General features: G+C 35.5%; 1 long non-coding RNA gene across 1 annotated transcript; it reads right to left on the bottom strand.

The window, feature by feature from the left end:
* Positions 1-14,047: 14,047 nt before the first annotated feature.
* On the bottom strand, positions 14,048-69,957 carry LOC139046300 (uncharacterized). The gene is made up of 3 exons (XR_011506143.1): positions 69,847-69,957; positions 14,700-14,837; positions 14,048-14,173 (listed from the first exon to the last, which is right to left on the bottom strand). It is a non-coding gene; the product is annotated as an uncharacterized lncRNA (long non-coding RNA).
* Positions 69,958-72,089: the final 2,132 nt, after the last annotated feature.

Below are 72,089 nucleotides of genomic sequence, written 5' to 3'. Positions count from 1 at the left end.
ATGATTGATGGCAAGGATGCTGTGGGTACAGTAAAAAAGAGAAGTAAACCAAGAATTGATTAAATACAAAAGTCACAAGGAAGAATTGTCAAGAAAAGGTACAACTAGTAAAAAGAGTTAAAATTAAAGTTTTTGATTTATTTGATTTAAATAAAGTTTGAACTTACAATAGAGGAAACAGAAACTAAAAAGACAATAATCTTTGTGGGAGAAAGCAAAGCCCACCAACTGAAGAAGTCTCCCATCAATGAGAGACGGAAATGTTCTGGTCCAAAATGGCAAGACAGGAGCCTCCTAAACTCACCTCCTCCCACAGACACACTGAATCTACAGTTGCACATGGAGCAAATCCTTCTGAAAGAAATCCAGAAACTGGCAGAGCAACTCCTACACATCAGGTGAACGAGAAAATACCCACATCACCCACACTGAAATGGATAGGAAAGGCTGAGACACACTCTCACTGTAACCCCACCCACAGTACAGCATCATACAATCGAGAGGGAACTCCTATCTCCCAGCTTCTCTCTGAGGAGCAAAGGGTTTGGACCTAACATCTAGTGTCCCAACTGTTAAGATTCCCACCTGAGGGACAGGTCCCTAAAACTCCTAGCTCTGTAAGTCAATGGGGCTTACGTCCACAAGACCCACAAGATTAGATTATAGCAAGTAAAGAAACAGTTCTTAATGGACTCTCAAGGACTTGCCATTTCTGTTCCCCCAGAACTTAGTGCATAAAGAGCAGGCAAAAAAACACCTATCTCTCAGTTTCTTCCTTGAAGGGCCTTAACTACATACCCTCCCAGCTGCTGCATGAGGCTCTGGCTTCCAATGAGCCTACATCAAAGTACTTACTACAATCCTCCTCTTTGGGACACTGACGGGTCTTGGCACAGTCTCAACCACTGAGAGCCACTAAGAATAAAGAAGTTGGCTTGGGAAATCACAAAGGTTTGAGAGGCAACCAAGAGCTTGGGCTGGGCTAAGTGATAAGGTTCATCTCCTACATGAGACCACTCCTTCATGACCAGGAGAGGTGGTTTATCTCATGAGCAGAAACCAACACAGAGTATTAAGGAAAATAAAGAAATAAAGGAATATGTTCCAAACAAAAGAACAAGATGAAACTCCAGAAATAGACCTTAATGAAATGGAGAGAAGTTCTTTATCTGATGAAGAGTTCAAAATAATGCTCATAAAGATGCTCACTGGGGCCAGGCGAACAATGCGTGAATAGAGTGAGAATTTTAACGAGATAGAAAACATAAGAAAATGTCAAACAGAAATCACAAAGCTGAAGAACACAATAACTGCACTGAAAAATTCAGTAGACGGGTTCAACAGCAGATGAAATCAAGTGGAAGAAAGAATCAGTGATTCAAAGACAAGGCAGTAGAATTCATCCAATCAAAGGAGCAAAAAGAAAGAAGAATGAAAAAGAGGCAATAAAAGAAAAAATAAACAAGTGGGACTACATCAAACTAAACAGCATCTGCACAGCATAAACAAAATGAAAAACCATAAACAAAATGAAAAGGGTAGAGACTTTCAGCGATAAGATGAAATACAGGCAGTCCCCAAATTACAATGATTTGACTTCGATTTTTCAACTTTACGATGCTCCAAAAGTGATACGCATTCAGTACAAACCGTATGTAGAATTTTGATCTTTTCCCAGGCTAACGATATGCAGTGCAATACTCTTTTGTGATGCTGGGCAGTGACAGCAAACAGCAGCTCCTGTCAGCCAAGATATCATGAGGGTAAACATTCTGTACCCATACAACCATTCTGTTTTTCACTTTCAGTAAAGTATTCAACAAATTACATGAGATATTCAACACTTTATTATAAAATAGGCTTTGTGTTAGATGATTTTGCCCAACTGTAGGCTAAGGTGAGTGTTCTGAGTACGTTTAAGGTAGGCTAGACTAAGCTATGATGTTCGGTAGGTTGAGTGTATTAGATGCATTTTTGACTAGTGATATTTTCAACTCAGGTGGGTTTATTGGGAGATAACTCCATTATAAGTCGAGTAAGATCTGTAGGTCTGAGGATCTAATATATAACATGGTGACTATAGTTGATAACACTGTATTGTGTAATTGAAATGGCTAATACAGTAGAACTTAAATGTTGTCACCAATGCATATACACATATAAATATGTGAAGCAATGGATATGTTAATTAAGTAGACGGGAGGAAGGCTTTCACAATGTATATCAAGTCATCATGATGTATCCATTAAATATCTTTGATTTTACTTAATTATACCTTAATAAAGCTGAAAGAAAATGAGAGAAACATAACTTGAGATAAGTAAGTTAAACCAAAACATTCAGATTAGTAATGAACATATTCAAGTGGGCTTAGCAAAGTAGGAACTTTATTGACAAATCTAAAAAGTTAAGTGCATTTCAGAGTTAATTAGTAGCTATGATGATGAGTCAAATTTGTTTAAAGCTAAATTAAATAAGGTAGGAAATTTTTAATACATGCATGAGGCTAACATCTATAAGTATTCATTAAATTATCTGAACGTGGCAGGACAACTTAATGTGAATAAAATAATTATGTGAAAGTGTAACATCTAACTAATACAAAATTTTGAAAATGAATGTTTTGGATTTCTATGATCTTAAAACCAAAAGGCAATTTTTAATCTTTCTATAGACATTTATTTTTCTTCAGTCAGGTCCATTTGGAAACTCATAACAGCTTCACATATAGAAGCAATTCAATTATGAAGAATGGTAGTTCTCAGACAACTGTACACTTTGGAGTCACGTGTCATTTTTAAAAACGATAATGCCTAGACCCCACGTCTGGAAATTCAGATTTAATTTGTATGTAGTGCAGCCTGAGAGATAAGGATTTTTTTAATGTTCCCCAGGTGATAACAATGTACATCCACGTTTGACAACTAGAGATGTAGAAGGACTAAGAAAAATCAGCTGATGCTTGTTTACATGAGTACAGTAAGCTACCTTCGCACAACCACTGGTTCAGGGCACTCTCAATTTATTTTTCAGCTGGAACTGAAATTATTGACCACAGGGTGTTTATGCAACTAGTAACACTCATTCTAATTAAATGTTAGCAATGATGTTCTTTCTGTTGTTTCTTTCTACAGGGTTACACAATAGGGTCTGATATTCTGAAAATGTGCCTCCATTAATGTAAATTTGCAGAGACAAATACCAACAGAGCTGCTGGTTAAATACGCCGATGCTGTCTATTTGTGATGGTTATTAGTTCTGTCCTTTGGAACTCACTGTGAGCCACCAATAACAATTAACAATGGACATGTGCTACTCAAATTTACTACGTAGGAATTTCAAAATTACTTTAATATTGTTGGTAATAACAACACTCTTTTCATCAAACAGAAAACTTACCTAGGCAAATCATTAACTTTTAACCAATGAATGACAGTTGAGAATTTCATAAAATCTTTGAGATATAACATGCTCCAGAGATCATCTGATAACACACTCTCACTTTTTCATAGATGGGGGAATTAGTCCCAAGAGATGACGTAATTCACCTATTATCACATATCCAAATTAGGAGACAAAGCCCCACCTGGAACAAACACCTTCTGTTTCTCAGTCCCGTCTATTCCTTCTGCAATGGAACACCTTCTCTTGGAGATTTCCAAATATCACAGCAAAAAGTCATTAGTTGCTGGAATAAAACATTTCCATAAATCTAAAGGCCATTTAAAAAGCTTGATGAAAACATAAATTGATTTCTTAGAGCTCTTAGATTTCTTGTAAATGAAACTTAGATCAATCTAAGTTAACTACTAAAATAAAGTGACCAGCATTTAAATTTCTCAAAAGCTTGTATCAAATTTCCCCAGAAATAGTTCCATTAATTGAATGCATTCCTTTAAAATTGTTGACTAGGCTTATTAATTTCCATTTCTTAAGGAAGATATTTCTTCAGTGTACCTCTACTTTGGATCAAGAGTTCCAATATTCCATCTATCTAATGGGAGGCAGGGGAGCCAGTCCAAGGCCCAATTTCCATTTATGGAACAGAGTTCGTGAAGCATGGCTTTCATCCATGGAACAGCTTACACAGCACTATGGTGGGGCAGCTCTTTATTATATTTTGGAGGGTTCTCAAGTTCTCACCAATATTCAGGCCAGTGTGGTTAGCTTCTAAGCTCCAGTTTTAGTTACTGGTGCCTTCCTTTTGCCCCCATATGTCATTATTTTTGGCTTTGGTTAAATCTTCTTGAAAAATTTACCACATTGACAGCTTCATATTGAAGACCAAAAGTTCTAGTCCATGTGGCTACCTTTGCAAGGCTTATTCGACCCTTCTTGTGACTGTCTTTCAATGGGAGAATCACAGAACAGTAAAGGATCTTATCTCTATGTGAAATTCCACAATTTCAAACTCAGAGAGTTATCTTCTATTTCTTTCAAACTCTTCAATGTAGGAAATTCTATGGCCTCTCATAATCAGGCATTGCTGTGTGTCATACTATTTCTAAATACACGATTCTGTTTCTCTAATATCCTTTCATTGCTGTTCGTTGACTCTTTCAACTATTATATAAAACAAGTAGACCTACTATAAAAATTAAATTCCTATACCATGTTAAAGACTCAAGGTTTTACATTTTTTGTTTTATTTTGTTTTGTTTTCCAGAATAGTCAGCCTCCAAGTCTCTTTCTTATTTGCTATTTTAGTTACTGATGGCTTCCTTTGACCCATTATGTCATTCTTGCCTCCATTTAATTTTCCTGGCATCCAAGACCTGGGTTTGAATTCCAGCTACACCATTTCCTAGCTGTGTGGTTCTCAGAAACGTATTTATTTAAACTCTATAATTCCAGCATTACTACTAATACAAATGAAACTAATAATAGCATCAATCTCAATGAATTATTGTTAGAGCTAAATGTAAAACATGTAGCATGGTATCTGGTACAAAGTAAAATTTTTAAATGTTAGTTATTTTTATTGTTTGTACAATTGGAGGCAATTGTAACAGTGAAGAATAGGCAATTAAAGAGGGAGTAAGGGACCAACTCCAATTTTGACTTCCATGACCGATGAAAACCTTATTCTCTGTGTCAGTGGAAAGAAGGACTCCAAGATTCCTAGTTACTTGTCTCCCATCGCTACAATAAGAAAAAAGAATTAGTCATTGGAATCAAACAGTTCAATGCTACTCTGACTTTAATGCCCATTAACTCCATAGTATTATAAGCACAGATTCTACTCTACTAGCTACATGTCTCTGAAGTAACAAGAAGTTAGCATGAAAAGATGGCAAAGAGTAATGTGCTTTCCATAGCTCTCACATTTTTAGGAACTCAGTATTTCACTCATCTTTTTCAGTTGTCTTTCCTGAAGATCACTTCTAGCTCTCTAAATGATGTTTTCAGGCTACATTCTCTCTTCTGCCCAAAGTGTTTAATGAATATTGTCTCCTAACGGTACAAATGACAATAAATTGACAAAATGATTATTGTTTCCTAGGAAAAAAAAAAGTAAAAATAAAATAGGGCTCTGTTTCTTCTATTCATGCTATAACCTCAAGTATAATAGGAGGTTTCTAGATACTTTCAAGTTCTTAAGGTTATACAATGCTTTACCAAAAATTTATATTTGGGTAGTAGGGCCTCAAAGAAAAACAATACAAAGTAAATCAGAACTCCACTGGACTGTATTTTGTTTTTCACATTTGTGAAACTCTACACAGCATGACACATTCCACTTTAGACGATATTGAAATGCCAGATATCTCTACCATGATTTGAATTCTAACACAAACATGTCTACATTTTTCCTTTGCTGCAAGAGTATTTGAACAATTACAAAAATCTGATGTGTCTATATGTTTTCTTAAATTCTTCATTAAAAAATAGCCTCAGGTAAGAAGAGAAAGTGAAATTCAAGGGATTAATAAGCCTAAAACATAAATCATTCTTCAAGAAAATGATATGAAAATTATGATAGAGTCATATTAAGTTTTCACTTCAAATAAGAGTTAAAAGAATGTCTGAGAAATAGTGCAAAAGATCCAACTAGAGAGGCATCTGGCTCCAAGCTGAAAGGACCTGATCCTTTTCCCTAACTCAACGGAGGAAGACGTTACATCAGTTCAGAGAAGAGGTCAGAAATCCAAGAAGTCAAAGAAAAGAGATAAACATAAGGATTTACGTATGATTCCTTTTAGCATATAAACTGAGAATAAAAACTACAGCCTCTCCTGATGGACTTTCAGGAATCAAAACCTGATTGATTTGCTCTGCAGAGCTGAAAAATTCAGAGGTGATATGCAAAGGTGACAGTTTGACAGGTTTACTCAGGTGTGGGAACCTTTGACCAACAGTTTGAAATCTCTTCATTGATGAATTTGTACATAATGAAAATGGGAAGAAATTCACAATGATTGATGGCTTTACTGTCAGACTGAAACAGATGCCAGTATCAAGAGGTCCAAATAATGAAAACACCATATATTTCTATAAAGTTTCCCAGGTTATGACAACTTTCAGATGTGCTATCTTACTTGAGACTCTCAAAAATTCTAAAGTAGATGTGACAGGTGTCATTCTTCCAATTTTACAGGGAAGGAATGGAACCTCACAGAGGGAGTTTCCTAACATAAGAATCATAATTACGGCTCTACCTCAGGCTTTGTTTTGCCTCAATGTCTTGTGCTCTTTCCAATATGCTATGCAGGAAGAGAAGAGGGGAAGGATATATTAATATACATATTTAAAACTTATAATTTTCAGGGATGTCACATTTTGTGATTCGTTCAATCATCGTAACATAAAGAATCACATTAACCAATACAAAAGAACTACCATTTATTCTGAGCCTACTGTATATCACATGTCCTGTACATTTACAACAGCATGAAAAGGGAGTATTAGTATTTCCGTTACAAAGATCAAGAAAAATGATTCTCAGAAAGATTAGATGACTAGCCCAAGATCATATATCCATAAAGTATCTTTTCAAAACGTACGTCTTGCCGTATCACCTGGCCCCTTCCATTAAACTCTTCAGTGGATTCCCACTGGTATTAAGACAATGATTTGCTGTGTAAAATCTTGAACTTCTTCCTTCTCCAACTTCATATTGGCCCATGATCCTTGTCATCACCCTGCCCCATCATCTTTGCACACAACTCCAGCCTCATTCACCCAGTTAACATTTCCTCGGAGAAGCCTTCCTGACTAGGCCAGTCCCTACTATCACCTTTTCTCCTGTTTACTCTCTTATAGCACTTTGGATAGGTATAATTTTATATTTATCTGTAAAATTAAGAGGTAATGTCTCTCTCTACTCCAAACTATAAATTAGATGAGGACGAGGATCCTGACTTTTTTATTACCATTTTATCTCCAGTTACCAGTATCATGCTGCCCACAACAGTATTTTTTAAACAAAGATTATTTATTCTTTTAGTCAACAAACATTTGGAGAATAGTGCAATGTATCATACTAAAATGACAGAATATACCAATGGAAAATAAACAGTATCTTGGATGGATCTGCCCTTTCATAAAGTAACTGTCATTCTTGATGTATTTCTTCCTAATTATTTGACTTAGTTTTATGTCGGTGAGGAATTCTTCAACATATTGGTGGAAAAGAGCTCTTCTAAATCTCCTTGGATGCCTTTAATTGCCTCTGCCCTTCAAGGACCAATCCAAATAAGCATTCTTCACAGAGTTTCTTTTCATTTTGTTATTACTCATTGCTTTCATCCAACTTAAAGGAATTGTTCACTTCTATGTACTTCCATAATAGCTTGGTTTTGCTACAATATTTCAACTTTATGGTATAGCTCTTTTCTTTCCTTTATTTTTTTATTTATTTATTTTTTTGCTGAGGAAGATTTGCCTGAGCTAACATCCATTGCCAATCTTCCTCTTTTTGCATGTGAGCTGCTACCACAGCATGGCCACTGACAGAAGATGAGTGGTGTAGGTCCACATCTGGGAAGTGTACTCGGGCTGCCAAAGTGGAGCACATTGAACTTAACCACTAGGCCACTGGGGCTGGCCCTGTGGTATAGCTCTTATACACGGATTTCTTTAGCTGGTGAATTCAGATCCTATATTGCAGATCCTATGTCTAATTCACTTTTCTGGCTTCCATGCCCTAGAAGAAGGACATGCACATAGCCAGGGTTTGAGAAATTCAGGACAATAGAAGGCAATGACTGCAGAGTGATCATGGTGAAGAGTGTGGGAGTACCTTGTTTCTGTTTTCAAAGAGCATTTCACGTGTTGGGGTGTGTGCATTCCAATACTGATTTTTCAACATCAACTAAGTATCCTACAATTCAATTCAGTTCTGACATTAATACCCAGAGTTAGCCATCAGACTCTACAGGTTTAAGGGCTTAATCTCACATGACTGCCCTCACTTCAGAGGTCAGGGGCCACCCCTACTTCTTGCCAAATGGCTATAAATTTGGCAGTTCCCATGACCCTCCCTCAGATCTGATAATTCGCTAAACCAACTAACAGAACTCAAGAAAGTGCTCTATTTGTCATTACAATTTCATTGTAAGGAATACAACCCAGGACCAGCCAAATGGAAGAGACGCTCATGGGCAAAGAGGTGGGGGTGCAGAGGCAGAGCTTCCATGCCCTCTTCTGGCATCCACTCTCCCAACACATCTATGTGTTCACCAGCCCAATGGCTCCCAGAGCCTTGTTATTTCAGGGCATGCAGGATTGATCAAACCACTGACCACCTGATTGAACCCAATCTCCAGTCCCTCCATCCTCCCAAAAAGCTAGCCAGGGGGTGGGACTGAAAGTTCCAACCTTTTAATCATGTAGTTGGCTTGCCATGAACAACAACAGACACAGCACCACCCAACCCAGGAAATTCTGAGGGTTTTAGGAGCTCCGTGCCAGAAATGGGGACAAAGACCAAACACATTTTTTTCTTATACCATGTGGTGAAATTGGGAGGGAAACTTGATTAGAAGAAAAGGCCTTGCTACCAACCTTGTGGCTGATGCCTCACGTTGAGAAACTTTGACAAAAATGAAATACCTTGTACTTCAAATTTTGCAAAGATTCAAGAATGTGACTTCAATAAAAGAAAATGAACTTTTTTATCATTTTTGATAAACTAGAAAATGTCTTGAAAACAACATAAAAATATTCAGGTGCTGATTTCATGATCAAAAAGATTATATGTCAACAATTTCAAAATAATTTTCACTAATGAATCTATGTGTATATATATATATATATATTTTGGGATATTCAGCAAATGTATAGCCTTCGTAAAATGGGCTTCAGTTCTGCAGATCTTCTCCCGCTCTCCCTCTCTCCTTCTTTCTACCGCTACCCCTCACTCCTCAAACAGCACAACCATCACTCAAGGGCTATGGAAACATGAAGATCAATTGTTCCACATCTCCACATGGCAGGAACATTTTTAAAATCCAGTTCTGGGTAATTCCAGGGCTTCCATTCTGCCATTCGCCCCAAAGCAAGAACCAGAAAAAATTCTATTGTAACAAGAAGTAAAGGAGAGTAAGAGGAAATAGAATCTTTAAAATGTATATGCACACTCATGTTAATGTGTGTGTGTGTGTTTATATATATGTATGTGGGGGGAACACAGATTATTAGATGAAAGAGTAGATAAGTTTTAACTACATCAAAGTAGTAGAAAACACAAATGCATAGGATATTGTTCTGGTGAAATTTATGAGAGGGAACTTACCAACTAGCTGAACAGGCTTTCAAATCTTGCAAAGCATATACACCAATTTAAAATATCTAGAAAGCTTCTGAACAGCAAAGGAAACTATCAACAAAATGAAAAGGCAACCTACTGAATGGGAGAAAATATTTCCAAATCACATATCTGACAGGGGGCTAATATCCAAAATAAAGACAGAACTCATACAACTCAATAGAAAAAAAAAAAAATCCAATTAAAAAATGGGTAGAGACCTGAATATTTTTCCAAAGAAGACATATGGATGGCCAAAGGTACATGAAAAGATGCTCAACATCATTAATTACCAGGGAAATGTAAATCAAAACCATAACGAGATATCACCTCACGCCTGTTAGAATAGTCATAATCAAAAAGCAAGGGATAACGAGGTATTGATGAGAAGTAGAGAAAATGGAACACTTGTACATTATTGGTAGGAATGCAAATTGATGCAGCTACTATGGAAAACAGTGTGGATTCCTCAACACATTAAAAATATAACTACCACATGTTCCAGCAATTTCTCTTTTGGGTATTTATCTGAAGAAAATGAAAACACTAACAAAACAAATACATGCAACCCCATGTTCATTGCAGCATTATTTACAAAATCCAAGATATGGAAACAACCTAAGTGTCCATCAGTGGATGAGTGGATAAAGAAATTGTAGTATTTCTTTATTCCACCCACCCCCCCACACACACACAATGGAGTATTATTAAGCCATAAAAAAAGAATGAAATCTTGCCATTTGTGACAACATAGATGGACTTTGTGGGCACTACGTGAAGTGAAATAAGTCAGACAGAGAAAGACAAATACCATATGATAACTCATATATATAGACTCTAAAAGCAAAATTTTAAAAAAACAAGTTCATAGATGCAGAGAACAGATTGGTGGTTACCAGAGGTGGGGAGTGGAGCACAGGAGAAATGGGTGAAGGGGTCAAAAGGTAAAAAGGAACAAAAAATGAAAATATGAAATAAACTAAAATGTATATTTAAATTGACAGATATTTTACTTGCCTGAGAGAAAAAAAACACAAACAAAAAACCACTATTTAAGCTTGAAGGTTTTCACTTGCTCCTTTCTGGATTAACTTACATTTACTACGATGAAAGTTCTATATAGCTTTCCTCATTCCTGCTTGACAAAATATGGTATTGGACGATTTCAAAGCTCAGCTGCCATCTCATTACTTGAAGTAGGTCTTATCTCTTCACTTTTTGAGATTCTAATGAAAGTCATGAACCTCTTCTCCAGAAAAGAAAAATTCACAAGAGTATAGTTTTAGGTGGTCCGCAGACACGCCGAAGGCCCAGGTAAAATCCTCAGGCAGAGGGGAGGAGCATACAAACAGTTTCCCAGATCCCCTCACGCCCGCCCGGACAGATCACCTTCTAAAGGTGTCACGGGGCACAGCGCACCTGCTCTCCTTTTCTCTCTGGAGATACTGGGGAAAAAGGTCTATGTTTCCCTTTGGGTCACATAGAAATAGCCAATTTCTTAATAAGATAGTCTAATTTGCCACATTTTAAATTATGCTATGAGAGTATGTTTCTATTTGAAATCTTTAAAGCTTTGGATTTACTTAATACTGAGAGGAAAAGGAATATAAAGAGTCACGCACATCAGGTTGACACTCTTACCCCTACAGTTTCAACAGGCTATTAGTTTACACTCCAAAGGAAAAATGAAGCACTCTATATGTGTAAATAATTTTTTCCCTTATGGTAAGACACATGCCCTCCATTTAACCAGTAAGAAATATAAAAACAGTCACTTTTGAAGATCCCCATATGTCTGTCTAATTAGCAAGTGGTGAATTCCCAATTTCATGTAGATTCACACACTCTCTAACTTTTGAATAAAAAAGACAAGGACTGGTAATATTTATTTTTAACAAGAATCCCAAGTGATGGAGTAATCATAATTTGTAATATTTCCTCAAACTCTTAGAATATATATCTATAATTTAGAAAATATATTATCTATATCTCAGGGGCTTACTAAAAAATGAAAATTGCAAATAGCTTCACAGACATACTGAATCGGACTCTAAGGTACAGAGTCTGGAATCAGTCTTTTCAGGAAGCTCCCAACGTTACTTCTAATTCACACCAAAGTTTGAGAGCTCCTTTTGGAGATTCCTTCCAGCCCTAGGATTTTATGATTCTGGTTTGTGACTAATCAGCCTAAATTTTAGTTGGTAGACCACACGACTCCCTGCCAAACTTCCTCCACCAAATATAGCAAGAGTTGACAGATGCCCAAGCGGCAGTGGTCTTTGTGTGTGCCCATCCTAAAAACAGCTGGGCTGGTGCAGCCTTAGCCCCAGCTGTCTGGAACTGGGCAGCAGGTGCTGGGACCGCCAGCTGTTCTCACGAGGCAAGCCTGGCAGCTCTGCTGGCCCAGGTCTCGAATTTTCCCTTGGGTGGCCTTGCTTTTGTGGGTGGTCCAGCTCAACTCTAATCCCAGTGAGTGTGCATTCCAAAGCTGAAATACCCAGCCCAGAGCCAACGTATGTGTTTCATGTTTATAAATGTGTATTCACATTGTATTGGATGATCACTTAAAGTTCCTTCCAACCTTAAACTCTCTATGTGTGTGTATATTTATGTATAATCATTATGCAAAATGTTCTCATACATGATTTTTAGTTGCAGATGAAGATGGATATGGTCCAACTGTCTCCACTTTCTCTCAACCCTCTTCAATTTTTCAAAATTAAGCCAGGTTTGAGAACAAAATTGAAAAAGCAAAACCTAAATACCACCAAAATAATACCAGACTAAAGCAACTGCATCCAACTAATTTCAGAGAAAAGGAAATTTTGTGACTACACATGGTCTATGTGCAAAGGACATAAAAATTTATAAAAATGTAGAGGAATAAAGAAAATGCATCTTTTTGCAAGATCATAATGGAACATTGTGGCTTTAAATTACTATTCTTACTTTTTCTTCTTTTTTAATATAAAGAGCAAAATAATATATACTATAACAATATAATAGTGTATTGAATTTGTAAAATTACTGCAAAATTAGGTTTAAACTTAAAAGTGATATTTTAATACATTGTCTTTATATAGTCTTAAAATTTGCATTATTTTCATATTTCTCTTCTTCTTGTCATAATACAGCCGAGAAACTCCACCATCTGACATTGCCAAATAAACTTTTGCTGAGTAGATTTCTCACCATTTCAAAATGAACTGATGACTGTCTGGTGACTTTATAAAACGAATCAGATGTTAAGAATTCTGAGCAAAGCATACAATTCTTCAATACTCTGAGTCAACCCAGTTTTAATCTACTTCACCCACACACTGAAATCATGACTGAGTAAGGTTACAAAACCTTCTTTTTTAAAGTACTTGGTTATTTTTCCTTTTAAACTTCTTGTACTAGATGACACTTAAAAATGGTATCACAAATCTTTCAAGAAACAATAGCTTGGAACACAATTTCTAGCACTACATAAAATGATGAAAATACTTAATGATTCTCTTGGAGGAGAATGCCAGACCTATACACCAGCCTGTACCAACAGAAATATTTGGAATAAAAGATCAAAAGTTGGGGCTGGCCCCACGGCCAAGTGGTTAAGTTCGTGTGCTGTGCTTCAGTGGCCCAGGGTTTCACCCATTTGGAACCTGGGCGCAGACATGGCACCGCTCTTCAAGCCATGTTGAGGGGTGTCCCACACAGCACAAGCAGAGGCACTCACAACTAGAATATACAACTGTGTACTGGGGGGCTTTGGGGACAAGAAGAGGAAGGAAAAAGAAAAACGAAAAAAGATTGGCAACAGATGTTAGCTCAGGTGCCAATCTTTCAAAAAAAAAAAAGACCAAAAGTTGTGGTATAATAAGTGATGCTTCATTTGAAAGAGGGAAAATTGTACTTTACATATCTACCGTCAAAAACCAATGAGGTTTTATGTATATATTTATATATATAAATTATACAATTATTTAAGTTGCTAATAAATGTCATTATTTTAACTGAGTTAATAGCTCACTCCGAATGTCTATAAAGCCATTAGCATAACTGAAATATGCATACACAGATGGCCTGTATATATATTATAAAATGAAGAGGAAATTTGGTGGTTGGATATTGAATTTGATCAATAAGAAATGCAAAGTGGTGGGAATAAATTATGTGTAACTCTGAATTGCTCAGAGTGTCTATGTTGATCCACTTAAGTGGCAAACCTATAGATTTTACTCCATTTTAAAGGAATTAAGAGAGAATTCCTGCCAGGCAAAACATGGCCAACAATGCTGTGATCTCAAGGGCCTCCTTTTGGATGTTCTAGATCTTACCTTTTATTCCGTGCAGGGCAAGCTTCCCAAGTCCCTAAGGCTCTCACTCCCTCGTGCTCTCCATGTCTACTCCATAAATGGATTCTTGTTCTGTGGAAGTTATCTGAAATGTAGCCACCAAAAGTGTAAACATAAATGAACATATTTTTTATTGTGGCAAAAAACATACAACAGGAGGTTTATTCTCTTAAATTTTTGTGCACAGCACAGGTTGTTAACTATAAGCACAATTTGTATGGTAGATCCCCAGAATTTTTCCCTCTTGCATGACTGAAAATCTAAACCCATTGAATAGCAATTCTCCCATTTTCTCTTCTCCCAAGCCTCTGGCAACCACCATTCTACTTTCTGTTTCTGTGAGTTGGACTGTTTTAGATACCTCATATTAGTGGAATCACGCAGTATTTGTCCTTCTGTGACTGGCTTGTTTCACTTAGCGTAATGTCCTCAAGGCTCAGCCATGTTGTACAACATGACAGAATTTCCTTCTTTTTCGTGGCTGAATAATATTCCATTGTATGTATATACATGCAATATATATGCCACATTTTCTTTATCTATTCATCTGCTGAAAGATGACCTGTTCATCTTTATGCAGTCATTTGTTGAAGCAGCCACCCACTGCTTACCTTTGTTCTCAGTGGTCCCGACATATCCAAACCATTCTGGTTCCATCAGCACTCTGAGTGAGTCTAGACAGACACCACTTTGAGCAATCTTCCACGAAGCTGGAAGGCTGGAAGCATGCTCCACTCTTCGATTTCACCCTGAAGGAGAAGTTGTGGGCTGGAGTGTTCTCTTCTGGCACTGAACTGTGCAGACTTAGGAAAGGGGCTGACGTAGGTAAAATGAAGTTGCTTTTCTTATTCGTTTCAATGCAGCTGTTCTCAGCTTTGTGCTCGCTTGCAGTACTGCAACTTCTTGACTGGATTCTGAAATCCTCATAAAGGTATTTTGGTCCATCTGACATCCAGCATTTCTAAGGGGGAACAAGGACTGGGACTTCCTATTCTGCTGTCTTACTCATGTCACTCCTCCAACATGAATGAACATTTAGAATATTATCCTTATTCATATGTGCTTAATTAATTAACTTTTTGGTGATCTTAAGAACCATGAAAGTCTGAAGAAAAGCACTGATTTTAAGATGAGACCTTAAATGGAGGCTATAGGGGAATTTGCTGGGGAGAAAGCCCCCTATGGAGGTCCCAACATGTACTGTTAACGGTCCATCTCCTCAGAAAGTAGCCTTACCACACTCATAGCTTTTGTGATGTGTTCTGTAAAATCGCACCACCCTAAGGAGAACTAGGGACTGAGGCTTCTTTTCTGAGAGATATTGTAGTAGATTGGGCACAGGCTCAGGGGCCAAGAGCCTAGGCTCGGGTCCTAGTTTTGCTCCTTTCTAATCACGTATATTTTGGCATTCAGTTGAGGCATTAACTCCATTGTGCCTCACTTTTCTCATTTCTTATAATGATAATGATAAAATCATAACAATATAACCTCATTTAGTTATAATGAATGCTGAAAGTATCAATATTTGCAAAGCATTCAGAATATTGCCTGGTACATGGTAAGTATTATATCTATGTAAGCTATTACTATGATTTATAAAAATAGCTGCTTAAAAAAAATCACAACATGGGCCAGCCCTGGTACCCTAGTGGTTGAGTTTGGCACACTCTGCTTCGGGGGCCCAGGTTTGGTTCCTGGGTGCAGACCTACACCACTCGTCTGTCTGTGGCCATGCTGTGGCAGCTGCTCACATAAAAGGGGAGAAGGAGTGACAGTGGATGTTAGCTCAGGGAAAATCTTCCTCAGCAAAAAAAAACAAAAACAAAAAAAAATCTTGTAAAAAATTCCACAACTTAACAATTAGATGTGTATCTGTTAAAGATGCAGTAAACAATGTTAGAAAAGAAAAAATACAGAGAGATAAATATTTGCCATATAGGTAACAGACAAAGAGCTTTTACAAATTGGTAAGAAACAAAAAAACGAGAGAAAATTGAGCTAAATGAGCAGACAGTTCCCAAAAGAAGAAAAAGATGCAATTTCTTAATAAGCATATGAAAGTTGTTAAAATTCATGAATAAATTATAATAGCCCTACCAATTAAAATAAAAATAAAATTCAATTTGTCTATGATATTGGCAAAAATGAAAAAGATTGATATCTACCATTGGAAAGGATCACATGTTCTCAAAATACAATGTATGCATGAAAGGAGCAGGCAGTTTTAGGGATAATCATCAAAACACAAAAATATTCATCAAAACATAAAATTTCCTTACCTATTAAACAAGAAGTCCCACCTCTAGGGATTCCTACAGGAGTGCTTAAAGTATCCTTTAAGTTTATAAAATATATGTGCATGTTTATGCACTATCGCATGCTTTTAACAGGGAACATTTGGAAACTAACATTTGCTTATCAACTGAAGTTAATAAATTATGCTCCAATTACACTATGAATATTAAGCAGCTGTTCTATGTGTCACCTATCACACACCTTTAATGCATAAAAGAAAATTTATCAATGTGTATCACTATTAACTCCAGTTACCTCTGGTTACCTCTAGGGAGCGGAAATATTTTAACGACATTGACACTTTTTATATGACATACTCTATTTTTACTTTTATACTAGATATATTTTAAGTTTAAAAAAGCATATTTTAGAGTAAAAATAAATTATTTTGTATTACCAATCAATCAATAGCAAGGTACAAAAGAGTATATGTAGTATCATTACAAAGGGAGAAAAAGATTAATAAAATCCACACCAAATGGTATCTATCACCTATAGGTAGTGGGATAACAGGTGATTTTTATTTTCTCTTTATTTATACTTTCATAAATTTTCCTAATGGACTAAAATAAACTTGTATTATTTTTATATTCAGGAAAAAAATAAGTTAATGTTCTTTAAAAAACTGTAATCCTCATGATTGAAAACCTTTAGAATAGAGAGCACGTGACTCTGATGAAAGTCTAGAGTGAAAATGAAACTTCCTTCCACTGTTTTGTCCAACTTTGTAACACCCACATTTCTGCTATACATCTCCTTGTCCTCATTTATTTAATGAACCCAAAGCACAGAGGATTATAGGCAGCAACATAGCAATCCGCATGAGTTATAGAGCCTGAATAGTTCTGACAAAATATTGAAATAGATCTATCAATTATCAAGTAGGAGCTAAGATCTAGAAAATGTGTTACAGTAAAGTTTCCATAAACCTCATAAAAGAAATCTGTTTAAATAAATCTTTTTAATTTATATTAAATAATTTTAACTATAAAGTTTCAGCCAATATTTATGTTCTTTTAAATGACTATAAGACTTCTGTTCACTTAAAAATATCAGCCTCTAGAATTATGTAGCTTTTTTTACCTTTCAATTTTCTTTTAGATTTTCTTTTTCTATTTCACTTGGCCAAAAAACCTCTGAAATTATGTCAGAATTGTAGTTTTTGGAGGTAAAGTCTCAAATGACCAAATGGATCAAATCAAATTTAATATGATGTGATTTTAAAGAGGCCAAGATACTAAATTTTGAAAATTGAGGTTTATTCTGGAAATATTAACTAAATATTTTGAAAAAATTACTAAGGAAGCAACCTTTTTTCCTTGTACAACTTTGTTACATTTGGCAGTAATTTTTAAAATCATTTCCTATAACAATATTCAGTTTAATGAATATATATCCAAGAATTGTACTATGGTGACATGGGTAGGAATAATACTCATTATTAAAATTAACAACTCATAAATAGGCTACTCTCAGTTATCCATATAGCATGAAACTTGAAACTCAGAAATAGAAGCCTCATTTTAAACAATAGTTTGGAGCCTATAAAATTTTTCCTAAGCTAAAAACAAGCTTCCAATTTACTGATTAAAGTCTTATCCCATTTTCCTGGAGCCCACACATGAGGGAAAAAAAAAAAAAGCACAAAGAGGGAGCAAGAGACTATATAATCCATAGTTTAAAAAGGGAAAATTGTCAGCACCATAGTCATAACCTCAAGGACTCCCCACATAGTCAGTCATGAAGAAAAATCTCTATGAAAATAAGTTATAAAAAGTGAGACTTTGGGATTCTGTGTTCTTTTTGTATGTTCTTGACATCAAAATTATTAATTATTGTGAAAGTCTAAAGTTCCTTACTGGAAAAGAAAAATGAATCTGTTCTGCCTGAAGACAGGGAATGCCATAGCTTAGAGTCTGAAGCAATAAGGATCTAGCTATCATGAATCCAAGATATTTTGAAAGAGGCAAAGCCTTTCTTTTCCAAAAAGATTGGCCCTCTTCCCCATGCCTATCCATGGCTTGAAAAGAAAATGAATAAAATTAAGTTAAATTAAGTGGAATCATCTTTTCTTTTCGAGACCAGAGATGGAAAATGAATGTGATTGAGAGAAGGAGAGAAGATCCGAAGTGTAAAAGGTAAATTATTTCTAAAGCTTTAATAATTTTAAAACAAAGTTATTTATAGTCCTGCCCTACAGCAGTTTTTCTCAAACTTTAACTTGCATAGGAATCATCTGATTACCATAGTAAAATACAGATTCCCATTCTGATCACAGACGATGCTAATGCTACTGGTCCAGGGATCCCACCTTGAAAAACAATGTCTACCATATGCCTGACAATTATAAAGAGATTGTCCTCTGAAAAAGAAACAAAAACAGTCCCATTTACGGTAGCATCAAAAACAATAAAACACTTAGTGATAAATTTAACCAAGGAGGTGAAAGATCTCTACACTGAAAACCATGACTTTGAAGAAAGAAAATGAAAAGATATACCATATTGATGGTTCAGAATAATCAATATTGTTAAAATGTCCATACTACCCAAAGCCATTTATACATTCAATGCAATCCCTATCAAAATGCCAGTGGTATTTTTCACAGAAATAGAAAAAAACAATCCCAAGATTCGTATGGTACCACAAAAGACCCTGAATAGCCAAAGCAATCATGAGAAGGAAGAATAAAGCTGGAGGCACCACACTTCCTGATTTCAAACTATATTACAAAGCTATAGTAATCAACATAGTATGCAACAGGCTTAAAAATAGACACACAGACCAATGGAACATAATCAGGAGCCCAGAAATAACTCCTCACATATACAATCAACTAATATTTGACAAGGGGGCCGAGAATACTCAATGAGGAAAAGACAGTCTCTTCAATAAATGTTCGGGAAACTGGGTAATCACATGCAGAAGAAGGAAATTGGACCTATCTGATACCATTCACAAAAATTAACTCAAAATGAATTAAAGACTTATGAATAAGACCTGAAACCTCAAAACTCCTAGAAGAAAACATAGGAGAAAAGCTCCTTGACATTAGTCTTAGCAATGATTTCTTAGATATGATACCAAAAGCACAAGCAACAAAAGCAAAAATAAATATGTAAGTGGGTCTATACCAAACTAAAAAGCTTCTGCACAGCAAGAGAAACAATCAACAAAATGAAAGGGCAAACTACAAAATGGGAGAAAATATTTGCGAAGCATATGTCTGTTAAGGGGTTAATATCCGAAATACATAAGGAACTCATACAACTTAATAGCAAAAAAACAAACAATATGATACCATACGATTCAGCAATCCCACTTCTGGATGTATCTCCAAAGCAAATGAAATCAGGATCTTGAAGAGACAGCTGCATTCTCATGTTCATTGCAGCATTATTCAGTTATTCATAATAGCCAAGATATACAAACAACCTAAGTGTCTGTCAATTGATGAATGGATAAAGAAGATGTGATTAGATATAGAGATAGATATATGGACAATGGACTACTATCCAGCCATAAAATGGGAAATCCTGCCATTTGTGATAACATGGATGGACTTTGAGACCATTATGCTAAGTGAAATAAGACAGACAAAGACAAATACTATATGATCTCATTTATATATGGAATCTAAGAAAGCCAAACTCATAGAAACAGAATAGATTGGCAGTTGCCGGGAGCTAGGGTTTGGGAAAAATGGGGAGATGTTGGTCAAAGAGGACAAATTTCCAATTATAAGATGAATAAATTTGGGGGATCCCAATGTACAGTTTGGGTACTATAGTTAACAGTACTGTATTATATACTCAAAAGTTGCTAAAGGAGTAGGTGTTAAATGTTCTTACGACACACACACACAAAAAGGTGACGGAGGTGTTAACTAACCTTACTGTGGCTATCGTTTTTCAATAAATATGTGTATCAAATCATCACATTGCACACAGTAAACTTACACCATGTTGCCTGTCAATTATTTCTCAATAAAGCTGAAAAAAAATAAAGAACTGAAAGCATACCTCCTGATCTTTCATTAAGTTGATTCATGTTATTACTATTCTTTGAATTTCTCTTACAGTGTTTCTAATATAATAACTCTCACTCTAGTATCAATATTTTCCATCTATTATTTTAATAGTTAATCTAGAAGTTCATGATGCTTAAATTTCTTTATAATCTTTTGGTATACAAAGTGGTCAAGAGTTTTGAAAAATGGCAAATAATTGTTCAGGCTGTAACATCTTGGGCCTTGACTACATAAAAGAATAGTGTTATAATTAATGTTCTTAAATGGCTTCTTCATTTCAAGACAAGCATTCTAGAGAAGACTTGATAGAAACAGGACTTACTTTCTGACACAGCTAAAATCCACACGCTCATAGAAAATATACATTAATTTGCCAGGTAGCATACACGCTTCTGATAAGACTTCATGGTAACATTTTAAGGGCCAATAAGTTTGGAGTGAGACAACTTGCCAAAAATTCTGACCTTACTCAACCAACTCTTGACTGCATATAAATTCCCTCATCTCTGAAATGAGAATAATAAAATACTCACTCTAAAATTTTTAAAAGCAATTAGTAGACTACACTCTCTGAGAGTACTCAATGTGTTAAAAAAATGTAATTATCCAATTTAAACTTAAAAAGTTAATTTACATTTTGATCAAAACATTTTTCAAAGCACAGCAATAAAGATTCAATCAACTGTCTTGTAAAACTTTAGAAACATTTTCAGCTTACCCATATGCTGAAATTAGGATTAAAAAACTTTAAGAACTTTAAACTTAGGATAAAAATTCAATGAAATATTACAATTTCAAGAAATGAAACATTAATTTAATATTGTTTGATCAAATATTGAAACGTTCTAAATCATTCATGTTTATCAAAATGTTGGATGTTATTTGTTTCACATAAACTCAAGTTCCTGTCTTAGTTTTTATGAATTAAAGTTTAAATCACTTTTAACTCATTAGGCTGGAGAATTTACTGATTGTGAAAAAAAATTGTCACACCTGATATTAAAAGTTTTTTGCAATATACTTTTTTGGTGACTGATTTGATTGAGATGAAGTTATCTCTTGAATCAGCAAGAATGAAACAATATTGGATTATGACATGGATGGAAAAAACAAAAATTTCTATTTGAAAACATTTGATTACTTAGTGTGATGACTGTTAAATCATGTTATAACGTTCCAGATTAGTCAAATAGCAACAACAATGAAAATAAAAGAAACTAAACAAAAACCATTAAAAAATGAAAGAAATTTAAACAAATTAATTCTAACCAAACATAATTCTTATTTTAATTCTGTTAAAAGAGGTTTTATTTAACCCCTACTATAGAGAGCTTCTATAAAATAAAGAATTCAAACCTTCATTTCTTTCATTTATATATTTATACTGTATACCCCATATAATTCACAAGAATGTTTTGATGTCACTACATACACAGATGCAACATAAATTCAGAAAAAAATTAGAGGAGATAATAAATACATCAAAAATCCAGACTAATGTCACAGCCCAGACCAAAAAATGAGTACAAACTTTTTTGAAGAAATGTATAAGGAAGAATTTAAAATATGAACATTGAACAATCTTTGATATAATGTTTACATAACTTGCAGAGATGTATGATGACCAAGACATAAGCAGGAGATTAAGCTACAGCATTTAGAAAGTAGGGAGAATTGTATCCTTCCCAGGTATCAATTATTCCAGCTGGTCTTTTGATGGTAACTATGTAATGGTTCAAGCTTACTGTTGATGGTGAAAGCTTGAAATACAGATATTCTATTTTGCTAACTAAAGGAGAATTCATATGTGTTGAATCTCTAAATTTTGAAAATTAAGACACCCCATCAATTTTCCCAGAAGGAATTTCTATGGAAGCTAATGGTACAACCCTCATAAGGCGTTTTTCATGACCTGACTTAAATATGACTTCATTTAGAGGGTAAATCTGCATGTACCAACAATAATAATACCTAGCATAGAAGCAGAAATTAAGCAGTTAAGTGCCTGCGAGGCCAAATTTTCTTCAAAAAACATCTTTGCATCTAAGTATTTAGATCAGCGCTTAGTTTAGTCACCTCCCCCTCTGTTCTGCCTCTGCCAGAAATAACCAGTGATTCAGTGCTTAGCACATGGAAGAGCTTATTTTATTCTGGAAATTATGAAGACCAGGTTGGTTTTATCAACTTCCTTGATCATAAAATCACTGCTAAGCAGCTAAACAAGGTGCAGTTTAGGGTAGCACTACCTCAAGGAGATGCCATAGAGGAGACGTCATCAAGAGGAGTTAACTGAAAAGGGTATTCTGAGATCATTGAATGAATTGGCTTTCGTAACTGGTTTACTTAGTGTCATCGGTTTGGATATCGGAGAACATCTGCCAAAAACTTATGTTGGTGTTAGCATAATTAATATTAAACTGTTTCTTCTGGGTATATTTGAACAGCAGTATCATTTGCTTTGTGAAGCTATTTCTGGCTGCCAATAGTAAAATTATGTCGTAGAAAAGGATATTTGTTTCCTATTGGTTCTGGCAGGAGGGCATGTTTTAAGTTCATCGAAACGTGGCATTAAGTTACTTAAATACCAGTTGAAAAATTAAGTAAAAAGTAGAGCGCCCTATACAATTTTGCTTTACACCACTTGGGCATGAAATTTGATCATGATGTCATGAAAATATTGCTGCATAATCTGATTCTCACACTGGTGTTTTAATCCAGAACACTGGCATCATGGGTTAAATAAAAAAAAAAAAAATGAAAAAAGAAAAGAAAAGAAAGGAAGGAAGAAAAACATGTAGAGAAGATTGGTAAGTGAAAGCTCCTTGAGGGCAGGACTTTTTTGTTCACTCCTTCGGTCCTAGGAGAGTATAACATGCAACTCAATCCTTAATGATCAGTCTTAGTCATCATTTCCCTTTCGCATCCAATGTGACATGAGGCATAAGAGTCATCTATTAATTAGTCTATGAAGGTCTTATTTTATAAAATTGATTTTATGCCACTGAGTGTGTGCACAGGAGGAATTCACCTTAATATACATACTATTTTATGAATCCATAGAGGTAGTAGGAATCACTTCCACTGCCATGAGAAAACCACTTTTGTTTTCATTTTAATGGCCTGAACCACAATTCACTCACTTCTAATGATATATTCATTTCTAACTCTAATCAACAGCTGTACCAGACTGTGACATTATACTAATTCTGGCATTGAAGGATATAGGCTGTATTGAATTTGGGAAAGGAAAGATTATTTTCCCTTTCTCCAGCGGAAGGGAATAATTGGATCCAGATATCAGTATTTGGAGTGGCTAAAGATTCCCTTTCATGTCTGTTGATCTGGCTTCCACTAAACTGAGAACTTCCAATAGTTAGGTGCATATGCTAAGATGAGCAGTGGCCCCTGGCAGGTTAGCAAGACTGTAAGCTAATGAAGCAGAAACTAAAGGGTTTGTTCTAGAGCACAAACTATAAAGTCAAGTCCCAAGAAAAAATTCAGTAATTAGTGATTCTAATCCAACAGCCTTCTCCTTGTTTATAACTCCTTTCCCTGACAATGAGAAACCTAGCTCTGGTCATCCACAATTTATTTACATATGTGTTCAACCCTAAACTCACATAAGGTAGTGTCAGAATTGCTAAACTATAACTCTGGAGAAAAACAAATTTACCAAGTAGAGTACAATATTTATATATAGTTCTTTTTATCTTTATCTTTGCAGTATATAGTCAAAATACTGTTCCCAAAGTTAGTTTAGTTGATTTCTTCTCTATCCCAGTCAGAGTGGTTATGTTATCCATTTAACAACATATCTTGGTATGTTTCTTTGTTACCGTTTACATTACACTTTGGGTTTCTTTATCATCTTTTGTGATTTTCATGGATTATTTATTGTTTGGGAATGTGAAACATTAATATGCTTGGTTCTAAGAGTATGAACCATACAAAAAGATATACTTACAGAAAAGTCATACCCTCTTCTCTCTTCCACTCCATTTGTGTTCCCCAATTATTTCTACCCATTTCTACCTATCTCCTGTACATAACAAATCTTGTTAGCATCTTTGTCTCAGTATTTTGAGATGCCATTTATTCCATGTGCTAAATTTTTACAGGTACTTGCATCTCTTTTTGCCTTTTTTTATTCTATTCCTTTAGTCTATGTATCTATTCATCTGCTAGAAGCACACTGTTTTGATTAGAAAAACTTTACATTTTCATATTTAGTAAATCCAGTCTCCCCTCATAAATTGTCTTTTGCAGTGCTCTCCTGGTTATTCTTTTTTGGGGGACTTTTTTTTTGGTGAGGAAGATTAGCCTTGAGCTAACATCCATTGCCAATCTTCCTCTTTTTGCTTGAGGAAGATTGTTTCTGAGCTAACATCTGTGCCAATCTTCCTTTATTTTGTATGTGGGATACTGCCACAGCACAGTTTGATGAGTATTATATAGGTCCACGCCCAGGATCCAAACCTGCAAACCCCAGGCAGCCAAAGCAGAGCATGTGAACTTAACCACTACGCCACTGCAGTGGCCCCTCTTGGATGTTCTTTACATTTTTATTTTTTTCATATGAAATTTGGTATCAACTTATCTACCTCTGTAAAAAGTTTGTTGCTGTTTTTGTTGGGGTTGCATTAAAATTATAAATTAAGATGGGGAGAACAGGCTTCTCGATCAAAGCTAACATCACTGGTAATGGCATGTTGATATTACATACCTCCTGATATGATACACTGAGAAGAACACAGCATCTCATCTGTGGTGGTCTTGTGAACAATGCATCACCTAAGTCTAACCGTGAGAAAACATCAGACAAACCCAAACTGAGGGAGGTTCTGCAGAATAATTGGCCAGTACTCTTAAAACTATCAAGACCATAAAACACAAGGGAAGATGGAGGAACTGTCTCAGATTGGAGGAGATTGAAACATGATAATTAGTAACAATGTGGAACTCTGGTTGGATTCTGGGCCAAAAGAAATATATTATTGGTACAATTTGCAAAATTTGAATAAAATCAGTTGTTCGTTAATAATATGCATCAATGTTAATTTCCTGGTTTCAATAATGGTTCCATGGTTTTACAAGATGTTAATGTTTGGAGAAGCTGGGTGCACACTATGTAGCACTGTGTGTGTTTTTTAAGGCTTTGTTTATGAGTCTAAAATTATTTCAAGTTAAAAATATATATATATTCATTTTTTGTTCTTTTTTTTCTTTTCATTTTAGATTAAACTGTAATCTTTCTACTCATATAATCAAATAGTTAATGATGACACAGTAAAGGGATGAGTCAGAAGTAAAAAGTGTTATACTTATGGTAATGTCAAAATTTTACTTTAGACAATGCTCTATGTATGTTTCTGCCCTCTTTGATACAGCATATTGTTCTTCTATGTGGCGCTCTAAACAAGATTTTTTTCTTCAGTCCTGTATTTTGTGATATTGAGTATTTCCAAAAACTACAAATATTTTAAGTGTATTTTTTAATGTGTAAATGCCCTCAAGTCAACTAATATAAAAGACAATTCACATATGGAGAAAATGAATTTTAACATGAAAGAAGATAACGGCAAATATGTTGTTTGTTTCAATAATTATATATTAGAGTGTTTCTCTGCTTCCCAAAGGTGAAAGTGGATCTAGGAATATATTAGATACATTTACAGTAAAATCTGGTACGCAAAATGTTAACATTTGCATTTTCAACCATTTGAGTTAAACTTAAAGATCAATGCCACATCATAAATCGTAATTTTACCAAAGCACAGACTTGAATCTCAGGCATTTGTAGGCTATCATGATGGAACAAGTCACTGAGCCAAGAGCGAACTTAGTTGGCTAAGATAGACAATTCAAACTGTTATTAATCTTGTTCAAACTTCTATCATTGTTTGAAAATGAACTCCAAAAAAATTCCAAGTATTGTTTTTTTATCAAAGAGAAGAAACCATGAAAAGATCCAAAATAATGATTTTGTTTGTACTTTAAAAATATGCATTTTGAATAAGAGCAATGGTCTAGCCTTAAAAGATTATTAGCGTTTTGTTTTCATTTACAGGATAATTATGCAGTAAAATAATATTTTTGATTGGGAGATTGCAAAGGTTGAAATGCATTTGCGACAATCCCATAATACCTTACGACCTTAATCCAAGTCATTTTGTTTTCACTCCTATTCTTTTTCATGTTGGAGTATTTTGTTTCCTATTAAAATAGAAATTTCTTGATAGATATATAATTCAGATGGCTATTTAGCTGATCTTGATCAAGTCTGGAGGCAGCTATAAAAACTTCCAAATGAATCAGTCATTTTTTAAGGAAAGTTATCTGATTAAAATATTTACAATATACCTCTTAGAAATACCATGCAAGTAATCTCAAAATAGATCCAAATTGAAAACAAAAATTGTGTGTCTCTTTGGTTGTCCATTCTACAAAATAGAAATACCCTTGTGGTTTAGAAATTTCTGTGCCTATTATTAGATGCCTGTTATTAGGCATCTCAAAAACCACATTAATCAAGAAGTATACATTATGGGAATATGAACTTTGCCCTAGATTTCTTCCCCCCCCCGCCCCCCCCCCCCGCAGCATGATTGTTTGAAATTTTTTCATGATAGCTTATCTAAATATCTTCTGACTTGTTGAGAAACAACCCATATACAGCAAGAACTAAACCAGCCAACTTTACTAAGGCTAAAGGTAAATTTTTATGTCCTTGAGTACTAGGAGATTATTTTATCCCTGATTCTCCACCCTCCATTTGTCCTGCCCAACACATATACACTCTGGGTGAAACTATTATATCATGTGTATTCATTTTACCATCACCACAGATATTGAAGTGCACTGTACCCAAAGTCAGCCTGGTTTTAATCATGTGGTAAGAGATGCAATATAAGAGGCAATGAGCTTTGACATTCTAGTCAGTTACAAGATCTTAGCCATAATTACACTAACAAGGTTCAGAATCAATTGTTTTGACCTCCCAAGAAGTTAAACTGTTCATATTTCACATATTTATGTACCAAATCTACAGAGTTCCAAAAATCTTCTTGAATACAGAAAAGACTTTCAGCGTAATTTATGTCTGCTATAGTATCTCTTCTACTGTCCCTTCTGGCATTTCAATCTTAGGATACCAAATAATCAAGAAAGTGGATAGGCTTTTGCCAACGCCGATAATTTTTTCCCCTAAGATTTTACATCTTATAATATACATATGATTTAATGCCACAATTTTTTATTTTTCATATAGCGTCTATATGTTTCACAAAAAGATCACAGATTTGAAGTCAATCAACCCACCAAAATATTGATGTCACAGAGTGAACAACTTACACGTCTATTCTGTAACATTTGGAGTACATTGTCTAGAACTGTTGTCTCTTGTACCTGCCTATGGGAGCTCCCAGCGAAAATGATCACTCTTGCATCAGAGTGTCTTAAAATGTGGTCCTAGGACTACTTATAATCCACAAAGATTTCCCCAGGTGATCACAGAATGTCTCTTGGAGTGCCCGGTTTTCATTATATAACAATGGCTAAATGCCTTACTCTGCTATGAATTGACAACTATGACATTTAATTAAACACAAACATCACCTCATATCACCTTATTGAAATAGCAATAATCTTACTAATGCTATTCAATTTTACTTGAGTTTGAGTTTACTTGAGTTTGGCTCTCAGAGTGAGATATTTTGGCATATGATATATTTTCTCCTCCTGAAGTGACCTTTGACCTGAAAAACATTCAATAATTGTGGTTCAAATGCTGACAAATTACTATGCGTTTGTTCATGTGGTTTTTTACTGAATGGCTGTTTTGTTTTGTTTTTACAACAATCAGCTTTGGTCAATAGAAATTCCTCTGATCTGAGCCTTTAAAAAAAAATTCACATAACCAGAGTCAAAATGTCTTGATTTGACATTGGTTATTCTGAGGTATATTTGGGTAAAATTAATAATAACTTAAAAATTCTTGGTTATTAGCCTCTCCAGTTTTGTTTCAGTCAATATGTATCCCAAAATGCAAAGTAAAATGAAATTAATAAGGTTTTTAGCCAGATAACTTGGGTTCAAATCATTTTTTTATTAGCTACACATATCGGCGAACCTTGCACAGCCTCAGTTTCCACATTCAAAAATACCTAGCATTCAGTGTTCACATGTAGGTTAATAACATAGCATGCGTATAGCACAATACCAAGCACATATTCTCAGTCATTCTGCCTCTCCCTCCTCCACCTCACAGAGGGAATATTAAACAGATAACAGCCAACATAAAGGACAGTATGGCAGTGCATACTAAAACTCAAAATGGGAGAACTTATGACCCTATGATGCTAAGACCATCAATTTCACTTATATTTGTCTCCCTTAAACAAAGATCCTCACATGTACCAAGAGACATTTTATTTTATAAATATAAAATATTTGGCATATGTATATATGGCAATATAAAATATTGCCTCTATAAAAGAGGCAACATAGCACAGTGACTCAGTTCAGACTCCAGAGAAAGTCAGCCTAGATCTGAAACTCAACTCTACCTCCCACTATTTGGATAACTCTGTGTAAGTCATTTTACCCAGATGTGTCCTCATTTGTAAATGGGAATGGTAACTGTACCTTCCTCGTGTTGTTGTTGAGATTAAATCAATTCATATAGGTAAAGCATGTAGAACACTATCTGCCAATAAGTGCTGCATAAATGTGGGTATTATTGTAATATAGGAAAATTTGACAAAATGAAATCCAGAAATATATAGAAGCATATATTAAAATTTAAATGACAATTCAGTGGGAACCAGCTGATTTGTTTATTAAGTGGTATAATATAACTGTCTATCCATCCAGAAGAAAGCAAAGTTCCCACTGCTATTTCATGCAATTTACAAATGTATGTTTCAGATGTATTAAATACTTAAATCAAATAATAAAACCATTAAAAATATATTAAAGGAAATGAAGGAGAATATTTGTGCAAACTTGCCTGGCATTGTTCTTTTATGGAACTTTAGCCATTTACCAACATGGCCCTATCCTAGCCCATGACAATGCTAAAACCTGCTCTATCTGCAGTATAGCTTACTTTCTTTTGTCTATATCATGAAGCTTTTGGTATATTAGGGGCATTAAGTCATGCATATTACAACTTTGTTCCAAGTTATAGATTAAATTTTTAAGCTTTTTCTTTTTTCTGTACATTGACTGTAATTTTAATTCGGTCAAATTATCAATTTCCCTTTTATTGTTACTGGTTTTCATGTCTTGTTTAGAAGGATCTCTTCCATCCTAAATCTTATTTAAAAATTTATCCATAGTTTTTCTTAATTAACTTTGCATATTTAAATCTTTAATTCATACGGAATTAATTTTTCTAAAAAAAAGTTGGCAATACGGTTTTTATTTAAAATATCTGACAAATTTTACCCATGTTATTAAATAATCTAGCCCTCTCTCAGTGATGTGAATTGCCACTTCTTTTTATCTCATTAAAAATTTTATATGTGCTTTTATCTTTCTGATATCTATTCTGATCCATTGACTAGGTGACAATTCTTATACAAGTACATCAGTATTCTAATCTCTATTGTTTAAGATTTTATATTAATATTTTCTATTCCAAATTCTACCTTATTAGGCTTCTTTTTAAAGTATTTTTCTTGCTATCTTTTCACGGCTGTAAGTCCAAACGTTGGTTGGAAACATTAGTCCAATTCCAGCAACACCCACTCCTATTCCTTCACGCTCCTCTTCATCCTCAGGTGACCCGAGGATTCAATTGAATTTTTACAGAGAGCTTTTCTTCATGATGACAAAGATGTTGCTCCATTTATTCAAGTCTTCCTTTATGTTCTTCATTTAATTTAAACATTTTCTTCAGCCGTCCTCTGAAGATCTTGTTACATATGTTCTGAGGAGTGGTATTTGCTGTTGTGATTGCACTTTGTAACTTAGATAACATATTTTGTAATGATATGTGAGCACGTTAAAAACCAATACATTAATTTAAGTAACCACTATACAGAACTTTCTTGTAGCTTTTATTCAGTTATTCTGGATACTCTGTCATAACCAAATAATATGACTGAATCCTCTTTTCTGATGTTTATACCTTTAATTTAACGGCATTATCTAGTGGCCATATCTATTTTATTTCTAGAAAAAATAAACTTAAATAAAAATAATAGTATTAGAGGGGCCAGCCTGGTGGCTCAGTGGTTAAGTGCACACGTTCCACTTCGACGGCCCAGAATTCGCTGGTTCAGATCCCGGTGCAGACATGGCACTGCTTGGCACGCCATGCTGTGGTAGGCAACCCACATATAAAGTGGAGGAAGATGGGCACAGATGTGAGCTCAGAACCAGTCTTCCTCAGCAAGAAGAGGAGGATTGGTAGCCAATGTTAGCTCAGGGCTAATCTTCCTCAAAAAAATAATAAAATAATAATATTGGAAACATCTGTATTTTTCCTGAATTTATTGCTGTTGCATCCATATTTCCCCGGTGCACTCATATCTATGTATGTGTGTGTGTGTGTGTGTGTGTGTGTGTGTGTAATGTTAAGATATATATTAAATGGAAATAGCTATATGTCTGTATCTATTTTGAGTAACATATAAATAGTTTTTAAGTAGGTTTTATCAAGAACAAATGTTGAATTCTATTATATGTACTTTTGACATCAATCAGAATACTAAATGATTTTTCTACGTTGGTGCTTATATAACAATTTTTGTTATAGATGCATTCTTATCAAATCTTCTGCACTGAACAACGCTTGGAAATATTGTGTTAAGCTTTAGCCCAGACATTAGCATCTGACTCCAAATTCTAGACATGTCACTTCATACCCTCTGTTTTGCATTTTCCTCTATCTGTAAATGGAAAATAATAATGCTGAACTCATGCTTTACAAAATTTAAATCAATTAATGTATGTAAGGCACTAAGAATATGTTCTAGAAAAAAGCATGTGCTCAAGAAATATGAGCAATTATTAGCAGGATTGATTTCAAATGCTGTCTCTGTCAGACTTAAGAATTAGTGTTATACTGCTAATGTACAAGATCTTAGGAAATATGGCTGTCCATCCATGAAATCCTCCAACATTTTTTAAACAACTTTTCAATTTCTCCCTTTGATATTGGTTTAGTTGGGTTTCCTATCTCTTGTATAGTTAATTTTGGTCTTCAATATTTTATTTTAAAATATCCCTTTCAGCTGGCTTTCTAGATAAAGGATTCTCTATTTTTAATTACTTTTTAACCTATTATTTTCCCTTTCTAATGGCAAATTTTGTGCATTTATGACTCTTCTTTTTTTCTTATTCAGTTCAGCTACTGATTCATCTATTTGATTGTTCTCCCCCACAAAAAAAACAGCCTTGCATACCAAGTCAATGAGAGTTTCTAGTTGTTTGTATATTTCTCATCTAATTCCTTCGTTCCTACTCTGTCTTTATTAAATAATTCCTTTCTGTTCATTCTTTTATTGCCTTTACTTATTTCTGTTCCTAATCTATCTTGTTTCACCAGCTTGAGCACAAAATGAGGTCACTTTCCATTTAATATTCAAATTAAATTGTACAGAGCCCTCATCCAGCCCCATCTCAAGAGCCGCTTTGTAATTCCTTCTGGAGATTCTCAATTCTGTGACAATGTTCTCCATCTAAAGTTTCAGTCCTGCTTATTATTACTTTCAGGAAAAAAAATCTGGAAAGTCTGTTCAGGCACAGGAGACTGTGCTCTTCCACTGTTACTGCCATTGCTCCCTCAGGCAATCGCAACAGGTAGACCCTGTCCTCTGCCATGGCTAAGGCTTGCACCATGCACCACGGGTCTCTGGTAATTTATCCAGGGGCATGGGGGTGGGTATAGGAGGGAGGGGAGAGGAAATTTGTCTTCTCCATTATCTTGTTCAATCATGGTTGATCACACACTATTTCTTCATAGGAACCCGTTTCTCTCAGCTAATACACACATGCGTACGCATATGCATACAAATGCCTGAATACACATGTCTGGTAGTCACCAGCCTACCATGGTCTTAGTGAAAATTAGAAAAAGGTGTCCTTTCTGGGCATAAGACAGGCAAGAGAGCACAAGATGAAGTCAGCCCCCACTTCCCAGGTGCCCTAATGCAGTGAACAATCTGCAAAACCGTATACATTGTCCCTGCCCAGAAACACGGGCACACAGAAGAAACTATTTCAAAAGTTCACTCATGGTGTTCAGGATGGCCAGGTCAGAAGCAGCTGTGGCACCATCCTCCTCCTGCTCGACATCCTTCCCTGGGACTTGAGGAGAGACATTGCTTCCCCATGTCCTAAGGATCACATTTCCTGCATGGCTAAGTGGTGAGATATTCAAAGAAAGCTGGTTTCCAATACTTCTGTCACTGCTGTCACCTCCATCTGCAGCATAGACAAGCATTCACATGCTCCACCTTCAGACTGCCTCTGCCAGTGACAGATCATACATGCATCCTCTCCCAAAACCCCAGCATGACGTCACTCCTAACATCCCTGCCTGGTCCCCAATTCTGAAAAAAGTAATTCCCTCATCAGTCTCAAGGTTCATCCCCTTTCCTCCCTCAGACTGACAAATTATCAGAGTATCCACTCTCTCGGCCCCATAGACATCTACAAAATAAACAATCAGACATCAATTTATATTTCTTTATCTAACTGGTCAGTCTTGTCCATGGTCACTTTGTTAAGCAAATACATATAAAATTTCTTTCCTAAAGTTATTTTTATTTTTAAATTATCTCAAAACTGTTAAACAATTTATTCTTATTCTTGGAGCAAATATTTTTTGAACATGTTGTGTATCAGGCAATATCTTAAGCCTAAATAAAACAATAAAAAGTTTCTCCCCACAGTATAGTCTAGTGGGTGTATAGACAATAAACAAAAATCTGACTTTATAAATAAGCATTTAACTTTGTAAATAACCATTCAGCATTTTATTAATCGTCATTTAATATTATAATAAAATTATATTTAACTACATATATAGATGATAGATAGATGTAATGCAGATAAGAATATAGTGAATAATGGAGGGGAAAAGGAAAAATGTGATGTTTAAGCCAAGCACTGAAGGTTGTGAGAGGGAACCATGTGAACAACTGGGATAACATGTCTAGGCAGAGTAAACAGTAACTAAAAGCCCCAAGGAGCATTCTGGACATATCAGAAATGAGATAACAGTGCACCAGATTGAGTCAATCCTTGCAGGCCATTGTAAAGATTATCATTTTTAACCTGCATGAGATGAAAGCCTGTAGAGGGTTTGTGTTGAAAAGTGACATGATCTGACTTAAGTCTTGTTAGGATCACTCCAGCTGCCGTGGTGGGAACAGACTGCAGAGGGAATGGTTGAGAAGTAGTGTGAGTTATGAGGAGGCTACTAACAGAGCAATGCAGGTGTTGAGAAATGGTTGGACTCTAGATATACTTTTAAAGTAGAGCCAACAAGATTTTCTGATGGTTCAGATGTGGGCCCTCTCTCCTGAGTTCTAAAATTATACATCCAACTATCTAATGTGTTTCTCTTCCATTCCATCATTTATTTATTCATGCTACATTGTTGCATCCTTACCGTGTGTCAGACACCATGGCTACACCATGGCAAAAGTGAATAACGTATTGTTTTTCTTTCTGTGAAGCACACTGTGTATTGGAGTAGAGAGACACATAAACAAAACATTCAAAACATATGAATTATAACAGCACAGAGAAAGAAGTGACTGACTACACCTGGGAAGATTGGTGACAGTGTCACAGGAAAAAAGACATGTGAACCAGCGTTTAAAGAATGCATAAAAGCTGGAGAATAGGAAGAAGGTCGTTCTCTGGTCCAAGCAGCAGAGAAGATGGGAGCTTATACTAAAGCAATGGTAGACGGTACGGAGAGGAGCAGATGGGTTCAAGAAAGATCTAGTAGGTAAAATTAGTAGAATTTGGTAAGTAAATTAAGCATTGAGGGAGACGATCAGGGTAGAATAAAAGAAAAAACTAAATTTTCTAGTTTTGGTAACTAGATAGGTGATGACTCCTTTAATCAAGATAGAAAATAAGTTTTGGACAAAGGTAACTGTGTTGGTTTTAGAAATGCCCTGGATCAGTTACTTCCAGTAATTCAGGTGGAAGTATCCAGAAGGCAAATGTAAAAGAAGGCTGGTGCTCAGGAAAAATAGAAGTGATAAAGATACTAAAGAATAAGCATATGCGTGGTAATCAAAACCATGGTGATGCACACTATTTACCAGACTGTGTGCCAACACATTTCCAAAAAAGAGTTCTTTCTCCAAAACACATAAATTCATCAACCACAGAACTCTCCTCCTATTTCTGGGTCCCAAACTGCAGAATTGCCACTGGGGTCCCCTGCACTCTGTCTTTGCATATTTAATCGTGCTAGCTCCTTTGGTTTCTTCCTCCTGGATAGTTCTATTGTGTTTCTTTCCTCCATGTGTAAAATTGTTAAAGCCGTGGACACACAAGATATCTACCAGAATACTACACCTGTAATTTTTATTTCTTTGCTTACTTTAACTTTTAATCTCAAAAATCCTAAAAATTATTAGGGAGAGAAGTGTTCTATTCATCTTTTGTGTTACCTTCATAATCTTTAACAATTCCTTGCATAAGTTATCTACCGAATAAATATTTATCATCTTGAATAGAGGAAAGGATTTTGTGAAGATTCCATAAGTCCAATGTGTAAAGGAAGAAAGTCACTTTGGTTTACAGCAGACAAAGGAAAATTTAAAGTTCCTTTTCGGCTTTAAGTTAACTAGACTGAAAGGAAAAACTTAAATTGGATTTTTTACATGAAACTGAGTTTCTGTACAGCATTCACAAATTTCAGGCAATTTGAGAGCAATGAAGAGATCATTGAGTAACTAAACTGGTAAAACAAGAGAAACTCAAATCAGTCTTGTTTCTACATGAGTTAATTTCAATTACCATATCCTCTACTCTCGCTAATTGTTTTTCTTTTGAGAAAGATTGGCCCTGAGCTAACGTCTGTGCCCATCTTGCTTTTTTTTATATGTGGGACCACAGAGAAACAGCATGGTTTCATAAGCAATGCATAGATCCACACCCAGGATCCGAACCAATGAACTCCGGGTTGTGGAAGCAGAGCTGGCAAACTTGACTACTACACCACTGGAGAGGCCCCTGTTCTCACTAAATTTTAAATGATAATATTCTTTTAATATAGATGAAAGTGAAATTACAGAGATAAAGAGACATTTAAAGGCAAATATAGAGAAAGAAAAAAGAAACTTCTGGAGAGAAATCATCTGCTAGAAACCGTTAGGAAATAGCAAATTAGCAAGTGTCAGAATGGGAAGAATTATGCTGAGAACTCAAATTATTCAATGATCAAGAAAGTTTTTACAAGAACTTGTCATGCCAGAATGTTAAAAATGCTTAGTCTGTTCCTCCAAAGTATAAATATTCTTTAGGAAAAATATTGCCTTAATATTTTTGTATTTTTATATGAAAAATAATACAGGAACATGGTAAAAAAGTGAAATACTGCAAATGTTAAAGTGAGTCTCCCGCTCACACCAGTGGTTCCCCTCGTCCTTTTTACCCCAGAGCCAAGAACCATTTCAGAGCTCACATGATCATGCATAACCTTTGAAAATTGGGAACAGTCTGTCTATACTATGCTGCCTACTGCTTTTTTTAACTTAACTCTGTCATTCTATATCAATGCATCTAGATCCGTTACCTTCTTTTTAATGGTTGTATAACATTCAACATGCTTCTATACATCATATGCAGCTATCACGATTTATTTACTTATACGAGGTCCTTGCAGATGGGCAATCGAGTTGTTTCCTGTTTTTTGGTCTGATAAACAATATTTCAGTGAACACTCTTGCATGTATCTTGTCATACTTTTGTAAGTATAAATTGCTAGAGTATAATCCTATATAGAATTTCTGTTTCAAAGACTATGTTTAAAGCTGGCAGCTGTTAGTAATGACTAAGTAATGGGATTTTAACAATTTACAATCCCACTATGTATTCATGAATGAACCTGTCTCACCATACACTTATCAACATGTACTCTGACTCTATATTATCAGACATTTGATAATATAATTCATTCTCTGCTTTGTCATTTGGCACTTAAATTAGCTATTGTTTTATCATATAAAAGATTTATCAGATTTTCCTTTATGAATTTTGAACACATTTATTATAACAGTTTTTCTTAATCTCTTGGTTTTTTTCTAGTACTTTTATATTTTATTTTTAGCTTTAACCCATTGATTGAGCTGGATTTTATTTTTCAATAAGGAGTGGGCTCAATTTTTCTGTTTTCCTCCAAGAAAACTATTTAATCATCTCAATACCATATATTTCTTGTTTTCACTGCATAATCCTTCTTGTTCTCACTGATTTGATATTAATATTATAAGTTTATTTGACTACCTGAATGTGTACATAGGCACTGTGATAAGACTATAGTGAACACAGACACTATCCTTTCCCTAATGGAGTTTAAAATTTAATAGGGGATCTTTTAAAAAGTAAATTAATAGAGACAATAAATAAAATCTTGTACTGTGCAATTTATAATAATAACTAACATTTATTGAACATTTCCTATGTACCTGGCACTATATCAGGGGTTGTTACTCTACTGCCCATCACCAAATCCAGTTAGCATCCTGTTTTTACACAGTCTGTAAGCACAGTAAGCAAAGATTGAATTTACATTTTTGAAGGATTGTAAAAAAGAAAAAGAAAGAAAAGGAAAAAAAGAACAAACAGTATGAGAGCCAGATCATATGTGACTTGCAAAGACTAAAGTATTAATTATGAGATCCTCTACAGATAAGTTTGCTGACCCCTGTTAAACCTCTTACATGTTATTTACTCATTTAATCTTAACTCTTACCCTTGAAGTAGTTAATATTGAATAATATTTAATTCCTATTATTCTTTCAGATGAGAAAACTAAAGCACAAAAAGGTGTCTTATAATTACCTTAGAAGAAATAAACAAGGTACTGAATTACTAAATGAGGGTGGGAAATGAGGAGGATTTCTTACCAGGAAAAGAAAAAGTCAGACACACAAAGGAAGAGGAAGAATGCTGGGCAGATAGAGGAAGTGTGTTTAAAGAACTTGCAGCAGTTATGTTTGGTATATTGAGGGAACCTGAAGATAATCAGTGTGGGTGATGCATAACCAGATGAGCTCAGGAAAAGTGGAAAGTTTACAGACAGAGAGGACACAGGGCCAGCACACACCTCTGGGTTCTAGCCTCTAGGACTAGGGCAGAGCATAACTGATCAAGGCCAGCCACCTGTGTGTCTTATTCTATCAAGTCTTCCATTAACAGGAAGAGGGATATCAGGATGACCAAGTCTGACAGAGGGCCACACAGACCACCTGCAGTGTCTATCTCTAGAAATAAGGTACTATAATTAATACAACTTCCTAAATTGAGAAATGAGAACAAAGAAATTTAAAAAAATAATAAACAAAAACCTATATGTAAAAGTTTCACCTCATTAATAGATTTCTGTGAAGGATTCTGGAACATAGTTCCTTATTACCTTCTTCTTCCTTTCTTATATTAACTTCAATATACCTGCCTTTTCTGAGTTAAACAGCTTCTTGGGTGTACATATAGGCAGCTGGGTGCCAGCGGGGCCAGGGACTCCATTAGGATCTCTGTAGAGAGAACTGATATGAGGATTTCTCTGATATAAGCAAAAGAACACCCAAAAGTTTCAGATTAATGTCAAATTCTGGGAAGACTTTAGACTTCAGAGAACTCTGGATTCCTGTGAGAAGAGCACCAGCTTCCTCTGAACGTGTTGGTTCTTCTTGGTGCCCAAGAGACCAACAAGTCAAGATAGTCATCCTAGCCTCTAAAGCTGGGAGATTACTAGCAACTTTTCCCTGTGTGCCTCAGCATGGAACTGGAAACCCACCACTTTAACACTCATAACATCCTCTCTTTCTCTCTCTCTCAAACTCTCTCTTTTTCACACACACACACACGCGTGCACGCACACACACGTGCATGAACATATCCATGCACACACACCCCAAATTTAAAAATTTGCTCCACTATGTTCTAATAAACATGCTGCTGATGAGATGCCTGATGCCACTTCATTCTTATTCCTGGCTGGTGAAACTCTTTTTTTCTCCCCGAAATCTTACAGAATTTTCTCTTTGTATCTATGGTTCTGTTATTACATTAGATGAAGCTTATCTTAGACTTCTCATTTGAAAACTTGTGTTTTAGCCTAGGTAAATGTGTCCTGTTAGACCTTAAATGATTTCCACCCCCTTAATGTCACTATTTTCCTTCTCTTAAACTTCATATTAGATATCATGTGATGTTTCTGGATTCATTCTGCAAGTGACTTTACTTTTTAGTTCTTGTTTTCTGTCTTTCTGTCTTCTACATGAGTAATTATTGCTGTGTAACAAACCACCCCAAACTCCATGACTTAAAACAATGATTGTTTATTATTGCTCCCACATTTATGGATCAGCTGGACAGGGCTTCTTGTTTTGGCTAGATTCACACATATTTCTATGGTCATCTGAGTCAGCTTGCAGGTTTGAGGCAGAAAACGGGCATGATGAGTTTCTGACAACTTTTCATATGTCAGATGGCAAGGAAGCTATTAAAGACTCGTAGGATATTAAAAGGACACAGGAGCCTAGTTGAAGAGGCTCCCAATGGCCAAGATGAGGCAATGTGCACACCAATAAGGGCAATGACTACACTGCATCAAAACACATTTAATATGTCTAAATCCGTGAATACATAACGATACCAACAAACAAACAAACAAACCCTAATTGATCACTTTTGAATGATGTTAGGAAATAACTCTTTGAAAACTAGAAAATAAAAGTAGAGAATCAAGCATTTATCTTATCTTTCCTATACAAACTATACCTCTGGGTTACAAAATAATAAAGCGACATTTCTCTTCAGACAGGCGTTTCAACAAATCAGAAGAAATGGTCAAACTGGAATATCACTGTTTTGCAACTCCTAATGAATTAATGATCTAAGAAATGAGCATCAGTGGTTGCTAACTTTACAAAAAAGGCAGACAACCAGACTGTGCCTAGGTATCTAAGTCCAACTTGGTTTACAGAAAACACAGAGGAAGATTTTAAACTCTACCATGTGAACACAATCAACGAAGTCCAGACTGTGGGCAATTCTACAATATAAATGCTCCAGTTTCTTCAATAAATAAATTACAAGGAAAAAAAGAAAATGAGAGGAAGGGTAAACTAAATTATGATATTTAGGGATGCATACTTGATGATAAAACTGTGAAGAAAATCAAAGAAGTGTTTACTATAAAAGTTACCGTTGTGGCTCCACTTGGAGAGGGAGAGGGGATTGTTCTTGGAAAGAAGGTGGAAGCTTTCTATGGCAGCAGCAAAAATCTATCCTGCATTGGTAGAGGAGGTGGCTAAAGGGTAATCAATTAAGCTGAAGATGTGTTTATGCTCTTTATTTCTATTTGCATTAAATTTAACGATGAAAGAGTTTTTAGAAATGCATCCACTAACACTTTCACCTGTGTCTTCTAATGGAATGGCTTGTAGCAGAATAACACTCTCTATCAAGAGCAACTAGAAAAGGCACATTAAAAAAGAACTGTTTAAAGGGATCACAGGGACTGAGGTAGTCAGGATTTAAGGGCCAACAGACAGTGGAGAGAGGAAACATCGTGAAGATTGGCCCAAATTTCTGGACACTGCTTTTCCTTCAAGGTACTTGCTGATTAAGCTAGAAAACCTGCTGAATAATGTAGAAAAACCATTAACTACTAGAATTGAAGTAATGAACTCTTAAAGACTGTTAAAAAGTTAAAAAAAGAAATCACACTGGAAATTAAAAAATATTTTTAACCGGATGAAATATCAAAGCTTGTGGGATGCAGCCAAAGCAGTGCAAGGAAGTTCAATAGCCTTAAACACTTATCTTAGAAAGGAAGAAAGCCTACAGATCAATGCAATCCAGAGCTAAGCCCTGACAATCTGTACAAATTAGACCTATCTGCCAGGGACCGCTGCTTCCAAACAGCTAACGGTCTGGCTGCTGTCCTAACAGCCTTGCTGGAAAAGCTCTATGGAGTCCCGAGCTTTTCCAGAATACAAAGCAAAAATGTAATGATACATTTGAATTTAATGGAGAGAATTTTCCTGGTTATATAGGATATATATAGAAAGACCTGCTTTAGGAAACAAATGGACAAGAAACATTTCCCAATCTTTTCCCACAATTTATAAACACAGGAAATGTGCCAACTGGAATCTGAAATCTTTCATATTTGCCCATCTTTATTCCATAGTGTATAATTCTCATAAATCCAAGAGCAATGAGATAATTTCCATTTTGCATGCAAAAAAAATTTTTAATTATTACTACAAGCAATCATTGTTTCTAAAAATTTTTCTCTAGAGGAAAAGGAGGCTCATAAACCTTACTCAGTTCATGAGCACTTCTGTTTCTTTGTAGGAGTATTCTGGTACTGAAGCCAGAAGCAATTTTATAGGCCATCATAAAGAATGACTTTATTCTCTCCTTAAATATGTATTTAATCTGAACTGGGAAGTCTGGAAAGAACATTTTCTTTTCCTGACTGAGGTCTGTCATCAATTAAACCTAATAATCAAGGCATTAATCTCACAATAGTATTTGTCATTATGCCATTATCAAGTCTACTTAATACCCTTTAGCAGAAATAATTCAATCTTTATTACTCTTTAATGAGCTCTGAATGTTAGTTCTATTTTGAATGTGGAATGGGCATTGGGATACAAAAGACTGTGAGAAGGAAGAGCCAACAATGGATGAAGAGGCAATTTCGAAGCTAACAACATAAAAATACCTTGATATTCACAAACTTGAAAGATGCAAATTGAAAGAGTTTTATGCTAAGATCCCCACAAGTAGACAAACACTTCGCTGATAGACAAAATCCCACAGAAATCTCAGCTGCCTCCTCATGGCACTCTTGTTGAACTTTTTGAGGGTACTGTGATTTCCAATTTCGTCATTAACAGGAAGAGAATAAAATTTAATCTTACATAATTATAATTTAATTTTTCTGCCATCTGGATGTAAAATTTGGAATTATTGGGATGGTTTTAATTAAAACCAAAAACACTGTTTAACATGACTAATGGCAATTCCCTTACGATAGGTTGGCTTATAAAACAAAATTTAGCTACTAGATATGTACAAGAAGTATATTTAAATGAAAAGTGGAAAATTAACTGCTGTGCAAATATGTAACAGGAAAAAAATAGTTGAGACATATTAATATGAGATAAAATGGTATTCAAAGACAAGAGTAAAAAGGAAGACATTGACATTATCTTCAAAATGTAATCTTTCCAAAAATAATATATAGACAATGTAATTCTAATTAGAAACAAATATTGGTATAGTTCATGTTACTGCTGTTAATAATACTTAAAAATTAATATGGAAAACTGAATGAATAAAAATTACCAAAAACATTTGGAGAAAAAAAAAGAATCATAAAGGATGCCTTGCCATACAAGATAATTGAAACCTATTACAAAGTTACCATAGTAAAAATACAAACACAGTATTGGCAATTAAGTCATTGAAATAAAACCAGAGTCCATAAATAGCTGTTCTAGATATGGAAAACATAATACATGATAGACCTGCTGTTTTAATTCAGAGGGAAATTGATCCTTTAATAAATAATAGTGGCAGAAATTGTTACTCTTCTAAAATAAACAAAAACTTATATACTCTGTTTCATACCATAAAAATAATTCCTAGATAGGTTGAAATCTCAGTATAAAATAATAACAAAAATGTTAAAATAAATGTAAGAGAATATTTGTAAACTTTTGGATGAAAAGAGTCCTTTAGCAAAATACTAAATCCAAGATGAAAGACTGATAGATTTGATCACTGAAACATTTGTAATTATAACACCATAAACGAAGTCTAGAGAAAAAGAGAGAAATAGCTTTTGCAACATAAATGATTGATTTTCTGAGTGCCTAAAAAGTAATAGTAATCTAGTAGAAAAATGGATAAGAAGAAATATAAAACACCAAAAACATAAGAACACACGCTCAACCTCATTAGTAGTCAGTAAAATGGAAGTAAAAGAACAAGGAGACAGCACTTTGTATTCATTCACTGGGAAAAAAAGTTTTTGAAATGCTAACATATACTGCTGAGCCTGTACAGAACTGTTGGCTGGCCGATAGAATAGAAATTTTCACAAATAACAAGAAATGACTTAGGAATTGTTTAAAATTGAAGGGTAAAGAAACATGGTAACTAAATTCAGAACATGATTCTGAACTGAATCTTTTTGCTGTCAAGGACATTGTTGTGGCATTGAATCAGAATTAGAGAGTAGTATGAATCAGTGTTAATTTCTTGATCCTGATAGTTGTATTTTCGTTATGTCGGAGGATGACCTTGTTTGTAGGAAATACACTCTAAAGTATTTGGGGATATAGAGACATCATTTCAGCAACTTTCTCTAAGTTCTTTGTTCTGTACTCGCAACTTTTCTCTAAATTTCAAGTTGTTTCACACACACACAATACTCTTTTTTTTTTTAAAGAATTTGAGCTACACAATACTCTTTAACACAGAAAACAAACTTTCAGAAAGATCTTCTACAAAAATATAAAAGCAGAATGGGCAAGGTTATTTATTCCAGTGAGTATTAGAAAAAAAATCTACATAACCATCCATAAGGTAAGAATTAATTAAATTATCATTAATTTAATGATATGTATATGTAATGCTTTGTAGCAAAAGGAATGAATTACACCTGTGTTTAATTTCTGCATCTGACCATGCATGGACTGAGAGAGGACCAGTGAAAGGAAAAGGCTCTGCTGAGTGTGGCTGTGGTCCTGGGCAGTCATAGGTTGACCTGTAGAGTGATTATATGGGCAAAGAGAAAGATGCGAACAACTTATACTCTGGGGTACAAAAACCCTTCAAGAGAAAAGCCGTGTTTTTCATTCCAACAAATCACTGGAAAGCTTTTTCCTTTTCTAAATTTTGATACTAGTAAACTAAGCCCACTCAATATAGTGTAGTTTTCTTTCTTACTTCAAAAATTTTCAGACTGCCACAACATAATTGTGTGTTCCCATTCTTCAGAGCCATTCAGTCCAATAAAAATCCAGAACCAATGTCCTCACCAGAGTTGGTTCTAGATATTTACTTATTTTATTAAAGTTGTAATCTCCAAGAGACAAATGGGAATGACGAACTGAAATTAATTCTGAGTGGGAAGCTGAGGTAGCAGGACAGAAAAAACAACAAGTTTACTATGCTTGAGAGAGTTACAATTCCTCTTTTTGTAATGAGCTGCTAGTCTCTAAGGAAACTCCAGGTTAAATATTTTGTCAATTTCAAGACTTAGGTTTGTTGGGGCCTGCCCTGTGGCCAAGTGGTTAAGTTCTCAAGCTCTGCTTCAGCGGCCCAGGGTTCGGATCCTGGGCGCCGACATGGCACTGCTCATTAGGCCATGTTGAGGCGGCGTCCCACATGCCACAACTAGAAGGATCCACAACTAAAATATACAACTATGTACTGGGGGGATTTAGGGAGAAAAGAGCAGGATAAAAAAAAGAAGAAGAAGATTGGCAACAGTTGTTAGCTCAGGTGGCAATCTTTAATAAAAAAATAAAAAGACAGGTTGTTGACTTTGGTGTCATGAAATTCAGACAATAAGGAAAAGAAAAACACTGCTTCATAAGCAGTGTGATGACCTGCTTGTGTGGGCATTAGGGCCACTCCCACAACAGGACATTTTACATTCAGAGAATACCAAAAAGGAGTAGAGGGAAGGACAGAATCAGCACTCTAGGATCAGAAAAATAATTTATAGAAACTTAATCTAAACAATTTAAATTTAAAAATCTATTTACTAAATATTTAAGTTAATGAGAACATTCCATCTCCTTCTTCTTACCCTTCTCTCCTAAGCATCAGTTTGGAGCTTTCACCCTCTTGAGTGCATTTGCGAATTTGAATTAGAGCGTGAGAAATGCTGGTCTCAATAGGGCGGGTCAAAGCCCTAAGAGCCACTTGAGCTTTATTTACATTTACTTTAGATGGATCATCAGCCTCACAGCTCAAGTTTTTGCTATAGTATACACTCTTGACAATGGCTTATTTGGCCACTTTGAAAAATAGTGTTGCCATTTATCTCAGGTTAACAAGTCTGGTCTGTAACCAGAAGCCTGAGGAAAGGCTTCCACTATAGGAAGGGACAACGCAGCAAAATTATCAGAATAGGCTTTGGATTTCTCCACTTTAATTTGTTATCATTCATTTCAACAAGGATGTGTTGAGCATTTACCACTAACCATGTTATGCTAAACCAAAGGAAATCCATGACAAAGCTCTGACTCTCAAAAGACATATAAGGAAGACTTTCTGGATCACTCCCTAACTCTGAACTTTCTGCTCTAGGTGTCTGAACAACTGGGGTTTGTGCAACGTTCTGAGAAGAGGGGCACAGAATATTTGGGGTTTTCTGCTCAAATCATTTAATACGGGTAAGATTTTAATTTTTATTGTTTTTCTTTTCAAATTACATTGTATATTCCTCAAAAATGAGAATTATCCAGCATAACATAATATTTTTATATCCCACTGCCATTTCCCATCCACAACGCATGCACACACACACTTGCATGCACACACACGGACACACACATGCTCCTCAATAGTTCTTATTCTGATGAACTGCTCACTACAAATGTAAAATAATTTCTCATTAACTTGACCTCAACATTTTCACACTTTTTTGATGCCTTATTTACTTTATTTGGGAAGTCAAATTCAGATATCAATTTTTTCAGATTATCGACTTTTCCTCTGGTAAATATAAGTTTAATAAATATAAAAGTTCTTAATTAATAATTATTGAAAGATAAAATAAGCCACTCTTCCTCCTGGAAGAGAGGTTCCCATACTCAACAACAACAACCCTTAGCTTTATAAAGGGGAACATCTTCTCATGTGCTCTTCCTATCCTTCATACTACCTCTCCTCCCCACCCGCTGCCAGCAATGTAAAATGGTCAGTAAATATTTGCGTATGGTTAGGATAGGGTAAGGACAGTGTTGGTAGGCTCATATCATCTTTCTTTATCGTGGAAGAATTTTGCACAATTAAATATAGAAATATTTATTGTATATTTTATGTATTCGTTTTCTAGACCTGCCGCTACAAAATACCACAGATTGGATGGCTTGAACAACAGAAACTTATTTTGTCATAGTCTGGAGGATAGAAGTCCAAGACCAAGGTGCTGGCAGGGTTGGTTTCCTCTGAGGCCTCTCCTTGGCTTGCAGATGGCCACCTTCTAGCTGCCTCTTCACATAATCCTTTTTCTGTGCACACATATTCCTGATCTCTCTCTGTGTGTCCTGGTCTCCTCTTCTTAGAATGACACCAGGCATATCGGATTGGATCCCACTCTAACAACTTCATTTTAACTTAACCACTTCTTTAAAAGCCCTATCTCCAAATACTGTCTCATTCTGAGGTACTGGGGGTTAGGTGCTTCAACATAGGAATTTTCGGGGACACAGCTCAGTCCATAACACCTTATAGCCATTATTCAATGGATATAAAAATGAGACAGTTCCCAGTTTCAATGAACAGAGGATGAACTCTAGAAGGGAGCTAAATAAACAAATAACAAGATTAGTGAGAATAAACGTACAATAAAATAAAACATGCAAATTGTTAAGGTTCAAAAAGAAGAGATTACACCCATTTGGAAGGATCAGGAAAGAGTTCATGGAGCAGGTGCATCTGAAGATGAGCCTTGAGGAATCCTCAGGGTGGGAAATGAAGATCAGACATTAATTAAATGCCTTATGAAGCTTTAATCTTCAACACGCTCTTTAGGTTGATAGTTTTGTTCTCATTTTTAGAACAGGAACATTGACATTTAGATCATTTAGTTACGTTATGTTATAACCTCAAACAGCTTTCAAATGAAATGTCAGATTTATCTTAATCTACTTGCCCTGAGATGAAGGGTTGAGAAAGCAAGGTTTTAAGAGGAAAGAATAATATTAAAAAAGTCCAAAGTGAGTTTATTTCAAAAGCTGTTTAACATAAAAAAATCTATAAATATAACCCACCAAATAATATTTTGAAAGAGTAAATGACATGATGATTATAAATAGATATAGACAAAATTATTTGATAATTCTACATTATTTTTTATTAAGAAAAACATTCTGTAGCAAGAATTAGTCTGAATGATGAAACTTTAGATGCAGTCTCTTTAAAATCTAGATAAAAGGTTTCTCTCGAGCATTTTACTGGATGTACTGGCCAAAGCAGTTAGACAAGAACAAGGAATAAAAGCCATAAACATTGGGAAAAAAGAGAAGTGGTTATTATTCAAAAAAAATAGAATACATGTTACTAGAGAAGAATAGAGATATGGAATGGGGAGGGAACACAGAAATGGATGCAACTGTTTTCTTGGGATTCAGGTTTATAGGTTGGTTGGTGAGGTTTGGGATTTTGTTTTGTAATTTTGCACCATATCTCACATATAACTGAATACATTTTAATATATTAAACATTATATAATAATAATTTTAAAAATATGAGCTTTCATTCCAACAACAAGGTAATGTTTAAAAAAAATTCTCCAAACTGACTTTCATGCAATGTCATTGCATATGGTTAAAATTTGGGCTGACACATGCAAACCAATTTTATTAAATCCCATGATGTCTTTTTCTAACACTTAGTTCTGTCAAAAACAGTCACCCAGTCACTAAGTAAATAGAAGTTACTGAAATAACTCTTATGTATAAATAGTATTTCACACATAACTAAATGCCTCTACTCCCGTGCAGTTTTTCTCTATTAATCATGTTGGATCTCTCAACCTATTTTTTTCCTTCTTCTTATCTTGATCCAGGAAGAACTTCTAAACTTGCTACCTGTTCTCAGGGCTGTGTAAAAGGGGCTATTTGAAAGAAAGCAGCATAGCAGAATGTTTCCTCTGGCTTTTCTACCTAAATATGTATGTTCTGTGTGCCTGGATGGTACAGGGACTACTGGAAACTAAGCCTTCTTTTAGTATTAGGAGCACACAGGCACCAATTCTGCTGAGAAAGGAAAGGGATCCAAGTAACAGCCCATCCTGATATTTCTCTTAAGGCATGCATCATTTGGAGATGCTGCTTTCTGCAACTTGTATTTATTAAGAATTCTTTACCAGGCGCTGATACGATATACGTTATTAAATAATGTATCGTGTCTAGTAGGACAGGTAAACAAACCAGCAGTTACGCATTAAAGAGAAGTGCTGAGATAGAAATGCTAAGGGATCACAGAGAAGAAGCACGTCTCTTAACCTGAGAGAGTTAGAGGAAAAGTACTTAGACTATTAATGAGATGTTTTCTGCAGGGATTTTGTATATGCTTGTGGCCAGCAGAATAATGTCCCCCAAATCTATCCACACTCTAATCCCTGGACCCCGTGAATAATTTATTTTACATGGCAAGGGGATATCAGGGTTGCAGATAGAATTGGCATCACTAATGAGCTGATCTTAATCATAATAAAGAGATTATCCTGAAATATCCAAGTGGGCCCAACATAATCACAAAAGTCCTTTAAATGTGGAAAAGGAAGGCACAAGAGTCAGCGTCAGAATGATGCAATGTGAAAGGACTCAACTGGCTATTGATGGCTTTGAAGATGGAACGGGGCTATCAGCCAAGGACTGTGGGCAGCCTGTGGAAGCCAGAAAAGGCAAGAAAATAGGTTCTCCCCCAGAGCCTAGCCCTTGATTTTAGCCCAGTCATACCCATTTTGGCCTTCTGAATTGCCAGAACTGTAAGATAATACAAATGTATTGTTTTAAACTACTAGCTTTGCAGTTATTTGTTACAGCAGTCACAGAAAAACTAATAAAGTGTACTTTATCAAATTAAGGAAGTTTGGTTGATTCCTAGCTTTCTGAGAGTTTTTATCATGAAAGGATGTTGAATTATTTAAAATACATTTCTGTATCTACTAATATGGTTATGTGGTTTTTTTTAGCCTTTAAATGGTGAATTACACTGATTGATTTTTTGAATATTGAACTAGCCTTGCTTTCCTGGTATAAACCACACTTGATTATAATTTATTCTTCTTCTTACATGCTGCTATATTTTATTTATTAATATTTTGTTACAGGACATTTGCATCTATGTTTACGGAAGCTATTCATATATAGTTTCTTCCTTGTACCATATTTTATTTTCATATCAGTTCAATGAGGTGGAATGAGAAATGTAGAAGATTTTGTAGAATTGGTAGAATTTTCCCCTGAAACCCTCTGTACCTAGAGATTTCTGAGTTCTCGGATAGTTACTCTTCACATTCTGTCTTCAGATGTTAGTTGTAATGAGTGTGACTAAGGTAGACAGACACGCTATAGGGGCTTGCTCAATGTTTGTTGGCATTGGAAGGCTGTGTGCAGTGTTTGTTTTGTTTGTTGATACAGTGGGCTTCTAATATCTGGAAATTTGCATCTTTTATTATTTGTGGAAATTTTTTGGTCATTGTTTCTTCAAATAATACCCCTCTTCCTTTCATTTTATTATCTCTTTCTGGGTCTCCAATTAGACATAAGTTATAACTTTTTACTCTCTCTTATCTCTTAACTGCTCTTTCAATTTCCACTTTCTGTACATCTGGATAATTTCTTCAGATACATTTTACAATACAATAATTTTCAGTTTAATTCTGTCTACTCTGCTGCTAAATTCTTAACCAATTTTTAAAATTTCAATAATCATATTTTTCACTCTTAAAGTTGATACAGTGGGCTTCTAATATCTGGAAATTTGCATCTTTTATTATTTGTGGAAATTTTTTGGTCATTGTTTCTTCAAATAATACCCCTCTTCCTTTCATTTTATTATCTCTTTCTGGGTCTCCAATTAGACATAAGTTATAACTTTTTACTCTCTCTTATCTCTTAACTGCTCTTTCAATTTCCACTTTCTGTACATCTGGATAATTTCTTCAGATACATTTTACAATACAATAATTTTCAGTTTAATTCTGTCTACTCTGCTGCTAAATTCTTAACCAATTTTTAAAATTTCAATAATCATATTTTTCACTCTTAAAGTTCATTTTACTTGTTATTGTGATGCTTAATTTTATATGTCAACTTTGCTAAGCTATGATGCCCAGTTTTTTGGTCAAAATCTAGTCTAGATGTTGCTGTGAAAGTATTTTGTACATGTGATTAACATTTACAACCAGTTGACTATATATAAAGCAGATTTGCCCTTAATAATGTCGTTGGGCCTCATCTAATTAGTTGAGGGTCTTAAGAGTAAAACTAGGCTTCTTGAAGAGGGAATTCTGTCTCAAGACTGTAACATAGAAATCCTGCCTAAGTTTCCAACCTGCCAACTTGTCCTATAATTTACAAACTTGCAAGTCTCCACAAGCATGTAAGCCAAATTCTTAAAATAAATCCAGATAGTTAGATCATTTTATTGATAGAAAGATAGATAAATAGACAGATAGATGGATATCCCTCTACCTGCCTATCCAGATCTATAGCTATATGTCTACCTAGATAGATAGGTATATAAGATGTGTGTGGATAGATAGATGGATTAATCCCATTGGTTTTGTTTCTCCAGAGAACCCTAATTGATAGAGTTATCAAATATCTGGACATTTCTATAGTTTCTTATCAATTACTATTTTTGTTATCTCATTTTTATTTTGGTAAACATTTCCAGCATAGGAATTTAAGAGTATATGTCTGATATTGCAATTTCTGAATCCTTACGGAATCTAAATATGTTGTTTATTGTTTTGATGACTCTTCCATGGAGATTTGGTTCCATGTGTATTTGGTGATCTTTCATTGTGAGTTCATATTTGGTTAATTTTATTATAGGGATAATGTGCTGGCAAAACTTGAGACCGATTTCTTCTTGACACGATTTACATTTGCTTCTGCTGGGACCCAGGCAGTGTTGCCAAACTAGGGCTACTTTTGCCCTCTTTCTTGTTCTCAGCTCGCCTTAAAGTCTCATATTCAGCTATGCCTACTTTGTGTTTATTGACCCAAAACCTAATTTTGGGACCACTGAGATGACATTGGCATCTGATCTCAAATAATCATACTCTTCGTGGGTATTTTTGGGCCGCGTGAGTCCCTTACTCCCTGCGAGTATACACACACGTACATACGCACACGTTTTACGTACTGTCCAATAATTTTGTAGCAGGAAAATCCCCTTGTAATATGTAGTCTGACATATTGCCTGCAGCACATTGCCAGCCCTGAGGATTTCCTTAAAAAATTATGCAGATAATTAACAAATAATTGAGTAATCATGAAAATAAAATATAATTTCATGATCATTGAAAACCTATAGAATTTGCTTAAAAGGGTCATCTCACTACATTACATTATTTTTCTTTAATATTTGCACTTTGTTTCTAATAGCATGTCAGAGAATTCTGGACTTGGATATAAAATAGAAGGTGGCTGAGCAAAATGTATCTCTAGAATTCTATAAATTCAACTTTGGGTGATTTACCATCTCAAACAGCAATGTTGAGGGTTGTATTTATCACTTGGAGCCTTACAGAGTCAAAAAGTCTGTTTGAAGCATGTTTATACTTGGAGGAATCTTATTTTTGGTGGCGGGGGGACACAGGGTTTGGGAGGACCATCAGTCAGGAGATAAAACAATTTCTCTTACGTATGAATCAGATCATAGAAAGTAAAGTTTGAAAATGACCCAATAAGTCACCTAATCCATCTCTTTGTCAAAAAAGAATTACCTCTTCAAGAATTTAAAGGAAAGGGTCTTGTTCCATTCATTTTTAAAACTCCCTTCAGGCCTTTCTCCTTTTAAACTATCCTAGTTATAGTAAGATTTGCTTGGCGAAACAGTTCTTTCAAAATGCCAGGAGTTAGAATAGTAATTCTCTGTGAAAATGTTTGTAATGACATATAAATCAAGAAGAAATGTTCTGTTATATGAAATTCCGAATCTTTATATCATCTGATATTATGAAGCATTGTAAGTCCCAAATAAAAGAATAAGTAGCGAGTGTCCTAAATAGAGATTGTTTTAGATAATAAATAAATCATTCAAATTCTTCCTAAGCATAAATAAGACATATCTGAAACTTACAATATACATTATAATGTAACTTCAGAGTAGCCACCAGTGAGTATAAACGCTATCTTTCCAGGTCATACCAAACATAGTTCGGTACCTCATTTCCTCTCATAATTTACCTGGACTCCTTGCTCTTGTTCAAACCGCTGTTCACGTGTAGTGATTACATGTCCTTCTAAAACATACATCTGATCTTGTCACATGACAATTCAAAAACTCCTGATGGCTTGAATTTCCTACTGAATAAAGTTGAAATAATTCAGCTTAGAATGCATCTTCCACCTAACTCTCCAGTTTCAATTCTCGTACATCAGTGTCCCTTCTCCCTTCTAAGTTCCCTATGGTTTGCTTGTCTCAGTCCACACGCTATTTCCTAAACATATCCTCCATTCTCTGGATTCTTTGTCTTTGCATGAGTGTTTACCAGTTGCCCCCCCCCCCCAACCCCGCAATTACCCACAAGCTCTATAATCACCTCCTGGAGTTTTAAATATTTCTAAATCTCATTTCAGTTCCTATCTTCTTTGAAAATCATCCCAGAGTCCTCTAGTTAAAACCAGTCTCTCCTCTGTATTCTTTACTAATATTAATTTCTTCCTCTATTATAGCATTCGGCATAGCATTGTATCTAAATTACAGATGTAATAATGTTAACCTACTAATACACTTTTGGTTTGTAAGGATCACCTAATAGTCATACTTTGTTTCTTCTATAGTAACTTGCATTGCATAAGTTCATTAAGTATCAACTTATTGCTACATTGAATTAGCTAATTATTCATATAACATAGGATTTGGACATACATAAAAAACATAGGGTATGAGTTATACATATAGTTTCTGGAGTCAGAAAAATGGAGATTGGAATCCCTGTTTAACCACGAAATGACTAACCTTAGACAATTTATTTAATCTTAGTATCAGTTTCCTTATCAACAAAATGAATTTACAATTATATCTAACCCATAGGTTTTTGTGAGGATTAAATTGGATAATGCTGTATAAAACATTTAGCATAGTGTATGACATACTAAGTATCCAATAAATATTAGCTATTATTGTTGTTATGATCATTTTATGATTTCACATATTTCCTATTTAAAATAAACCACTATAAGACAGAGCATCAAATATCAAATCAAATACAAATATTTGATAGAATTGGAGACACTCTATGGGTGTCATAGTCGCCCAAATCTATGTCATATGACATAGAATTTTAGACACTTAATTTATGTTGATGGAAACTATATATGGCAACCAACAAAATGTCCTGCAACAAAGCAGAAATGTATCACTAACATACCATCCACCTCACCCTGCTCCGGCTCTATGTAAATTGGCAAGCACTCTTTTTGTCCCATTTTGTACAAAGCAATATTTGAACAAATATAACTCAGGCAACCAAGAAGTAGAATTCAGTTTCAAATCTCAAGAACCAATTTATTTGAGAGGAAAAATATACATATTTACATCTCTATGCTAAATATCCTTTCTCCCGGGAAATATTGCTTTGTTATATAAAAGCTTTATGAAAGTTTTACAATATATGGAAGTTCAAATTTATTGTCCCGACCTTACAAACAACTTAGCCCTGTTTTAGAATTTGCCTCACAGTGTCTCCTAAAACAAAAGTCCCAGACATTTGGTTTACCAACCACTATCCAGTAAAAAATCATAGCCTAGTCTTCAGGGTCTGAGCTAACAACCATTGCCAATCTTTTTTTTTTTTTTCCTGCTTTTTTTTTCTCCCCAAATCCCCCAGTACATAGTTGTATATTTTAGTTGTGGGTCCTTCTAGTTGTGGCATGTCGGATGCCGCCTCAACGTGGCTTAGATGAGCGATGCCATGTCCGGTCCCAGGATCCGAATGGGCAAAACCTGGGCCACCGAAGTGGAGTGCCCGAACTTAACCACTCGGTCTTGGGGCTGGCCCCTCCACAGTAAAGCTTTCTAGGACTTTCCCATTACTCCCAGTATGAGTTCTTCCTTCCTTTGAGGTTTCCTTGGTACAAAGTAACAAAATGAAACTGAGAGTGTAACAGATGAGAACTAATTGGTCTGTAGAAATTTACCTCACCTAATAATTGTGAGTGCCTAAAGGTATAAACAGTGTATTTTCAGATTTCCGTCATTTGACACCTAGCTACTCACTGACTCATAGGAGGGCCTCAATATGTATTTACTGAATTAAAAAATGATAGCAACTATAGAATCAAAGAAGGCTTTGTGATACAAAATTCAAATTAGGAAGAAATCAGGAAAAATATATTTAAAATTTGTCTCTAATTGTCTCTCTTTTTTTCTCCTCTCAGACATACACTTTACTAGATTTTTCCCAAGCTTTTCCAGCTGTCTTTATTGAGCGACTTACTATACCTCTAGTGGAATTATCATTGCAAAGGGCAATTCACCAAGTCCTAACTGTAGACTGAATAAACATAAAGGTACCAGTATTCTTTAAATATGTGTGCATATAATTGAAAGGAGATCTTGTGCACAGAATAGGCTCTCCACTTAGCTCTCCAGGCCTATTCATGAATCAGTCCTTTCCTCCTACTTCACCCAAGACCAAATTGGAATTTTTCGATAGAAACATTTCTAGGTAGCTAAGGGTACCATAACCACAGTGCTGGGAGGAGAAATAAAAAGGAACTATTTGAAAATGAAAGTTTTACATATACAGAAATGCAAGTGCATTAACCAATTAATCAACTATTATCTCCTTTTGGACTGGCCTTACAGGGCCTTCCAAATCAAAATCCTTGATACCTTCTCTTACTCTTAACCCATTGAAAATCATTTCTCCAGAGAGCCATAATTTCAACCCAGAGTAATCTGGGATATAAAGGGCATGTTTCTGCCTTGGTAGCAGTCCACAAGCTGTAAAGAATATGAAAGAGGGTCCTCACCAACAACCAACCCAAATTAGAAAATGGAGATGGCTGTGTGCTCACATCAGTAAAAAAAAAGTGATGAAACATGCGTGGTATAGGAAAAAACGTGTGATCCAACCTCAAAGATGTAAATTAGCTCTTTTGAAGAGGCACAGATATTTGAGGCTGTAAATTACAATGTCAAATTAGATAGAAATCTTCAATATAGCTCAGTCACAAAATCATGCAGAGTTCTTTTGGACTCAATACTGAGAGAGATTGTATCACTTGTGTCATAGAACAGAGAGATGTGATGTGATATTGCTTTCCATATGAATGATAGGCCCGCACCTGGAATAAAGCATTTAATTTTGCGCTTGTAGGTGCCCAAAGATCTAGATAAATTGAAAGGAGTTCAGAGGAGAGGAAGAAAAAAACAATTAGTGGAATGAACAATTTGATGGATGGACTAAAGACAAGAAGTGTTACATTTGAGATTTCTAAGCAAAAACCTTGAGGGAGAATTCATTTGGGGCAATTCTACTGATAGCAGAAAGTTCTAAGTGTTGAATTGAATGAAGAATAAGGACTTTTGGATAAATAAATCTGTAAAATTTTGGTCATATACTAAAATAATGAGATAAAGTTATGATTAAGCACATTATCACTGAAAACTTTTCAACTTCAAATCAATGATCATCAAATGCTCAAAGTGTGGCCCTGAGAAATATAGCATCAGCATCCCCCACAAATGCAGAATCTTAGGTCCCCACCCTGAGCTCCTGAGTCTGGTGACATACCAAAGAACAAATTTTAGTCATGGCTGACTTTAAATTTTCACTTCTCCACTTATTAGCTATATGACCATGAAAGAGTCACTTAATCTCTCATCTGTAAGAGGGGTATAATAATATCAACTTCTGCACGTTATGTTGAATATTTTTGAAATAATATGTATAAAATGGGGGGTGGTCCCCATGGCTGAGTGGTTACATTCGTGCACTGCGATTTGGTGGCCCAGGGTTTCACCAATTTGGATCCTGGGCGCAGACCTAGCACAGCTCATCAAGCCACGCTGAGGCGGTGCCCCCATAGCAGAACTAGAAGGACCTACAGCTAAAGTATGCAACTATGTACTGGGGGGCTTTAGGGAGAAGAAGAAGACAAAAAAAAAGATTGGCAACAGATATTAGCTCAGGGCCAATCTTTAGAAGAAAAAAGAAATGTAGAAAATGTTTATCAGAGTAGTGAGGGACCTACAAATGGTAGCATATATAAATGATACAGTGGTTGACTATCTCTGAGGGAAAGAAAATGAAAAATTGGAGGAAAGAAAAAGGAAGAAGGGAAAGGAAGAGTGAAGAAACAGTCGCAATTATGTTCTGAAGAGGAGTGAGAGCGCCTTTTTCCATCTTTCACTCACGAATGTCAGTCTTCACACCCCTGGGTGAAGTTTTCCTTTATCACCATCCCTGTCTGCTCTTTCTTTCAAACATATTCTTTTGCTCTCATTCTGTGATTCTAACATTCTCTCAGTGTGTCATGCCTATGAAACATCCCAAAAAAGAGTGATAGGAGACCTGCTTAAACCTTTTGAATGGGGAAGTTGAAAAATCATTGCATCCATTCCCCCCTCACATTCATATTAACTGTAGCTCTGAACATGTCGAATATGGATGCAATATCAGTGTCTCTGCCTCATTGTGCAAACGCCAAGAGAAGGTGCACAACAGTAGTCAGAAGACTTTAACTCTCTGAAAATCCTACAAGATGAAATTTCCAGTTCTGTTTGACTTCTTGTTGTGGGATCCAAAACTAGGCTGAAGTATTGATGATGGGAGTGTTAAAGAAAAAATTATTCTGCTGCTTGTTAAAATGGAGAGGAAAACTTCATCCACAACTATTGTGATAGGTGTCAAGACTGTTGCAATAGGGAAAAGAGATCAGCTTAACTCCAAATACAGCAAAGACAGCTGGGGATTTCTAGCCAATGAGCATAATGAGGGGCTCAGTGGGTGGAAAATTGCTAAGAGGAGGCATCGATGTTAGGAGGATTCTTGCTAAAGTGCCTTAATCAAATTCTTGATGAAGGCAGGCCAGGGTTATCAGATATCGGGAGTAGGAGATGAGAAATCTGATGAGATATCAAGAGTGGGGGAGTCTCTCTAAACTGACTTAGCAGGATTCTTGCTAAAACTGGGCTGTGCAGGTGAAGGACAGCAGAATATGCCACCCACAAATACGCCACTTTGGCATAAGGATTATTTTGAGCTGAAGGCAAATGAAAAGAAACATACAAGAAAAGCTCTCTGTTCTCCCTCTATTTGCCTAGAAGTGGGGCGTAAATTTGTAAAGGTGCCCCTCGCCCACCAAGAAGGACAAAAATTCGTGACTGGAGGCAACTCCAGACCTTTATCAGCCCAGAGACAGCACCAGAGGAACCTACATAACAAATTTTACTAACTGGCCCTTATCATCTATTAGTTCCTCCATATACTTACCCTCCCACAGTTTGCCACCCTAGAAGCTCAGTCCTTTTCCTTTGTCTTGCTGAATTCTACAAAAATTATTTTCTTTGCTAAGATGATATAGCAAGTGCTAACCAACCATTTGAGTCACTCATTACTGAGTACTCCCATGTGTATGTGCAACGCACATGTTAATAAATTTCTGTTGAAGCTGAGACCCAAGGATGAGGTTTAGTCAAAAAGAGGCCTCAGGGGCCAGCCCAGTGGTGCAGCCATTAAGTTCACACATTCCACTTCTCAGTGGCCCAGGGTTCACCGGTTCGGATCCCAGGTGCGGACGTGGCACCGCTTGGCACGCCATGCTGTGGTAGGTGTTCCACATAGAAAGTAGAGGAAGATGGGCACAGATGTTAGCTCAGGGCCAGGCTTCCTCAGCAAAAAAGAGGAGGACTGGCAGTAGTTAGCTCAGGGTTAATCTTCCTCAAAAAAAAAAAAAAAAAAAGAGGGCTCAGAAGAGGGCTGGCCTGGTGGTGTAGGGTTTACATTCACGGGCTCTGCTTCAGTGGCCCAGGGTTCGCTGGTTCAGATCCCATATGCAGACCTAGCACAGCTCATCAGGCCATGCCGTGGAGGCGTCCCACATAGAAAATAGAGGATTACGGGCACAGATGTTAGCTCAGGGCCAAACTTCCTCTAAAAAAAAAAAAGGCTCAGAGGAACCTGACTAAGGTTTAGTCAAGGACAGAGACTTTGTCAGGGGTCACGTTCCAAACTATAGACACACACACACACACACACGTACACACAGACTCTGTATGGAAATCCAACTCCCTTAACTGTCACCAGGCAAACTCTATTCTCTAAGGGCATCTTTGCCATAAATAAAAGTAAATAGAAGAAAGGCCTTTCAGTCTTTCCTTTTGTTGGAGAAGCTGAAAGTGTCAGTGCTAACAACAAACAGCATAATTCCAAGATCAGAGAAATGTCTTGCCACTGCTGACATTAACCAAAATAACACAAAACAAAACAAACAAGCAAACACCCTCATGGCTTAGAGAAGCTTCGGGAGGGGGTCACGTTGGGAGAGGCAATACTGGTGTGCCTGTGTGTGCATGCGCGTGAGACAGAGAGAGAGAAGTGAGAGAGAGAGAAGTTCTTATAAAATTTAATACAAAGGAATATATTTCTCTTAGCTAATTCTTTCAGAATTATAATGTTCAAAAACATCGAGACAGCAGAATATCTCCCTGATTTGCTGTCATATTGGAATACATTTCAGCTAACATCGAATAAATGAGCTAAGTATGATAGTAAGGTTAATGCTGCTACTGTCCTTATGAGGACTTGAGCCTCTAACTGCAGTGTCTCTAGGGCAATGGCGATTATCACAAGTCACAGTATTGTAAATTTCTTATCAAAAAACTACAAATTTTATTATCACTTACGAAGTATCTTTTTACAGATAAAACAAATTCCTTTGCTAGCAAAACAGTAAAATGTATTCCAAAGCACATTTTTCACTCCAACAAGATTGTTTTCTGAAAGACTCCCATTTAGCTTGTATTTGAAAATGAATTTCCTTAAAATAATCCACATTGTTATTTAAAATGCCACTGGAATACTAAACAGAACTCCTGAAATAGAATCCTCCGAGAGTAGGCAGCCTCTCAAAATTATTTCTTAAGGAACAGGAGTATACTGTGGAAGTAGCAGTAATTTACATTACAATAAAACCAAAAAACATAAATTTCAGTGGCACAGGCCACATCTGACTCCACAGATATATCTTGAACTTGTACTTCCTCTTAAAAGGGGTAGGAAAATGCAGTGTCCATATTTCAGATAGAGAAAATCTTAACAGAAAAAATAAGATGTGCTTAACAGCTGCTGGGGAATTATAACTGCATTTCAGATAGAATAACGAGAAAGGAGATGTAATGACAAAAAAGGAAATCTATAATAGTCTCTTCTTCGAAAAATAGCAGCTCAGTCTTTGGTTCTCTATTGATAGTTGTGTAACACACGCTTGATCATTTGAATATTTGCTATTAGTAATGTAGATGTGTGGACTGTGTTCATTTAAGTTTTAAAATCACAGATTAGCACTCAAATGTTGGGTGTAAATAATCATTGCTTTGGTGATCGTTTTCTTCCCACTCGCAAGATGTTTCAGTGATCATCTTCTTTTTAAAGAAGCAGTAAATATGGCAACAACATAACTGAACATTTTTCTATTTCTTAGTGAGAGAAGGAAAAAAATGATTTTTCTCTGAGGATCTGAAGCAAGCTGATCACTTGAGCTCTGAGAAGAAAGTAATGGCAAAACATGTGCCCGTGAATAGACTTGTATTTCAGGCCCTGGCAATGCGCAAAGCCAAAACTTCACATGGAAAAAAGGTTGAAAACATATGTGGGGGGATAAAAAAAAGGCCCTCAAAATGTGTCTTTTATATCCACTTTAATTCCATTGTCACTAGAGACATTTTCTCAGGGACTATCTCTGGGAAAAGCAGACAGTTGCTTTGTCTACTACTAACAGCTCATCAATTAGTTTATCTGCCCTTTTCCCACTGGACAGAGTTGTGATGTGGTTAAGCCTGTACATGTGCTTTGGAGATGGGGACGGGTTGAGCAGACAACGTGAGTGCCTGCCTGACCCTATTGTGGATACAGGAGGAAAGAAGTGGACACAGCACAAGAAGACAGGGACTGAAAGAGGACCATTGAAGACAAGATGTTCATACTTCACAGCTGAGGCCAGCACTTGCCCTATGACAAAAAAAATTAAAGGAAAATATCCCGTCTAGCAGAGTGTCTTTTTGTGTGTGTGTGTGTAAGGAAGATTTGGCCCTGAGCTAACATCTGTGCCAATCTTCCTCTATTTCATGTGGGATGCGGCCACAGCATGGCATGATGAGTGGTGTGTAGGTCTGCACCCCGGAACCTAACCAGTGAACCCCTGGCCTCTTAAGCAGAGTGTGTGAACTTAACCAAGTGTCCTTTTTGACTTTCTTCTATAGGACCAATATCTTTGTCTACTGATGACTTCCCAAAGAGACCACAAAAGTACCTTTTTCATCAAACAAAACCAAGTTTACTGTTTACTGCAGTAAGAGAGACCACTATCTTGACAGAGACTTAGGAGCATCTTGGAAGAAAAGGACAAAACTGAGACATCTATAGGTTTGGGGGAGCTAGTTTAAAGGTCTTTCAATGCTGAGGAGTTCATAGGAGCTGGATTAAGTTCATGATATGATACTTTAACATCGGAGAACACAGACATGTGAGGATTTGAAAGGAAAGTTGAAAGGTAAAAAGCAGTTTGATGATCTTAGGTCAGCAAACTATTGAAGATTAGTCTATTGTTCAGATACATGGATTTTCAGGAAGTATATGAAACAAACAATATGATATTTGTAACTTTATCTTCCTTAGCAAGAATTTCCTCGAATATTAAAGTCATGTTAATATAGACAGTATACTGGTGGCTGTAGATGGTTTCAGTTCCCACTGTCTTATGGGACTTAAGAGGCTAATAGTCTTATTATTAAGGATGGAACTACAGGATCTTTGATTTGTTGTGCATCCATATTGTTCTTATCTTTAATTGTTTCCAGAAGCGATGCCTAAGGCTCACCACTGTTAATAACATTTGGCAAAGAGTAGGAAATGTACCGCTTCATTGATGCTGGTCAGAATTCACAAGAAGTGGCCAGAAATTATCCTTCAAGAATGCCTCCTCTTTTAACACACTGCAACCCTCAACTCACTATTGTGCAAGATTGGAATTACAGAGCAGTTTTTAAAGCCTTATGTTGACTGGTGGAAGTGATGCTACTAACGTGTCGAGTCTGGCACACAAGAACTAACAACAGCTTTAAAAAAAGCCATTTAATCTTTAAACAAAAGATTCTTTGACCTAATAATAATCTGCATGATTAGGAGACCTTCTAAAGGAGGAAATCAAGGAAAAAAAAGACAATGCGAGTCACATTTTTGATACTATTATGTCTCTTTTTATTAATAAACAAATATTTATTTCACGTACGAAAACAAACATAAATTCTGCTCTATAGAAATCCTTGTGAATCAATAAATTGTATAACACATGCAGACACATCTGAACTGATAACTACAGGGAGGCAGCACTATATTATGGTAAACACACAAAAGATCTGTGCTTCCCACCCTAGATATGGAATCTTGGGCAAGGCTTTTAATTGTTCTAGTCTGTTTACTTTCCTTTAATAGGAAAATTTATAAGAACAACACATTTCAGAAATTAGTTTTGAGGATTAAATGAAATACTTGAAAGATATTTGAAAGTTAAGTAAGAATAGAAGTAGTTACTGTTAATATTAGTTTTGTATAATTAGTTATTCAACTTCTACGAAGATGGTATGGAACTCTGTTTCTCCTCCAAAACAATTTGATCCTAAGAAGAAAAGTCTAAAGTAATCACAGTCATATCTGCTTGTGCTTAGTTTGTACTTATATTAAAAAATAATGAATACTTGACTAAAAATTAAATAATGCTGATTCACCAAAAGGATAATAAAGAAATTAGTTAAGTGGTTAATAAAATAGTAATTAATATCAAGCTTTTTAATCCACGTTAACTAAATCAAGTATACGCATCAACTTCTTTATTTGATAAACAGACTGGAGAAAACTAGTACAGCATTCCTTTTTGTAGTTCTTATACTTCTTCAGTATAATTTTTTTGTACATGAAATATGCTTTTTACTAAAGTTTTCTTTACATAGAACCTAGCACAACTTAAAATGTAATTGTCGTTTTTCAAGGGGGACTTAGGATTTGAGCTTTCTCTAACACATCAAGGGGACGAAATGGAATGCATAAAGTAGGGAATGAAATGGAATGTATAAAGTAGGGAGTGAAATGGAATGTATGAAGTAGGGAATTAAATGGAACGCATGAAGTAAGGATGATTGGAAGTAAGTTGAAGCAGTGCTCTTTACAGTCAGGACACAAGGTAACTCTGGTTCCTGGAAATGTTTTGTCAGCATCCAGATCACTAATTAATCCTTTTAAATAAGACACTGGAATTCTCTCTTCAAATTCTGAAATTACAGAGTTTGGGGCCACAGTCAGCACTGTGCAAGTCAGAGCTGAGTAAGCCCAAAGTTTTGAGGGAATAGAAACTAAGAGCCTTGTTGTGGAAGCTGGTTGACAGAAGAATGGAGAGAAACAGACAAGAGACTCAAAGACAGCAGAGCCTTAGAGAGAAGGAAGTTACTACTGCCAGGAAAAAGAAAGAGCAGCCTGAGTTCCTGAATCTCCTTCTGACTCCATGGGGACCACCTCTGTCTCCTTTACTCACCCTGGTTGCTCACAAGGTTTCCCTGAACTTCAGCTGGCATAAATAGTTTTCATTTGTTGTTGTCAAAGACCATAGGTCCTTAACAATTTGAAAAACAGAAAATGTCATCTCTGAAATGGAAAGTAGTACAAAATGGATAAGTCCATGAGCTGAAGAAGTGACCCATCTGTAGAGGTAACCGAAAACTTGTGGATGATGAAGACTTGGCAACACAAATATCACATCAAGCAAAATGTGTGCAGTTGGAGAACAATCAAAGCAGAAAACATTTGCATGGTAATTTCTGAGGTAACTGTTGAAAAGCCATAGCAGCTTGCTGATAATAGCAAGGAGTTGAGGAAAATGGAAAAGAGTATGAAATTTTCAGTGCTCATCCCGAAATATCCAGAGGGGAGAATGCTCTGATTTTACACAAGGCTTTGGGATTAAGTATTCTCCCCTTTTTAGCTTTAAGAATCTATGACAATAGAGCAATGGCAAAATTGTATTACTTGCTTGAATAGACCTTTATATTTGTCAAATGCCTGGTAAGAACATTGCCTGATGAGATTCTCACCACTCTAATGGATAGTTGAGATTGTAGTATTACTTCTATTTACAGATTTTTTAAAAATGAGATTCAAAGAGGTTAATAATTATCCAGAGTCTGAGTAAGTGAGTTAGGAGTTAGTGACAAGAACAAAATGAGAAATCTAATGGTTTTTGTCTCTTAGACCAAAGCTATAATCTGTTGCCTGCCAGAACAAAGGAAGAATAATACCAATTTCCTGCAGTTCCCTCTAGAAAATAGAAGAGAATACACTTGTCACCTCGTTTTATGTGGCCAACATTATTCTAATACCAAAACCAGGCAAGGATTTTATAAGTAAAGTACTGGAAAATATCTCTCATGGACATAGACACAGGAATCCTCAGCAGAATATTAATTAATTGAATATAGCAATATATAAAGAGGATAATCTATCTTGACTATGTAAGATTCATTTCAGGAATGCAAACTGGTTCAACATTTGAAAATCAACCAATGTAATTTACAAATTAACAAAGCAAAAAAAAAAAACCCCACATGATCATTTCAATAGATGAATAAAAAGTATTTGACAAAATTCAATGTCGATTAATGATTTAGAAAAAAACCAAACTTGGAATAGAAAAGAATGACCTTAAGTAGATAAAAATCTTCAAAAAAATTAAAAAATATATAGCAAACATAATACTTAATAAAGAAAGATTGAATACTTTCCCCCTAATATCAAGAACAAGGCAAAGATATCCTCTCTCATTACTGCCATGCAAATTACACTAGAAATCCTAGCTAGTGCAACAAGATAAGAAAAAAGGAAGGAAAGAAAAAAGTTGACTATTCACAGATGACCTGATTTTCTATGTAGGAAATTCCAAAGAATGTAGCAAAAAGCTCCTAAGAACTTACAAGTAAATTTAGCAAAGTCACAGAATGTAAGATCAATATATAACAGTTAATCAGGTTTCTACAGAATAGCAATGAACAATTAGATTTTAAAATTTTTTTAAATTATAAAAGCACCAAAATAACAAAATATTTGGATATAAATCTCACAAAATACATGAAGGATCTGTATGTTAAGAACTACAAAACACTGATATAAGAAATGAAAATATACCTAAATAATTAGAGAGAGACACTGTGTTCATGGATTCAAAGATTCTGTATTGTTAAGATTTCAATTTTGCCCAATATGATCTATAGAGTCAATGTGATTCCAATAAAAATATTAACAATATTTTTTGTAGATATTCACTAGTTTATTCTAAAATATGTATGGGAAGGTAAAGAAACTAAAATAAAATATGATTTTGAAGCACATGAACAAAGTTAAAGGACTCACACTACCAGTTTTCAAGACTTTCTATAATGCTACAGTATTCAAGATAATGTGATATCTTATCAATGAGAGGATAGACATATAGATCAATGAAACAAAACATAAAATCCAGAAATATATCTGTTCTAATATTAAAACAATTTTAAGAAAGATGCAAAGGCAAATCAAGAAAGAAAGTATAATCTTTTCAACAAATAATGATGAAACAACTCAATCTCCATATGCAAGAAAATGAACTTTGACACAAACTCACACTTTACACAAAAATTAACTTAAAATGGACCATAGACTTCAATGTAATCCTTAAAACTATAAAGTTCTAGAAATAAATACAGAAGAAATTCTGTGTCAGTTTGGGTTTTACAAGTAGCTTTTAGACATGACTCCAAAAGCAAGATTCATAAAAGAAAAAATTTATAACTTGGATAAATTATCAAAATTAAAATATTTTGATTTGTAAAAAATACTGTTAAGATAATAAAAAGACAAACCACATCATAGGAGGAAATTAAGCAAATTATATATCTGATAATAGACTCGTATGCAAAATATATAAAGAACTTAACAATTAAAAAAAAACCGATTTAAAAAAAATGAGAGGGCAATTTAAATAGATACTTCACCAAAGAAGATATGCAGATGAAAAGATAAGTATATGAAAAGTTGATCAACATCATTAGTCATTAGGGCAATAGAAATTAAAACCCTAATGAGACAGCACTAGACACATATTAAAATGGCTAAAATGAAAAAAATAAACGTCAACACTAAGTATGGTGAATACGAAAAGCAATCTGGTGGAAGTGCAAAATGATACGGCAACCTTGGAAGATATTTTGGCAGTTACATATAAATGTAAACATACTACATACTTACTACATAACCCAGCTTTCTCACTCCTAGGCTTTTACCCTAGGGAATTTTAATATTATATTTGTAAACACTTGTACATTCATGTTCATTGCAGCTTTATTCATAAGTTCCAAAATTTGGAAACAATGCAAATGTCCTTCAGCACATGAATGGATAAACAAACGGTGGTACATCCATGAAATATAGTGATAAATTCTATTAGTAGGATGAATACTACTCAACAATAAAAGAAAAAAATGGTGGATTTTTACAACATTTGAATCAATTTTAAATGCATTTTTCTAAATGAAAGAAGCCAGACTGAAAGAGCCACCTGTTATGCGACTCCAATTATATGTCATTCTGGAAAAAATGTAAAATGAAAGGGCCAGAAAGCAAATTGTCAGTGCCAAGGCTGAGTGTGATGGGAGGAGATGACCACAAAGGGGTAGCACAAGGGAATTTTGGAAGGTGACAGAACTGTTCAGTACAGTATTGTGGAGGTGAAAGTATGGCTCTATGCTTTTGCTGACACTCTTAAATTCCTATACCACAAAGAGGGAATTTTTCCATATGCAAACTTTTTAAAAAATGAGCTAGAATGTCAGGAGAACCCAAGGTGAAATGTAGACTCTGACAGTTGAATCTAACTGTATTATAGATCCACGCTAAGAGAGGTGGAAAAAGAAGGAGCTGACCTAAGTAACTTTGGAAAACCATGTGTTGACTGGGTAATATAAGGCTAAAGATGAAAATAACTGAACACAAACACTAAAAAGAATGAAAATAAAAATAAGTGGAGTCCAAGGAAAAGCTGCTAGAGTTCGATGGCTCAGTGTCTGTGATCTCTAGTCTAGGGGATTGGTTATCCTTCACTCACTTGATGAACTTGCCTGGAGTTTTCCTTGCCTCTCATCCTGCCTCTTCTCATCACTGGAATGGTAGAGTCATAAGAGTACGAACCCAGGTGAAAGAGTTCAATACGCCACTTGGATTACTACTGTCTAATTATAGGCTGATCTCTTGTATGTCAAAAGGATTCTCCACAATTTCATTGCCATTTCACAGGTCGCCCAAAGCCCCAGCTAGTGAAGCTCATTTGACTAGTTTTGTCTCTGTGTCCAGATTTCCTTCTGGAGGCTAAAGTGATGGCTGCTTGTGGGGACTCAAAGTTTCTAACTGTAGGATTCTATGAGTTAATTCTCTCTCTACGACTCTTGCCCATATTTAAAAACAAAATAGACATTTCACATATATGAAAAGAAAGAAAATCGAAGAGACATATCTTTCTATTTAAGATAGATGGGGGCCAGAATAAGAACTTAGAGTTAGAAAATGCTGAACTTGATCTATGTTGCTTCGGTATTGCTTTCTTATAAATTGATTCTATTCAACCCATGTGCAAAAATCCATAGTGTCATTGCAGCCCTTCTCCGATGGGTGAAATGTACACAAATTCAGAAGTATTTCTAGGGAAACCATATAGCCAGAAAAAAATTATATGTGGCATGCTTGGAACTTCGTCCATTTAAGAAATTTAAAAGGAACTCACTCCTCTGGCAATATGACCAAAATATTCCATGTGCAATTTTAAAAATCGTAATACTTATACTCTTTTAAGGATATGTCAGAACATTTCAGCAACCTAATTTAGTTCTTATTTTTGTATCCATCTGTGAGCTTTCAATTCAGGAGTTTTAAAAATGTTTAAAAATCAACACTTTCAATTGATTAATTTAAAAAATAAATGAAGAGGGAAAAAAGGTTGTAGCAATTTCTATTTTTAAGAGTGTTTTTACTCTAGCGATATGTACAGCAAAATCGAGTCTGTGTGTGTGTGTCTATAGAATAACTGTGAGCTTATTGATACTCCCATTAAAAGACCACAGATAATACTGTGTCTTTTAATATGAACATCTGGCAAATTGGTTTCAAAACACACTTGCATATCTAAATTTTATCTACTTTTTAATATTATTTTTAAGCACTTTCCTAATTTTCTATGTTGTATTTTTCTGGGAAGATTGAAATAATCTTCAGTTTAACAACTGTAGTTGCAGTTTCTCTTGATTTAGGCATAAAAGCTAGTATAGTCTTCAGCACACAATGGTCCTCCAGTATGTGTTATATAGTTGAATCAGAGGAGCAATCATGTAGAAATTATTCTATGGGGAGGACAGGAGGGCTAACATCTTCTGTCCAGAGATAAGAGGTGGTGAAGAGGCACCAAAACTGTGGTATAAATATCACGGAAACCTGGCTCGATGGGGAGAAAGGAGGGAAAGGTCTTTCGTTAAGTGGGATTTGTAGACCTTGAGCTATGCCTTATTGCTTTCTGATTCTAAGCTCCACTCTCCAAAATTTTTAGTAGCTCCTTTCTATCATTATGTGTCTATGTCTGTTTCCTTCACTGGACACTGGGTTCTCTGAATCAGAAATTGCATCTTATTCACACAGGTTCCAACATAGCACTAACCAAATGCCTTGCAAATAACAGACATATCATAAGTAATTTTAATTTTGGTCTGATGAGACTCTGCTAATGGTTCAGATTTTGCTTGCCTGCCTGGTGTTTTTTTTGAATTCACAAAACCCCTAAGCCTTTATTTCTTCTCCTCCTTGGCTTCTTCTAAGTATCCTTGCTCAATGCTGTAATGTTTTGGTTCTCAGTTTACTGATTTGGGACATGGGAGATGTAAAATTCTTCCAAGGCAAGGTCCAATGGATGAGACAGTACTATGGTGAGGTCAAATCAGAGGCTTAATTGTTGAAGATCAAGGTTGCCCCAGGGAGACAAGACCAAGACCGGCTGGCCTTACATACCCATCTCTATATCGTTCTCCGGGAAGTAGAGGACGTCCTGACCTGATTCGACCTGACTCGTATCCAAAGTTCATACGACCACCAGATAACCAGACTCCACCTGCACTGATACCATTTTAACAACTTTTTTACATGATATTTCCTTTGTCTTGTAAATAAATAACTCACATACCTATGCCTTATAAATTTAGCCCTACCCTCAACCCATTGCAGCTCTTCCCTGACCATGGGTCCTGTTCTCATGCTATTCTCTGAATAAAGGAGCACTACTACCAGACCTTGAGAGCCCAAGAAATCTTTCTTTTGACTCACTGAGCCAGCATCATTAATCTCATTTTAAGCTGGTGGAAACTTTCAGTTCATATCTTCTGGTTTACCTCCTCTTCAGCTTTCTGCAGAGAAAGTCTCAGGCTCTCCTTCACCTCTTCTGAGGAGGTGTTTTTTTTTTTCATTTTTTTATATTTTTGGCTATCGGTGGGACTTTGTCCACGAGTAAGATGATTTTGTACTTGTCTCAATCCGTGGTCTAATGTGAACTTCCGCAGAGAAGCCTTAGCAAACAATTTCCTCTGCAGTAGACTCACCCTGGGCTGTTTCTTTTGATTAGAATAGTCTATGGGAGGCTTTCTCTTTTTTTCATTGTCTGGTGAGGGATTTAGATGATCGGATTGCAGTTCTACAGTGAAACCAGCTGTCATTCAGGCAAACCTTCAAGAGATGCACAGCACAACTCCAGCTGTTTCAAGGCTATGGAGACCTGGAGGTTCCTGTTAACTAAACAGCTGAGAGTATCAGAGAAAGACCCTCAAAGGCAGCACCAGTCATGGAGTGGATGGTTATTTTTGCCTGTCTGTCTGTTTTTTGATACCTTAAAGAGTTGATTCCTTTTTTCTCCTTTTATGCTAAGCTCAGTCATTGTCATTGAAGTCTTAAGAGAATGAATCAGGAAGAGAGAAGTAGGAGAGACTGAATTTGAAGAGAAAAAGCAGCTTAGGTGTAGTGTTGGCAAATCCCTTTTCAGATTGAAGATGAATAGTATAGACTAAATAAAGGCATAAGAGTGATCTTAAATCAAAGAAAATGGAAGCTCTTTGTCCCAGAGGTTACCATTCTGAGGTTACTTTTTACTGAGCTGTAGGCAATGGAGAACCCCTGGCCAGGAAAAGTAGAATAAAAGAGGACAGAACTTAATTCTATGTGGTTTCATGGATTCTCAGTTTACTCCTCCATCTCAGCATGAGACAAAACAGTGTTTCTTTCGGAAGAGTTCTTTTTATTCACTCTTCTCAGCTAGAACTGTGTGCACCACAATATGGTCAGTTTGTCTCGGGGTAAATGCCTCTATTTTATGGATTCCCAGAAAATATACAACTCAATCTGACACATTATTAACTTTTCCGAGAAGCAGAAGTGCCCTGAGCTTTACAAAAGAGAAAAGGGGGAGGACCCTCCCAGGAGGCTTGGTGTGTGCTCCTTCTCAGCAGATTCAAGTTGACTGCTCAACAATAGAAGGCCACAGAAGGAACCTCCCAGAAATAGGCTTCTGCTTCACCTACATGGCCTAATTGCCACCAAATATGACCCCATTCCAGGAAGAAAGCACCTTATCAAAAAATAGATATATTCTCCCAATAACTTATCTTTTGTTTTCATGTCATTTTGTCTTACCAACTAAGAAAACAAGCATAGAAAATATTCAGAGATTAAAAGACAAGTTTAATATCTATGGTGGTAGCAGAAGGCGCTGGTAACTAAAGGACAAATACAAATCATCGGACTTATCCATCTGCAACAATATTCTGGAACTGTGAAACTTCGTATTTTACCGAATTGCACACAGGAATGATGGAAAGAAAGGCTACTTGGTTGAAAAACAACTTATAAGGAAAACACAGAACAAAACAAAAAAAGGAAATTAATCAGATTATTTTCTTACCTTCAAGGGATTGTTGCAGATGTTTTCACAAGTTTCAGGACATCTGCTGTTCATCAATTTTAGCAAATTCACGGTGTCACCATGAAGCCAGAACATTACTCTTGTATTTACAATCCGGAGTTTCCTACTTTTTTTTCATGCTTTGCTTTTATAACTCACAGTCCTCAAGGAATTGGTTATTTGGGACAGCTTTGGTTCTGTGGTAGTAGAGATGGACTGCTTTAATTCAAGCCATCAAAGGTGGAGAAATCCATGTCCTTTGATGAGCAACACAAGAAGCTGAGGGTAATCTATTTTTATTAAACATCTACTTTGTCTGCTCTTTGGTTTTGATTTTTTTAATCAATTTTTTTTTCCTAAAACAAATTAAGGACTTGGCAATTAACTTGGACTGCATAACCATTCATTACTGACAGCAATTTAAGGACCATGAGCTGTTTGTTCAATTAATCTTCAATATATTCACTGTCAGACTTTTAGAAAAACTCTTTAGGTTGTCTCTTTATAACAATTCCATATCTGGAATTGTTTAATACTCAGATATGAAAGGAAAAATTTTAATACACAATATTTTAGCAAGAAGCAATTAAATTCACAGACACTGAAAATTATATATGCAGATTTTCATAGGCAGTTTATTCCTAACTCCAAAAACTAAAGAGAATGTTACATAGAGACGTTAAAAAAATCCAAAACCAAGAAACAAAGTTTAACTTATAAACCAATACAGGCTTTGCTAAAGGGATATAAACACAAAAGAAGCATTTTTACCTTTTCTTTTCACTACTTAAGTAAAAGATAAAATAACAAGGAAAGAAACTGGTCCATGTGTTGATATGTAAATATAATTGCAAACATGTTCCTCCGTTGTTTAAATCACCCATTATGAATAAGTGCTTTTGTTTTCCACGTTCCTGTGGGATACATCAGGTCAAATGTCAGCTCTGGCCTCAAAATGTCCTCTTAAAATCCTGTCTCTCCTTCCTCCAAAAGCAGGTGCATGAAATAAACCAGCAGGCAGTCAAAGTTGAAATTACATTTGTGTGTCCTAAATCATGACATTCAGTCTTGAAGAGAAAGAAGAAAGCACAGATGTCTTTTCACCAAAAGACCTATCTCTGTGGAAAAAAGGGGGTGGGGGAGAGACAGGAAATCACAGAGACACACTTCATTCCTGCTTGTTCCAACTGAGCACTTCCACAGACCTTCTTTGTATCAGACAGAATGGAGACCAGACTCTCAAAAGTGTTCAGGCCAAGATTAGTGCAGCAAATTCTCAGCAATTCTGTGTTCACCCTGCTCTTAAATGACCAAAATGTTAACATCATTTTATATCTGATCATTTTGAATCTCATTTCCTCGGTGATCAGGATAAGGTTTTAGGATATTAAGAAAGAGAGAGGGAAACTCTGCTGAGACGTGCCTCTGGGCCGCTTTTGGACCATCTCTTTGAATACAATGTCCAGTATCGCGGTCCTTCAATACAAACAAGCTCAGCAATTTCCCTAGAAGAAGCATTTCAACGATTTTAAAAGAAGCTATTTAGAGATCTAGAAATGTAATTTGAACGCTAAGATTACATTGTGCTGCGCATCTGCATTTTCTTTCATATTCAAATGTAAGATCTGGGATATTTCCCAAGTTGTGATACTGGTTTATGTTTTATTTTAGTTATGTTTTAAACACATATTTTTAGCTTTTTGCAAAATACAGAAAAATGAAAGGAAAATAAAATTCATACATTACCCATCTTGTTTTTTAAATACAATCTAGAAGGGAAAGCTGCAGTCCACCCCAATGTCATCCCCCAAGGTGATGATTACTAACATTTGGTTCTTTGCCTTCTAGACTTTTTATTTCTTGCTTATAGTGATATATGTGTGCATGTGAATGTACATCATATATTAGTAAATATCATACTCATATATACTTCACAAGCTTTGATTATATTTTATCTGAAATTTGTACTTTAAATTCTTCAACAAAATATCCTAAGCATATTTTCATAGAAAAACATATACATCTACCTCATTTAACAGTTACATCATATTATAGTGTTTTTAAACATTCTTTTATTGATTGCTTGGTTCCAAATTTTACTACTACCAATGCTGTGTGTTTATAGGCAGATGATCTTTGTGCTTAGTTGCATATTACTCTAGGATCAAATCCAAGAACAAAAACATTGCCCTGTCGAAGGGTTTGTGCATTTTAACATTTCATGGATGCTCCCAGTTGTCCTC

Source organism: Equus asinus, chromosome 9 (assembly GCF_041296235.1).
Source record: "Equus asinus isolate D_3611 breed Donkey chromosome 9, EquAss-T2T_v2, whole genome shotgun sequence".
Taxonomy (NCBI): domain Eukaryota; kingdom Metazoa; phylum Chordata; class Mammalia; order Perissodactyla; family Equidae; genus Equus; species Equus asinus.
This window is presented reverse-complemented; position numbering and strand designations above follow the sequence as displayed.